The sequence below is a fragment of the Hippopotamus amphibius genome, chromosome X (genome assembly GCF_030028045.1).
Source record: "Hippopotamus amphibius kiboko isolate mHipAmp2 chromosome X, mHipAmp2.hap2, whole genome shotgun sequence".
Classification (NCBI taxonomy): Eukaryota; Metazoa; Chordata; class Mammalia; order Artiodactyla; family Hippopotamidae; genus Hippopotamus; species Hippopotamus amphibius.
Window position 1 is genome coordinate 74,580,932 of NC_080203.1, and position 72,089 is coordinate 74,653,020.

General features: G+C 39.5%; 1 protein-coding gene and 1 long non-coding RNA gene across 5 annotated transcripts; one reads left to right on the forward strand and one right to left on the reverse strand.

Moving 5' to 3' along the window:
- The first annotated feature begins 7,674 nt into the window (after positions 1-7,674).
- On the forward strand, positions 7,675-43,317 carry LOC130842086 (uncharacterized). Of its 4 annotated transcripts, none has more exons than XR_009050343.1 (8): positions 7,675-7,689; positions 28,830-28,917; positions 31,281-31,412; positions 33,175-33,384; positions 33,660-33,979; positions 34,364-34,492; positions 35,828-36,680; positions 42,973-43,317. It is a non-coding gene; the product is annotated as an uncharacterized LOC130842086 (long non-coding RNA). The 4 variants fall into 4 exon arrangements; XR_009050344.1 differs by lacking the exon at positions 7,675-7,689 and adding an exon at positions 25,074-27,481 and having other exon boundaries at positions 35,828-36,921; XR_009050342.1 differs by lacking the exon at positions 7,675-7,689 and adding an exon at positions 25,076-27,481.
- A 2,004-nt stretch (positions 43,318-45,321) lies between these two features.
- On the reverse strand, positions 45,322-46,942 carry LOC130841860 (PAT complex subunit CCDC47-like). Its single transcript, XM_057718447.1, is given in 2 exon segments — positions 45,322-45,732; positions 45,735-46,942. Coding segments are annotated over 2 exon segments (1,449 nt in total). The 5' UTR covers positions 46,912-46,942; the 3' UTR covers positions 45,322-45,460.
- Between the last annotated feature and the right edge of the window lie 25,147 nt (positions 46,943-72,089).

Consider the following 72,089-nt stretch of genomic DNA (forward strand, 5'->3'; position numbering starts at 1 on the left):
GGTGTATTACACTGATTGGAATTCATATGTTGAAGCACTCTTGCATTCCTGGGATAAATCCTGATTAGTCATGGTTGTAATCCTTTTAATATGTTGCTGGATTCAGTTTGCCAGTATTTTGTTGAGAATTTTTGCATTTTTGTACATAAGGAATATTGGTCTGTAGCCTTCTTTTTTTTGTGGTGTCTGTCAAGCTTTGGTGTCATGGAATGAGACAGAAGGTATTTCCTACTTTTTAACTGGTGCTAATTCTTCTTCAAACTTTTGGTAGATTTCACTAGTGAAGCCATCTGATCCTGGATTTTTCTTTATTGAAAGGTTTGACACTACTGATTTAATTGCCTTACTTGGTATAGGTTTGTTAAGGTTTACTATCTCCCCTTGAGCCAGATTTAGTAGCTTGTGTATTTCTTGGAATTTGCCCATTTCCTCTGGGTTATCTACATTTTTGGTCTTCAGTTGATCATAATAATCACTTATTACTATGTAACCATAGTAATCACACTATTATGTGATAGTAGTAATCACTTATTATAACCTTACAAAAATAAAAAAAGGTAAGTTTTTTTTTTTTTTAATTTCCGTTAGGCTGTAGCACTGTCTACAAGGTTTTTAAAAAATTATAAAACAAGGCCTATTTTCTCCCCTCTGACACAAGTAAGCCACAATAATTGTGCATGCTGCCACCCTCACAGCAGATGCCCAGCTGAGAAATGGGGAGTGGTAGGTGGGTAACCAAAAATCCCATAATGCTTTTTTACTGTTTTGTTGTTGTTTAGCTGTCTTTCTTCATTAAGCACTCCTCTAGTTGCTCTCAGTTCATTTTTTATTAGATTTTGGAGTTCTGAAAAAGTTGATTCTGACCACTTTTCCCAGCCTAATGGTGGTAGCTTTACTGGATGGATGAATCCTTGGAGCTTCCTCTCCTTCATTCTTAGTGATGTCATCCCTCTCCCTAACATTTCATTTTGATTATGAAAACTTTCAATCATATAGCAAAGATAAAAGAACAGTACAGTGAAGACCTATCACATAGATTCTACCATAGACATGTTATTATACTTTTTAAATCACATAACCATTTATCTATGAATCCCTCTATCAATCTATTAACACATCTTACGCTTTGATGCATTTCAAAGTAAATTGCAGACTTCCATAAACCCTCTGACACTTCCATATGTATATCATTAACAGAGTTCAATATTCCTTTTAGTATTTTAAACTCTGATATAAAGTATCCTATGATGAAATGCACAATTATTAAGTATACACTCACTGAGCTTTGACATGTGTAACTCCGTGTTCTTTTTTGATAAACATAAAAATCTCTCCCAACATCCTGATCTACCCTTGAAGGACACCATAAGTGGGGTGTGTGTGTGTGTGTGTGTGTGTGTGTGTGTGTGTGTGTGTGTGGTGGGGCAGGATTAGAGGAAAGTCCCAAATACTCTGATGGGGTTAGTAGGATCTTAAGCTAGTTAAAAGATCCTCAGGGCACGCGGCCCAAATTTTCTATGTGATGATTCTCTCCATAGAATCCCCACAAAATGCACTATTGGCTTGTATACCTTCAGGGATTGGCATCTCACCAATTCTGGAAGTAGTCTCTTCCATCTTTGGACAGCTCAGAGTATTCAGACATCCTTATTCAGACATCCTAGAGCTATATACAACAAGACTAATCATCTTTCTCCCACTGTAGACAGTCCTTATCAGTTATAAAGAGCCCTTCCCCAAAGTATTCCCTTTTCCATATTATATCCTGGTTCCTTTAACTGCTTTTCACTGCACCCACCAGCCTGCTAATTTGACTGAATGCTTTATCAAAGTCCTCTGTGGATAAATGGCATTGTGTCAAAGCCAAGGACAAACTCCCACTAAGGAAGGCTGTTGAAATTAGAGGGAGTTGAGTACTTTTCTTTCACTCTTTCTTCTGATGCTGAACATCTATAAGACGTTTTCTCTTTTGACTCAGACCTTAGCTGAGCTCGGTAAAAGACGTTGATTCTTTTCTTTGATTATTCCATGCTGCCATCTGGTGGCTAAATTAAATAGTTCCTGTCTCCCTCCCCGCCCCCACCCCCAGCCCCGGGAACAATTAGAGCAGGGGAGAGGAAGTATAGGTTAACAAAATGACAAGCCTAGAAGTAAAATAATGGGAATCTTTTAAAAAGAGGACTTAATTCCTTCCCCCCATATAATTCCTCTTGTATGTCATGCACTTGGGAGCCGAAAGTAGGGGGGGTAGACACAGCTAGGGTACAGCCACAGAAAATATGCCGGAAACATGCCAGTTCGGTCCAACTCTTATTAATTAACTTTGAGCAAGTCACTTTTCCTTCTAGTGTCTCAGTTTCCACACCTGTGATTTCAACAGATTTATAAAATGAAGTCAAGCAGAAACGAAGGCAAAGCCAGGCTGTGAAAGGAGGAATGTGAAGTGAAGGATTGAGGGCTGAAGGTGGGGGAGGGGGGAGGCTGGAAAGGGATAAGTAAAGCCTGAACGTGATAAACAGCAGGAGAATGCAGGGCATGCTGGGTCCTAGGCACATATTTCAGGGGCGTGCCTTTCTACATAAGCAGTCCCTTTCTATAAAAGTCATGGGCCCATGAGAGGTGTAGTGATTTAGCAGTGAAGATTTAGAATGATGGGTAGTGAAGAGGTACTTACACACTTGTTTATTTAACAGTTCACGTGGAAATTCTCTATAATGTCTGAGTACCATCTCTTCACTTTTAGGTCTAGAAATCATTTCTTCATGTTCTTTATTGTCAAATGCACCATACCCGGCTAATTTCATGCCTTCCATTACTAGAAAAATGTAGCAACGCTCTTACTACTTCCAATGCAATGGCTCTTTGGAAACTGTTTGTATCCTCTGCAGTTCTTTTAGCCCAAGTCTTGGCACTGGACCTTGGTAGCCTAGAGCCTTAAAATGTCCTGTGTCTGATGTGAGCGAGTCATCCCAAATCAGCATGTCAACACCATTTTAGTAGCCTTATCTCACCCAATCCCATGAAAGAGATTACTATGACAGCCAATGGGAGTAATCTGCTAGTCTGGCCATCCTTCTGGAACCGGGGCCTGGCTGCAAGAACCCCAGGACAACCAGTTTATAATTTATCTTTTCACATTTTAAGGTGCTTTTTGTGAAACAAAAGTTTTTGATTTCAAAAATTCAAATTTATCAAATTTTTTTTTGTAGTCGATGCTCTTTGAGTCTTGTTTTAGAAAAATTTTCCCTAACCCAAAGTCTAAAAAATATAGAACATTTCCACAATTATAGAAAATTCTATTGTCAGGCCTAGTTACCCTAACAATTGGTAGCCTGTGCTAAAGACACAATAAGCTGAAACAGGTTAAGTTCTATAGCGGGGTCAGATTCTTGGTGATACTATTAGTTTGTGGGCTATAGAGAAGGAGCTTAGGACTAGTCCTGATAGTATTGCTGCTGGTGATAGCTGACTTGCTCTTTAGGTTCTGCTGGTTAGTCTAGACTGAGATCACAGGTGTTACATAACAACTACTTATATAATCTTTTTTTTCCCTGCTGACTGAATGATATCAAAGTGGTTGTAGCTATTTACTGCCTTTTACAAGTACGGTTATTTTTCAAATAGACCATGATCATTAAAGTAATTTAAAACTCCATTAAATTCCACAATTCTAACTAGAGAGATTTGACATGCAAGGCAGTCTTGTCAACAGAGATATTTCACTAAAGTGCAAAGAAAATTATCTGAGTCCAAGGACCTCTACTATGGCATCCTCTTGCTGCCACTAGCTTTTAAACCAAAAGCAAAGAAAACAACATCCCTCAATCTCAATTTACCACTCTACAACAAAAGACTGCTTTTCCTCTATTTGTCTCATTAGAAACTTGTGAAAGACTAAATTAGGGTGAAATCTTAAAGACTTTCAGAAATATATATAGTACATATAGGAATCCCATTTCCTGCCCCAAATCTGGAGAGCATAGCAAATTTGTTTGTAGGCGCTTGCTTCGCAGTTTAATTTGTGAGTGTTGAGGAAGGGTCATATGGAAAATTATACCACTTTTACAATGCAATATCCCTCATTTGGAATGAGAAGTCAGATTACCTTTTTGTGTGAACCAAGAGCACTTAGAAGATGGGGTGTGTCCTTTAAGGAAGAAAATTTGGGGTACTTTATTATTTATCTGGAGACTGGAGGGCATGCTTACCTGATAGTATTTGGGTTAATAGTTACTCTTCCAGTTCAGCCACCAGGAGGGCAATGTGTCCCTTGATTTTCTAGGAGCTGTAATAGTTTCCATTGTCTCCATCGGTTTCTCTATTGCTTCTCTGATAAACAACATAGGACAGTTCACGAGATTAATTGCTTCTCACCAAAATAGCCAGCTTTATAGGGCAAACTTTGGTTTTTTTAAAAAAAAATAATTTTATTTATTCGTTTTTATTTATTGGCTGTGTTGGGTCTTCCTTACTGCCCCAGGACTTTCTGTAGTTGGGGAGAGTGGGGGCTACCCTTCACTGCGGTGCGCGGCTTGGGCTTCTTATTGTGATGGCTTCTCTTGTTGCCGAGCATGGGCTTCAGTAGTTGTAATGCATGGACTTAGTTGCTCCACGCATGTGGAATCTTCCTGGACCAGGGCTCGAACCCATGTCCCCTACATTGGCAGGTGGATTCTTAACCACTGTGCCACCAGGGAAGCCATGGAGCTTTGGCTTTTATATGAGTATTTTCCTACCAGTTACTGGCAGCAGGTGAACTTCGCTACTGTACTCTTATGACTGCTCCATTGTTGTGGTCATCAGATTCATGGAGGTAGTAGAAAAATACTAAAGATTAAGGTTTTACAGTTTAAAAATTACAAATAATATAGATAATTTAGGGGCTAAATTGGCATTCTGTGAAATGTCTTTTCATTCCTCTCTCTTGCTCACTTAGAAGTACTTCTAGTCTTCTATTATCAGGGGCCACACAAAGGCAGAGTGCTGGAGTAGAAAATACACTGACTCAGAATCATGGTGTGTGACTTTGAGCACATCATGTAAACTTTATGGGTCTCTTTTTCCAGTAAACCTTCACTATCACATTAGATAACAGAAGGGAAAGTCCCTTGAAGAGGGTTCTAACCTTAATGTATTGCCCCTTCCTAGCTTCTTTGGTTCAAACGTTTGGTGGGGGAGTTATACATTCTGGCTAAATGAGGTATTTGGATACTTTATTAACATATCAAAGCTCTACCTCCCCCTTCCTCCTATTTCAAAACCAAATTAAACTAAAACCTTTTCATTTGCTATATTGTTTGTGGAGTTTAGCATCAGTTACCTAATTTGATTTACTCAACGTCCCTATTTTACAGATGCAAACCCATTGAAAACCTTTTGAAGTCGTGGCTCCTAGACTAGAAATGAAGGCTACTTACAGTCTAATGTTCTTTTTAGTACGTTGCTGTTTTCTTGAACTCTCTCTTTTTCTTGTTACTGGGTAAATTTTTGGGCCGGCTAAACTACAAATATGTCTGACTTTCAATCTTCTAGGCCACTCCTCTTCTACTCCCTCCGCCCTCAGTCCCCTCCCTCTCACTTCTTAAAGCGTTGCACTTTGCTGCGACCGCCATATTTCTTCTTTTTCCGGGGTGGAAACTTGCTCATGTTGGATCTCTTTGCCCGTGTGGTTCTTTCTGGAACATTTTCCAGCCTCCAACCATGCCTTATGGCGTATTTCTTTTAAAAAATCCACCAAAAATTCATAAAATATTTTAAAAAATCTGAACTTTCTCCTAGTATTCTCTTGACACCTCGCTATTTTACAGATATTTGGGATACTTTTAGGCAATTTTCTATTGTAAAGGAATTTTTCTTCGTAATGATTTTTGGTTTACTCCTTTGGTTTTTTGTGGTTTAGTTTTCTTTTTCTCCCCCTTTTCTATATTTTGCCCATCGGGGCTATGGATACCTGTTTTTAATATTGTTATTTTTTTGCCCAACGGGGCCTTGGATACCTGCCTTTTAATTTTTTTTTTTTACTTGCCCATCGGGGCCTTGGATACCTGCTTAGATTTTTTTTTTCCCCTTAGCCCATCCGGGCCTCGGATACCTGCTATGTACCCCCATCTCCCCAATCCTCTGGCCCATCGGGGCAATGGATACCTGCCCTTTTTTTTTTTTTTTTTTGCCCATCGGGGCCTCGGATACCTGCTTTAATTTTTTTTTTCCTTGCCCATCGGGGCCTCGGATACCTGCTTTAATTTTTTTTTTTTTTCTTGCCCATCGGGGCCTTGGATACCTGCTTAGATTTTTTTTTTTCCATCGCCCATCGGGGCTTTTTATGGATGGAAAAGTGTTGGGTTTTGTGGTTCGTTGTACTGTCTGGAATGTCTACAAAATGTTGCTGCTAATCGTTTGGTGTTTTGTGAGTGGATCTACCGCTGTGGCTGGGAGATGACTTTGCAGTTAGGCTAGGGGGTTGGTTAGGCTGGGGAGGAAAGATGGCGGCCACTTTAGATTTGCCGCCCAGCTTGGCTGAGGGCTAGTTTTTTGTGCTAAGTATAAACTAGGAAAGTAAGATGAATAGTGGGACAGGTAGAGGAAATGATATGCATTGCATGAGTTAAATGTTTTGAATTAGCTGATTTGTGTCATGTTAGGAGCTGTGTATGAATTGTATCATGAGGTGGAAAAGCAGGATCATCCTGTGTCATATTACAAGGGGCTAATCGAAAAACGAGAGGGAGAAGACTTAGGCGCAGGGTTCAAAATGGCGGTTTTGACTTTGCAGCATTGCTTAGCATGGCTCTCTGCTTTGTTAGAGTGTTCAAAATGGCGGATCCATTTTGCTGCAGTGTTCCAGTGGCGGGAAGACACATCATGGGTGTCTTTGTTCTAGTGTGCAGCATGGCGGTGGAAATATTCTATTACATAGTAAAAGATGGCGGCTTAAGTACTTGCCGCAGTCTAAAACATGGCGGGCCTTTGTCTTTGCCGTGTGCATTTCCTGACAGGTTTTGCCGCAGGGACAATATGGCTGACCTTGTCATGTGGATATCATGGCAGTTTGTCACGTGGACGTCATGGCAGGGGTGTTTGACCGTTACATTCTTGGCGGGCTTTGCACCAGGAGGGCCTGCCGCATTGTTAAAGATGGCGGGCTTTGCCGCGGAAAAAGTGAAAGGAGGGATTGGCAGTGTTGGATTGCCGCATGACCCACCCAATCAGAAAGGGTGGTGAATTTGGTCACAGCCTGTTACTGGAGGATGGAATTAGACTGAGTTAGCATAGCACTTCGCTACCGTCTCTATTCAGCCAGTCAGGACGGACCACGTTTGTACTACTCCCAGTGGGTGGTACCAAGGTCTTTCCAAGGACATTTGGCCTTTCCACCTCCCTCCCCTCTCACTTGCTCCCTCCCCTCCAGCATTGCCACTTGCAGTGCTGGATATTAGCCAGTGCGGGCTGAACCTCACGCCATTTCTCAGCATTGGTGCCGTGGCCTAAGGCTAGTATATTAGCCACCCCCCGCCCTCCACTCTTCTGCACTGTGGCCAAGGGCAGTGCTCCATGCCTGCCAAGTGTGAACATGGCGGTGAGTCGTGGCAAGGACCAGAATGGATCGCAGATGATCGTTGGCCAACAGGTGGCAGAAGAGGAATCCCTGCCTTCCTCAAGAGGAACACCTACCCCGTGGCTAATGCTGGGGTCGGATTTTGATTTCTATTTATTTCTTGGATGTTAGTCACATATAGTTTATGTGGTTTGCTAGTGTTCGATTTAAGCTTTAAGTGACTACTATGGAAATGTATTTAGGGGTTTTGTTTATTTGTAGACTTCATTTCAGTTACATTTAATGGGTTTTCATGTTTGGGTTCCTTTAAAATTTCTTAAAATTTTCAATTTCTTTTTCTACAAATCGCTTAAACGTTTTCTGTCTTTATATGTTCAAAGTCAAATAATAAGGCATTTAAAATTTTTTTACTATTTTTTACTTGGGAAGTGACTTAATAAGCTACTTCCCTTTGGATTTTTGAAGTCTTACAGCACAAAAGTAGCTAATTAAAATTTTAACGTTATGACTGAATGTAAAAATGAATATTTGAAGGTCCACTCTGGTCCAGGCCTTGCTTTGTTCCCATCCTTAATGCTGCACTAATTGACCAGTGACCCACCTATCTGCAGGAAACTTGAATTGCTGTGGGCTTGCTTCTTCTGGTTGAACTTATTATATTGGAGTATTATTGCTCATAGTTTCAATTTTCTATGGTGCCCTGCCTCCACAGCCCTTAGTGCCTCCCCAGCCCTGTTCCCAGCAACCCCCTTTCTGGCCCCAGCCCCAGCCCCTGCCCCGGCCCCTGCCCCGGCCCCCGCCCGGCCCCGGCCCCGGCCCCGACCCCAGCCCTGGCCCCGGCCCCGGCCCCAGCCCCAGCCCCAGCCCCGGCCCCGGCCCCGGCCCCGGCCCCAGCCCCAGCCCCAGCCCCAGCCCCAGCCTCAGTCCTGTTTATCCCTAAAGCATATGCAATTTGCATTGATTCAGTGCTAAAAATAAGTTGTCTGTTCCTCACCCGGTAGACTGGGATACCCTGTCTTCCTCTAGCATTGCTGATCTTGAGTGCTGACTACCTGAGTCAACATTTTCAATTAATGTACAGAATCCCATTTGTCCATTGTCCCATGTTAGAACAAAGAATCCATGCACCCTTTGCATTAATATTAGGGAATCTTAATTAATTGAGAGCTTCATATCAATTATTGTCCATAAGTCTAGTTACTCATAATATCAGCTTTTAAGGAAGGAGAAACCATTCCTCTGTCATTGCTGCAATAGTCACAATCCCAGTTTTCTGGACAGTGTATATACTGTGCTGCTCACCTAAACTGCACTGAGTGAAACTCTGATTGTTCATAATCCTGTCCATTGGATTAGATCCCAGTCCAAAACCCTTTGCGTTCAGGAGGGGGCACAGAAAACCCAAATTTTTTGTTCAGTAGTTAATGTGCTCAGTCCCAATTGTCATAGCCTTGTCCACTTAACAAAGGCATCCTTCCAATTTTGCCATGCTTCTGGGGAGTCCTGCTGTTCTTGGACAATTAAAGTACCAAATTGTAATGCCACATCGTCTCCCCCACTAATCAACGACCCTCCATCCCATTCACATTGCTATTAGACAGTGCTGCCTACCTGAGACCATGTTCCTTGAATTATTGAGTAGAATCCCAATTGTTCATTACACAAGTCCTTTGCAACTTCTTTGCGCTATAGCAGAAGTGCTCATTCTCAAAGTCCTTTACTTTGGAATATTAATGGATACAACCATTGTTGGTAATGGTCCTGCCTAACAGGTAAGACCCACTCATGCTCTTTTCATTGCTCCTAGGCAGTGCAGACTACTTACCACCTTGCATTAATATGTAAAATCCTCATTTCCCATGGTCCCACCCATTAGTCTAGGATATCCCTTACCTCTGTGCCATTTCTTCTGAGGAGTTCTGATTACCCAAAGTGCCTTCTCTTATTAAACAGTTGATGTGCATAATTGCATATATTCATGGTCCCATGCAATAATAAGTGAAATCCCACACTCGGTGGAATACTGCTAGGTTGTGCAGATCATTCAAGAACTCAGCTTTTGGACAGTTAATTTGCACAGTTTCAGTGGTCCAGAGTCTTGTCCATTTTAATGGGTCACTGTATCCCATTTGTGTGTTATGTGGGTCAGACTCTTAAGGAACCTTCTCTTGAATTGATAATGTCCGTAATTGCATTTGTCCATGTCCTGTGAATTAGTTGTATCCACTCACTTTGTATTCCCGCCGGGGACCCTTACTACTTAAGAACTCTGCACTAGGATCCTTAATGTTTACAAACCTAGTTGATTACACCTGATCCTTTTGTATCAGGAACCCTGCATCATCTTTACACCTGAAAGGTGCTAATTACCTAAGGCCATTTCTCGAAACTGTTCAAGTGCAAAATTGTAGTACCAGTGACTCCTTTCTTGAAACCAATCCCATTAGCAACTAACTGCCTTTGCATTACAACAGAGGATACTTGGGGCAGTTAATGGGCTTGATTGCAGCTACAGACCCTTCTGTTAGTCTAGCACCCATTCCCCTCCTCAATGATTTGCATTACCACAGGCAGTACAAGGGACTGATAATGAGCTTATACAGCTACAGTCCCTTATGTAAACCTAGGAACCCATCTCCACCTAACTCCCTTTGCATGACTGCAGAGGGTACTTAGGACTGTTAATGAGCTTTGCTGCAGCTACAGTTCCTTTTAATCTAGAATCCATTCCCTTCCTACTCAATTTGTGCTACCACAAAGGCTACAATGGACTGTTAATGTTTTTAAATGAAGTTACAGTCCCTTAAGTTAACCTAGGATCCCATTCCCACCTAACTCCCTTTTCATTACCGCAGAGCCTACGTGGGACATATTAAGGAGCTTAATTGCAATACTATCCCTTCTGTTAGTCTAGAATCGCATCTCACATACTCAATTTGCATTACCCCGGAGTGTACCAGAGACTGTTACTGTGCTTAAATGCATCTGCCGTCTCTTATGGTTACCTATGATCCCCTTCTCACCTAACTCCGTTCCACAAGCACAGAGGGTAAAGGGACTGTTACTGTGCTTAAAAGAAGGTACAGTCCCTTATGTTTACCTAGGACCCTATTCTCACCTAACTCTCTTTTAATGAGTGCAGAGGGTTCTTGGGACTGTTAATGGGCTTTACTGCAGCTGCAGTCCCTTCTGTTAGCCTAGAATCTGTTGATCCTACTATATTTGCATTAACACTGAGGGCCCAAGGGATTGCTAATGTGCTTAAATAGAGCTACAGTCCATTACGTTAATGTAGGATCCCTTTCCTGCCTAACTCCCTTTTCATTACTGCAGAGCCTCCATGCACTTGCTAATGGGCATAATTGCAATGCTGTGCTTTCTGTAAGTCTATACTCCCATCCCTCCTACTCAATTTGCATTACCCCACAGTGTAGCTGAGACTTACTGTGCTTCAGTGCATCTTACAGTCTCTTATATTTACCTATGATTCTGCTCCCACCTAAGTCCCATTTCATTACTGCAGATCCTACATGGACTCGTTAATGGGCTTAATTGCACTGCTGTCCCTTCTGTTAGTGCAGGAGTCCATCCCACCTACTCAGTTTGCATTTCCCCAGAATGTACCAGAGACTGTTACTGTGCTTAAATGCATCTACAGTCTCTTATGCTTACCTAGGATCCCATTCCCACCTAACTCCCTTGCACTAGCACGGAGGGTAAAAGGAACTGTTACTGTGCTTAAAAGCAGCTACAGTCCCTCATATTTACCTAGGACCCTATTCCCACCTAACTCCCTTTTCATTACTGCAGAGCCGCCATGGACTTGCCTATGGGCTTAATTGCACTGCTGTCCCTTCTATTAGCCCAGAATCCCATGTCTCCTCCTCAATTTCAGTTACCTCACAGTGTAGGTGAGATTGTTACTGTGCTTAAATGCATCTACAGTCTCTCATGTACACCTGTGATTCCACTCCCACCTAACTCGCATTTCATTACTGCAGATCCTACACGGACTTGTTAGTTGGCTTAATTGCCCTTCTGTCCCTTCTGTTCGTCTAGGAGTCCATCCCACCTATTCAGTTTGCATCACCCCGGAGTGTACTAGAGACTGTTACTGTGCTTAAATGCATCTACAGTCTGTCATGTACACCTATGATTCCGCTCCCACCGAAGTCCCACTTCATTACTGCAGATCCTACATGGACTTGTTAATGGGCTTAATTGCACTGCTGTCCCTTCTGTTAGTCTAGGAGTCCATCCCAACTTTAATTTGCAATACCCCAGAATGTACCAGAGACTGTTACTGGTGCTTAAAAGCAGCTACAGTCGCTCATGTTTACCTAGGACGCTGTTCCCACCTAACTGGGTTTTACTGACTGCAGAGGGTTCTTGGGACTGTTAATGGGCTTTACTGCAGCTGCAGTCCCTTCTGTTAGTCTAGAATCTGTTGATCCTACTACATTTGCATTACCAAAGTGGGTCCAAGGGATTGCTAATGTGCTTGATTAGAGCTACAGTCCTTTATGTTAATCTAGCATCCCATTCCCACCTAACTCCCCGTTTTCATTACTGCAGAGCCTCCATGGACTTGCTAATTGGCTTAATTGTACTTCTGTGCCTTCTGTCAGTCTAGAATCTCATGCCACCAACTCAAGTTGCATTACCCCAGAATATACCAGAGACTGTTATTGTGCTTAAGTGCATCTACAGTCTCCTATGTTTACCTATGATCCTGTTCCCACCTAACTCGCTTTTCCTTACTGCAGAGCCTCCATGGACTTGCCTATGGGCTTAATTGTACTTCTGTCCCTTCTGTTAGTCTAGGAGTCCATCCCACCTACTCAATTTGCATTACCCCAGAGTGTAGGAGAGACTGTCACTGTGCTTAAATACATCTACAGTCTCCTGTGCTTACCTATGATCCTGTTTCCACCCAACTTCCTTTTCATTACTGCAGAGCCTCCATGGACTTGTTAATGGGCTTTACTGCAGCTACAGTCCCTTCTGTTAATCTAGCAGTGCATCCCAACTATTAAATTTACATTACTCTGGAGTGTAGGAGAGACTGATACTGTGCTTAAATGCGTCTACAGTCTCTTAGGTTTGCCTAGGACCCCATTCCCATTTAAATCTCTTTGAATGACTGCAGAGCGTGCTTGGGATAGTTAATGGGCTCAATCAGAGCTACCATCCCTTCTGTTTGTCAGATTCCCATATCCTCTTACTCCATTTGCATTACCAATGGGGGTAAAATGGAATGTCAGTGTGCTTAAATGCAATTACCTAGAATCCCATCCCCACTTCACTCCCTTTTCCTGACTGCAGAGAGTGCTTGGGACTGTTAATGGGCTTTGCTGCAGCTGCAATCCTTTTTGTTAATCTAGAATCTGTTGATCCTACTCTATTTGCATTAGCAGAGAGGATACAAGGAATTGCTAATGTGCTTGAATAGAGTTATAGTCCTTTATGTTAATCTAGCATCCCGTTCCCACCTAACTCCCTTTTCATTGCAGCAGAGCCTACATGGACTTGTTAATTTGCTTGATTGCACTGCTATCCCTTCTGTTAGTCTAGAATCCCATCCCACCTACTGAATTTGCATTACTCCAGAGTGTACTAGAGACTGTTACTGTGCTTAAATGCATCTACCATCTCTTATGTTTACCTATGATCCCCTTCTCACCTAACTCCGTTCCACAAGCACAGAGGGTAAAGGGACTATTACTGTGCTTAAAAGAAGATACAGTCCCTTATGTTTACCTAGGACCCTATTCTCACCTAACTCTCTTTTAATGAGTGCAGAGGGTTCTTGGGACTGTTAATGGGCTTTACTGCAGCTGCGTCCCTTCTGTTAGCCTAGAATCTGTTGATCCTACTACATTTGCATTAACACTGAGGGCCCAAGGGATTGCTAATGTGCTTAAATAGAGCTACAGTCCATTACGTTAATGTAGGATCCCTTTCCCACCTAACTCCCTTTTCATTACTGTAGAGCCGCCATGGACTTGCCTGTGGGCTTAATTGCACTGCTGTCCCTTCTATTAGTCCAGAATCCCGTGTCTCCACCTCAATTTCAGTTACCTCACAGTGTAGGTGAGATTGTTACTGTGCTTAAATGCATCTACAGTCTCTCATGTACACCTGTGATTCCACTCCCACCTAACTCGCATTTTATTACTGCAGATCCTACACGGACTTGTTAGTTGGCTTAATTGCCCTTCTGTCCCTTTTGTTCGTCTAGGAGTCCATCCCACCTATTCAATTTGCATTACCTCGGAGTGTACTAGAGACTGTTACTGTGCTTAAATGCATCTACAGTCTCTCATGTACACCTATGATTCCGCTCCCACCGAAGTCCCATTTCATTACTGCAGATCCTACATGGACTTGTTAGTTGGCTTAATTGCCCTTCTGTCCCTTCTGTTCGTCTAGGAGTCCATCCCACCTATTCAGTTTGCATCACCCCGGAGTGTACTAGAGACTGTTACTGTGCTTAAATGCATCTACAGTCTGTCATGTACACCTATGATTCTGCTCCCACCGAAGTCCCATTTCATTACTGCAGATCCTACATGGACTTGTTAATGGGCTTAATTGCACTGCTGTCCCTTCTGTTAGTCTAGGAGTCCATCCCAACTTTAATTTGCAATACCCCAGAATGTACCAGAGACTGTTACTGGTGCTTAAAAGCAGCTACAGTCGCTCATGTTTACCTAGGACGCTATTCCCACCTAACTGGGTTTTACTGACTGCAGAGGGTTCTTGGGACTGTTAATGGGCTTTACTGCAGCTGCAGTCCCTTCTGTTAGCCTAGAATCTGTTGATCCTACTATATTTGCATTAACACTGAGGGCCCAAGGGATTGCTAATGTGCTTAAATAGAGCTACAGTCCATTACGTTAATGTAGGATCCCTTTCCTGCCTAACTCGCTTTTCCTTACTGCAGAGCCTCCATGCACTTGCTAATGGGCATAATTGCAATGCTGTGCTTTCTGTAAGTCTATACTCCCATCCCTCCTACTCAATTTGCATTACCCCACAGTGTAGCTGAGACTTACTGTGCTTCAGTGCATCTTACAGTCTCTTATATTTACCTATGATTCTGCTCCCACCTAAGTCCCATTTCATTACTGCAGATCCTACATGGACTCGTTAATGGGCTTAATTGCACTGCTGTCCCTTCTGTTAGTGCAGGAGTCCATCCCACCTACTCAGTTTGCATTTCCCCAGAATGTACCAGAGACTGTTACTGTGCTTAAATGCGTCTACAGTCTCTTATGCTTACCTAGGATCCCATTCCCACCTAACTCCCTTGCACTAGCACAGAGGGTAAAAGGACCTGTTACTGTGCTTAAAAGCAGCTACAGTCCCTCATATTTACCTAGGACCCTATTCCCACCTAACTCCCTTTTCATTACTGCAGAGCCGCCATGGACTTGCCTATGGGCTTAATTGCACTGCTGTCCCTTCTATTAGCCCAGAATCCCATGTCTCCTCCTCAATTTCAGTTACCTCACAGTGTAGGTGAGATTGTTACTGTGCTTAAATGCATCTACAGTCTCTCATGTACACCTGTGATTCCACTCCCACCTAACTCGCATTTCATTACTGCAGATCCTACACGGACTTGTTGGCTTAATTGCCCTTCTGTCCCTTCTGTTCGTCTAGGAGTCCATCCCACCTATTCAGTTTGCATCACCCCGGAGTGTACTAAGAGACTGTTACTGTGCTTAAATGCATCTACAGTCTGTCATGTACACCTATGATTCTGCTCCCACCGAAGTCCCACTTCATTACTGCAGATCCTACATGGACTTGTTAATGGGCTTAATTGCACTGCTGTCCCTTCTGTTAGTCTAGGAGTCCATCCCAACTTTAATTTGCAATACCCCAGAATGTACCAGAGACTGTTACTGGTGCTTAAAAGCAGCTACAGTCGCTCATGTTTACCTAGGACGCTGTTCCCACCTAACTGGGTTTTACTGACTGCAGAGGGTTCTTGGGACTGTTAATGGGCTTTACTGCAGCTGCAGTCCCTTCTGTTAGTCTAGAATCTGTTGATCCTACTATATTTGCATTACCAGAGTGGGTCCAAGGGATTGCTAATGTGCTTGATTAGAGCTACAGTCCTTTATGTTAATCTAGCATCCCATTCCCAACTAACTCCCCGTTTTCATTACTGCAGAGCCTCCATGGACTTGCTAATTGGCTTAATTGTACTTCTGTGCCTTCTGTCAGTCTAGAATCTCATGCCACCAACTCAAGTTGCATTACCCCAGAATATACCAGAGACTGTTATTGTGCTTAAGTGCATCTACAGTCTCCTGTGTTTACCTATGATCCTGTTCCCACCTAACTCGCTTTTCCTTACTGCAGAGCCTCCATGGACTTGCCTATGGGCTTAATTGTACTTCTGTCCCTTCTGTTAGTCTAGGAGTCCATCCCACCTACTCAATTTGCATTACCCCAGAGTGTAGGAGAGACTGTCACTGTGCTTAAATACATCTACAGTCTCCTGTGCTTACCTATGATCCTGTTTCCACCCAACTTCCTTTTCATTACTGCAGAGCCTCCATGGACTTGTTAATGGGCTTTACTGCAGCTACAGTCCCTTCTGTTAATCTAGCAGTGCATCCCAACTATTAAATTTACATTACTCTGGAGTGTAGGAGAGACTGATACTGTGCTTAAATGCGTCTACAGTCTCTTATGTTTGCCTAGGACCCCATTCCCACCTAACTCCCTTGCAGTAGCACAGAGGGTAATAGGGACGTTTACTGTGCTTAAAAGCAGCTACAGTCGCTCATGTTAACCTAGGACCCTGTTCCCACCTAACTGCCTTTTAATGACTGCGGAGGGTTCTTGGGACTGTTAATGGGCTTTGCTGCAGCCACAGTCCCTTCTGTTGGTCTAGAATCTGTTCCGTCCTATTTCATTTGCATTAACACAGAGGGTCCAAGGGATTGCTAATGTGCTTGAATAGAGCTACAGTCCTTTATGTTAAGCTAGGATCCAGTTCCCAGGGACCTCCCTTTTCATTACTGCAGAGGCAACTTGGACTTGTTAATGGACTTAATTGAACTGCTCTCCCTCCTGTTAGTCTAGAATCTCATCCCACCTGTTGAATTTGCATTACCCCAGAGTGGAGGAGAGACTGTCACTGTGCTTAAATACCTCCACAGTCTCCTATGTTTACCTATGATCCTGTTCCCACCCAACTTCTTTTTTCATTACTGCAGAGCCTCCATGGACTTGTCTATGGGCTTAATTGTACTTCTGTCCCTTCTGTGAGTCTAGAATCCCATCCCTCCTACTCAGTTTGCATTAACCTACAGTGTAGGTGAGACTGTTACTGAGCTAAATGCATCTACAGTCTCTTATGTTTACTTATGATTCTGCTCCCACCTAACTCCCATTTCATTACTGCAGACCCTACATGGACTTGTTAATGGGCTTAATTGCACTGCTGTCCCTTCTGTTAGTCTAGGAGTCCATCCCAACTTCAATTTGCGTTACCCCAGAATGTACTAGAGACTGTTACTGTGCTTAAATGAAGCTACTGTGTCTTATGGTTACCTATGATCCCATTCCCACCTAACTCCCTTGCACTAGCACAGACGGTAAAGGACTGTTACTGTGCTTAAAAGCAGCTACAGTCGCTCATGTTTACCTAGGACCCTATTCCCACCTCAGTAACTTTTACTGAATGCAGAGGGTTCTTGGGACTGTTAATGGGCTTTACTGCAGCCACAGTCCCTTCTGTTAGCCTAGAATCTGTTCCATCCTACCTCATTTGCATTAACACAGAGGGTCCAAGGGATTGCTAATGTGCTTGAATAGAGCTACAGTCCTTTATGTTCACCTAGGATTCAATTCCCTCGGAACTCCCTCTTCATTACTGCAGAGCCTCCATGGACTTGCTAATGGGCTTAATGCAGTGCTGTCCCTTCTGTTAGTCTAGGAGTCCATCCCACTTACTGAATTTGTATTACCCCAGAGTGTATGTGAGACTGTTACTGTGCTTAAAAGCAGCTACAGTCTCTTATGTTTACCTAGGACCCTGTTCCGAACTAACAGCCTTTTACTGACTACAGAGGGATCTTGGCACTGTTAATGGGCTGTATTGCAGCTACATTTCCTTCTTTTGGTCTAGAATCTGTTACATCCTGCTTCATTTGCATTAACACAGAGGGTCCAAGGGTGATGTGCTAATGTGCTTGAATAGAGCTACAGTTCTTTATGTTAAGCTAGGATCCAGTTCCCACGGAACTCCCTCTTCTTTACTGCAGAGCCTCCATGGACTTGCCTATGGGCTTAATTGCACTGCTGTCCCTTCTACTAGTCCAGAATCCTGTGTCTCCTCCTCAATTTCTGTTACCTCACAGTGTAGGTGAGATTGTTACTGTGCTTAAATGCATCTACAGTCTCTCATGTACACCTATGATTCCACTCCCACCTAACTCGCATTTCATTACTGCAGATCCTACACGGACTTGTTAGTCGGCTTAATTGCCCTTCTGTCCCTTCTGTTCGTCTAGGAGTCCATCCCACCTATTCAGTTTGCATCACCCCAGAGTGTACTAGAGACTGTTACTGTGCTTAAATGCATCTACAGTCTCTCATGTACACCTGTGATTCCGCTCCCACCTAAGTCCCATTTCATTACTGCAGATCCTACATGGACTTGTTAATGGGCTTAATTGCACTGCTGTACCTTTTGCTAGTCTAGGAGTTCATCCCAACTTTAATTTGCAATACCCCAGAATGTACCAGAGACTGTTTCTGATGCTTAAATGCAGCTAGTCTCTTATATTTACCTATGATCTCGTTCCCACCTAACTCCCTTGCACTAGCACAGAGGGTAAAGGACTTTTACTGTGCCTAAAAGCAGCTACAGTCCCTCATGTTTGCTTAGGATCCTATTCCCACCTAATTGTCTTTTAATGACTGCAGAGGGTTCTTGAGACTGTTAATGGACTGTTACTGCAGCTACAGTCCCTTCTGTTAGTCTAGAATCTGTTCCATCCTACTTAATTTGCATTACCACAGTGGGTCCAAGGGGTTGCTAATGTGCTTGAGTAGAGCTACGGTCCTTTATGTTAATGTAGCATCCCATTCCCACCTAACTCCCTGTTTTCATTACTGCAGAGCCTCCATGGACTTGCCTATGGGCTTAATTGTACTTCTGTCCCTTCTGTTAGTCTAGGAGTCCATCCCACCTACTCAATTTGCATTACCCCAGAGTGTAGGAGAGACTGTCACTGTGCTTAAATACATCTACAGTCTCCTGTGTTTACCTATGATCCTGTTTCCACCCAACTTCCTTTTCATTACTGCAGAGCCTCCATGGACTTGTTAATGGGCTTTACTGAAGCTGCAGTCCCTTCTGTTAGTCTAGAATCTGTTGATCCTACTACATTTGCATTACCAAAGTGGGTCCAAGGGATTGCTAATGTGCTTGATTAGAGCTACAGTCCTTTATGTTAATCTAGCATCCCATTCCTACCTAACTCCCCGTTTTCATTACTGCAGAGCCTCCATGGACTTGCTAATTGGCTTAATTGTACTTCTGTGCCTTCTGTCAGTCTAGAATCTCATGCCACCAACTCAAGTTGCATTACCCCAGAATATACCAGAGACTGTTATTGTGCTTAAGTGCATCTACAGTCTCCTGTGTTTACCTATGATCCTGTTCCCACCTAACTCGCTTTTCCTTACTGCAGAGCCTCCATGGACTTGCCTATGGGCTTAATTGTACTTCTGTCCCTTCTGTTAGTCTAGGAGTCCATCCCACCTACTCAATTTGCATTACCCCAGAGTGTAGGAGAGACTGTCACTGTGCTTAAATACATCTACAGTCTCCTGTGTTTACCTATGATCCTGTTTCCACCCAACTTCCTTTTCATTACTGCAGAGCCTCCATGGACTTGTTAATGGGCTTTACTGCAGCTACAGTCCCTTCTGTTAATCTAGCAGTGCATCCCAACTATTAAATTTACATTACTCTGGAGTGTAGGAGAGACTGATACTGTGCTTAAATGCGTCTACAGTCTCTTATGTTTGCCTAGGACCCCATTCCCACCTAACTCCCTTGCAGTAGCACAGAGGGTAATAGGGACGTTTACTGTGCTTAAAAGCAGCTACAGTCGCTCATGTTAACCTAGGACCCTGTTCCCACCTAACTGCCTTTTAATGACTGCGGAGGGTTCTTGGGACTGTTAATGGGCTTTGCTGCAGCCACAGTCCCTTCTGTTGGTCTAGAATCTGTTCCGTCCTACTTCATTTGCATTAACACAGAGGGTCCAAGGAATTGCTAATGTGCTTGAATAGAGCTACAGTCCTTTATGTTAAGCTAGGATCCAGTTCCCAGGGACCTCCCTTTTCATTACTGCAGAGCCTCCATGAACTTACTAATGGGTTCAATTGTACTTCTCTCCCTCCTGTTACTCTAGATTCCCATGTGTCCTACTCAATTTGTATTACCCCACTGTGTAGGTGAGACTGTTACTGTGCCTAAGTGCATCTACAGTCTCCTATATTTACCTGTGATCCTGTTCCCACCTAACTTCCTTTTCATTACTGCAGAGCCTCTGTGGACTTGCTAATGGGCTTAATTGTACTTCCGTTAGTCTAGAATCCCATCCCTCAAATGCATCTATAGTCTGTTATGTTTACCTAAAATCCTGTTCCCACCTAATTCCCTTGTACTAGCACAGAAGGTAAAGCGGACTGTTACTGTGCTTAAAGTAGCTACAGTCCCTCATGTTTACCTAGGACCCTATTCTCACCTAACTCCCTTTAATGAATGCGGAGGATTCTTGCGACTGTTAATGGCCTTTACTGCAGCTGCAGTCCCTTCTGTTAGTGTAGTTTTCCATCCTCTTCTACATGATTTCCATTACAGTATAATGTACAAGGGACTGTTAATGGACTTAAATACCGCTACAGCCCCTGATGTTAACCTAGGATCCCATCCCCAGTCATGAAAAGGGAAACAGTCCCAGAGGGTACTTGGGACTATTAATCTGTTCAATTAGAATTAGAGCCCCTTCCGTTAGTCCAGATTCTCATGCCCTCCTACTTGTTTTGCATTACAAAGGAATGTAAAATGGATTGTTTATGTGCTTAAATGGAAGTACAGTCCCTTGTGTAACCTACATTTCCATTTCCATCTAACTCCCTCTCCTTACTGCAGAGGGTACTTGGGACTGTTAATGGGCCCAGTTAGGGCTAGAGCCCCTTCTATTCGTCCAGATTCCCATGCACTCCGACTTGAATTGCGCTACCAAAGGAAGTACAATGTACTGTTAATGTGCTTCAGTGCAACTACAGTCCCTTATATTAACCTAGGATCCTATTCCCCCCAGCTCCCTTTTTGTTAATGCAGAGCCTACATGGGACTTGTTAATGGGCTTAATTGCACTGCTCTCCCTTCTGTTAGTCTAGATTCCTCTGCTGTCTTCGATTTGCATTACCAAAGGGGTATAATGAACTGTTAATGTCCTGGAATGCAGCTAGAGTCCCATATGTTAACCTAGGATCTCCTCCCCAACTAACTGTCTTTGCGTGACTGCAGAGGGTACTTGGGACTGTTAGTGCAATTATTTGCAGCTACAGCCCCTTTTGTTAGTCTAGGATCCATTCCCTTCCTTCTTGATTGCATTCCCAGAGAAGGTAGAAGGGACGGTTAATGTATTTAAATGGAGCTACAGTCCCGTATGATAACAAGGATACGATTTCCACCAGACTCCCTTTGCACTACCACAGAGGCTACAAGGAACTGTTGATGTGCTTAAATGCAGCTACAGTCCCTTATGTTAACCTAGGATCTTGCTCCCACCTAACTCCCTTTGCATGACTGCAGAGGATACTTGGGATTATTAATGGACTTTATTGCAGCCACAGTCCCTATTTTTAGTGTAGGAGCCCATCCCCTCCTGCAGGATTTACATTACTATGGAGGATACAAGGGATTGTTATGGTGCTTAAATGCAGGTAGAGTTCAAGGATCCCATTTCCATCTACCTCCCTTTGCATTGCCAAAGAGCCTACAAGGGACTGTTTATGTGTTTAAATGCAGGTAAAGTGCTTTAAGTTAACCCTGAAATTCATTCCCTCCTAACTGCCTTTTCATGACTGCAGACGGTAATTGGGTAATTGGGAGCCTTTATGGCAGCTACAGTCTCTCTCAGTCTAGGATCCCATTCCTTCCTACTCGATTTACATTACCACAGAGTGTACAGGGGACTTCTAATGTGCTTAAATAGCTCTACAGTCCCTTATTAGCTAGGATCCCATTCCCACCTAACACCCTTTGCATTACTGCATAGGGTACTTGGGACTGTTAATGCATTAACCTGCCTATACAGTCTCATCTGTTGGTCTAGATTCCCATGCCCTCCTACTCAATTTGCATTATAAAAGAAGGTACAGGGGACTGTTATGTGCTTAAATGTAGTTACAGTCCCCTTTGTTAGGTGGGATCCCATTCCCACCTAAGTCCCTTTGCATAATCCCAGAGGCTACAAGGGACGTTCAGTGTACTTAAACGTAGGTTACAGTCCCTTATGTTAACCTGGAAGTCCATTGGCACGTGACTCCCTGTTCATCACTGCAGAGGGTACTTGGGACTGTTAATAGTCTTCATTGTAGCTTACTGTCTCTTCTGTTGGTCTAGATTCCCTTTCCCTCCTTGATTTGCATTACCACAGTGTGCAGTAGACTGTTGCTGTGCTTGAGTGCAGGAACAGTCTTTTTTTTAACCTACGATCCCATTCCTACATAATTCTCTTTGCATTTCTGCAGAGGGCACATGGGACTATGTTAACTGGACTCTTGTCCCTTCTGTTAGTCTGGGATCCCATCCCCTCCTAATTTGCGTTTCCATAGAGGCTGCAAGGGACTGTCAATGTGCTGCTTAAATGCAGGTACAATCCCTTATGTTAACCTAGGATCCGTTTCCCACCTATCTCCATTTGCATGACTGCAGAGGTATTTGAGACCTTTAAAGTGGTTAGTGGCAGCTGTAGTCCCATAGTGTATTTTCTCAAGCACTCCAATTCTCTCATGTAACCTGGGAGCATATTTGGGACTATCAACGTGCTTGTTTTTAGCTGTGTTCCCTACTGTAATTCTAGGATGTCATCCCTTTCTACTCATTTGTATTACTTGTTGGTGTTTGGGACAGAAAGGTGCTTAAATGCAGCTGTGATCCATTTTGTTAATCTAGGATCCCATGCTCTCTAACCCCTTTAACATTACCTGGGAGTGTATTTGGGACTGTTGAAGTGCTTAATTGCATCTGTGGTCCCTTCTGTTAGTCCCACTTCCCATGCCCTCTTATTCCCTTTGCATTACAGCAGAGGGCACTGGGACTATTAAAATGTTTATTGCAGCTGTTTTCCCTTCTCTTAGTCTGGGGTCCATGCTCCCAAGCTTTGTTTGCATTACCACGGAAGGTACTTGGAACTGTGAATGTGCTTTAAATGCAGATGTGGTCCCTTTTGTTAGTTTAGGATTCCATGACTCGCTTTACATTACCTGGGAGGGCATTTGGGACTGTCAAGGTGGTAATTGCACCTGTGTTCCCTTCTGTTGGTCTAGGATCACATTTCCTCCTACTCCCTTTGCATTACGTGGGAGGGTTTTGGGGACTCTTAAGGTGCTTAACTGCAGCTATGGTCCCTTCTGTTAGTCTAGTTTCCAGTCCCTTTCTACTCCCTTTGTATTACCATAGAGGGTACTTGGGACTGTTGTGGTGCATCCCATCCTCTCACACCCTGTTAGCATTACAGCATAGGGTCCTGAACACCAAGGCCCCTTCTTTTGCACTGCTAATGCACAATTGCTTTTGTCCTTCTGCTGCAGTATATAAAGACCTCACTCATTTCCCTTGTATTCAGTGGCAGATACCCTTTACTGAAGACCTTTGTACTAGAATAAAGTGAACCATGGTAATTGACCATAAATACACCTTTCGCTTAAATCCCTTGTACTCTTTTTGTTTTATAAGAAGATGTATTAATTACCTCCATTACTTTTTCTGGGAGTATTTACATGCAAAATTTCAGTGTTCAAGGCCCCTTTCTAAACTAATATTCCTCCCTTTTTGTATTATATCAGGGGATGTTAGTGACCCAAAGTCCTTCTCTTGGAACTCAATGTGAATGTGCTCTCATGACAAGCCAATATCTTGAGTTCTTAATATTATAGCAGGGACTACTGACTACTTTTTCTTTTGGACAGTTAATGTGCAAAATTACACTAGGATCGCATCCCATCCCACCTCCTTTGGATCAGGGGTCCTGATCAGCTGTGGTTGCTTATCCTCTAAAGTTTACATGTGCATAATTTCAGTAACCTATGCTCCCTTACGTTAGACTAGGATCCCATTTCCTTGCCCCATTTACGTTATTGCAGGGGCTTCTGACTACCCAAGATTCACTTTCTTGGACTGTTAATGTATATACTTATGTTTGCTCCTGTACCTGTATACCAGGTAAAGACCCTCCGCATTCTATTTATATTCCAGCAGGAGGTGCCTACTACTCAAGATCTTACACATTACTGCAGTAAATGTGCACAGTCTTAGTTGTCTCGTACACATTCTCAGTTGTCCACAACTGTGCTTTTTAGATCAGGACTCCTTCACTTTTTGAAACACAGATTACTTACTACCTTAAAGTCCTTGTTTTGGGACTGTGACTATGTGTAATTAAAATTGTCCATGGTCCTTTGAGTTAACTTGTGTCCCTGACTCTCTTTGCTTTACTGCATGGGTTACTGTCCACTTAAGGCCCCTTTCTCAAATGTGTGTAATAACAATTACATTAGGATCCTTCCCCTTCACATTCCCTTTGAAGTACCACAAAGATTCTTACCCCTAAGGTCGAATTTTTTGTCCTGTTAGTATACATGATTGTGTGGGTTCTTGTGCACTAGACAAGGACACCTCCTCTCCCCATTCCCTTTCCTTCCAGCAGGAAGCACCCCCTCCACAAGGCTTACATTTGGACAGTCAAGGTGCACAATTGTAACTGATTACAGCCAGTCATCTTGGACAGTAATGTGCATAATTGCACATGGCTCATTCAATATGAATAAGATCCTACCCTCTCAGACCCCTTTTGTAGTACAGCAGGGGTTCTGATCACTAATGCCTCTTTTCATGGCTTGTTGTTGTGCATAATTGCATTTGTACATGTTTCTGTACACTAGACGGGGACACCTGTCTCCCCACTCCCTTTGCCTTTTAGCAAGGAGTGCCCACTACTTCAAGGTTCTTATATTTGTAGAAGGCATACGATTTTAATTGACCACACCATGTCCCTTCAGCATTAATGTATATAATTGCAACTTAGTTCATCTTATCCTGTTGCCCTCCATTTGCAGTATACCAGGGTTGCTGACCCCTAAATCTCCTTTCCTTGGTCTGTTAATGTGCATAATTGCATTTGGTTCTTTTGTACTAGACAAGGATTTCCTCTCCCCCCCCCCCCCCCCCACTTCCTATGTCTTCCAGTAGGTTGTGCCCACTGCCAAGACCTTTCCATTTGGACAGTTAATGTGTAGAATTGCAGTTTTCCACAACCCTATTACTTCTAGGACTGTTTTACCTCCTTTGTAATACTACAGGGGATACTGTTTTCCCCCACGTTCCCTTCTAGTGGACTGTTAATATACATAATTGAAATTGCTGTGTTTATCAGTAGACTAAAAGGTCATACCCCCTCAAGCTGTCATGACCTCAGCTCTTGGACGATTAATATACACCAATAACATCAAAAGTATGATCATTAGATAGGACCCCTGTACCCTTACTGTATACATCAGGGGTACTGACTAAGGCCCCCTTTTTTGATTGTGAATGTGAATATTTGCAGTTATCTATTCTCCCTTCTATCAGAGTAGGATATCATTCCCTTGCACCTCCTTTGCGTTACTGTAGGGCCTGCTGAGGACACAAAACTTCTACTGGGACTACTGATGAGCACAATGGCAATTAGCAATGGGTTTTTCTTTCCTGACCTGGTTAGGCAAGCACTCCCAGCTCCTATTTCCCATGGCATAATAAAGTATAGACACTGCAGTATGCTGTGAACTTGTCCATCAAACAGTGACCCATACTCCCACTCCTTATGCATTGGCTCCAGTGTATCAAATTCCAAGTAGTTATGGTCTTGCCCTTATCTTCCCTTTCCACACCCTTTGCCTGCCCTTGGACCCTTCTTATGGAATATTAATGCTCGCAATTTCAGGTGTCCACATATCCAGATAAGACTCTACTCCCTCGCTTCTCCCACTCCTGCCCTGCCCCTTTTGCATTGTTGCTGGGAAATGTTGACGGAGCAAAACGCTTTTCTCTTGGACTTAGAACATTATCAATCCCAGATGTCATTGTTTTGCCCACTCCTGCCCTGCCCCTTTTGCATTGTTGCTGGGAAATGTTGACTGAGCAAAACGCTTTTCTCTTGGACTTAGAACATTATCAATCCCAGATGTCATTGTTTTGCCCACTTTGAATTTCTCTAATGCCTCGGTTGCACTTTTGTTGGTCCCACTCATCAGACATGGACCCTTCCACTTCCTTCTTTGCATTACTTCTGAGTAGTGCTGACCACCCACAGCCCCTTCTGTGTTATTAACATCGTATTGATTGTCCCAATTTTTTTAGCTCATCAGACCCAGGTCTCCCTATCACTTGGATGTTGTATTTGTGCAGTATTAACTACTAGAAGCAGGCCTGAACTAGGTGGCTGGGCCTTCACATCTTTTCCTGCATTTGTTAATGATCCCAGTTCCAATTATTGTCACATTGTGGGGACAGGAACCATTCCTGCTCCCCTCTGTTACTGCTTTACTAGGCAAAATGCTCAAGGCAAGTCAGACCCAAGGAAACTGGGGTGCTACCCTTTATTTGGGGTTTTCATTATATGTAAGTAGCAATTGAAAATTGTCTCCCCAAGAAGGAAGGTTGGCACTATCTGTTCATTCTTCCTCCCAAAGCAGATTGCCTGGCTAAGAATCTCTCCTCTCCTCTTGTTAATTGCTATTGTATAGTGTCAAGTGCCAGGATACAACCAAAAAGTTACTGTTAATTTTTTATTTTTAAAGAAAGACATCTGGATTGCAAGGTAGAATTGATAACCTGGCCATTGAAATTTTGAAGTCTAAAAACCTATTTATACCATGTACCTGATGACCTGTGTCTCTCATTTTACTAAGGGTGGTGGGTCTGTGGATAGACCACTGTGACTTTGATATTTTATTATTACCAAAAGAGTTCTAGAGTGGAGCTCTTAAGACCAGTACCTTTGGGCTCTACCAGCACTTTCTAACCATTCTTTGTTTGGGCTTTTACCAGTTTTCACTTTTAGAAAAACTACGTAAACTTCCTAATCCTTAAATTCCTTCATCTGGAGCTCCAAACAGCGCCTACTTATTTCAAGAAGATTCCTGTAAAAGGATAAAATGAGAGAACATATGCTGAGGTGCTTTTGAAAACCATAGATCACTTTATTTGATTAATCTATTATCGAAAATGCACCCTGTTTAATTCTGCTAATTTAAAGTAGCCTAAAGCACCACACTGAAGGGAGGACTTAAAATGATGGAACCAGTTTCCCCATTTTATCTGAAAAGAAAAATAAGCCAAGATCTAATCATTTTTTGGATATAAATTTCAACAGTGAGATAGCTGCCTGGTAAAAATGAATAATATCCCAGGGTGTTTGGTGGCAGAGAAGTGTTTAATATGGAACTGCTGGAGCAAATAACTAGTTATCACTATAGCAGTTCTTTGTAATCCCTGAGAAAGGATACTCTTCTCTGAGAAGGATGTCAAAAGATCCGCCCAGCTCAGGGTGCAGTTTGCACTACTAGCTCCTTGGACAGCTGTAAGAAGAGTCTCTGGCTCTTTAGAATACTGTAAGTACTACTTTGTAGTTATTAAGTAATCTTTTCCCTGTTCTGTTTTCTTTCTCTTAGATGCTACCCATAGAAAAGTCAGAGGGTCCTATAAGTCTCCTTTCATGTTTCTACCTCATCTGCAATTTATATATCACCATATGCGTTAACAAACAAAATTATAGAATTAATATTGTGTATCTGGCCCTATGCTAGATTACACTGAAGTGAGGAATAGAAATGATATACTCCCATATAATCTCATTCCCAAGATGGTTTTATTGTTAAAGGAGCTAATATAAGCACACTTGAAATAACTTTAGGATATGGTAATCAAGTACTGTCTTGTGTGAATTATGTTATAGAGTTTTAAAAAGGGAGCACCCTAGGGTTTGAAGTTGATAGGATACACTTAAAGGAGGTGGGTTATTGTTTTGTCGGTCCAGGACGTGATTGATATTGCAGCCATCTGGGTAGTACATTTGGTTTATTTTAATGTCATTTGGTTTTTACCTCTTTTGGAGGCATGGAACGTGGTTAGAAATAAGGCCTAGCTATTGTGTTTGGCTATATGCCGGGGCTGGCAAATTGTTGATTGTTAATTGTTTTAAGCTTGTGCTTTTCAAGCTGTAGGGATTGGGGGTATAAATCTGATATGTTAGATCTTTGTACCCTTTTTATTCTCTCTCTGCCCAAGAACAGATAAGAGTAGAGGTGTCTTTTTAGTTTGAGATATTTGTGGAACATGTTTGGCAAGAGGACAATGGAGAAGTATGTTTTATAAGAAAACCATGACCTTGCCTACTTTATGATGAAGTTTATAATACCCTCTTCCCCCTCACGTTTTTCAGCAGATACTCTAGTTAGCTAAAAAGCTTAGCCTCTCTGATGTAAAACAAACACAAAAGTCCAGCTGAAAAAATACTAACATCAAATTGAAACTTTTTTTATGCACATGCATGTTTCCCAGCAGGAGCAAGAAGAATCATATTAATGAGCTGGGCTTCTCTTACTGCCTGCTTTAATTCATATCCATATTTCCTTATAGTCTGTCGTGTCCGCCCCCCCCCCCCCCCCCCCCCCCCAACCAATGCCAAAAGACATTATTTGACTGACTGGAGGTAATACATGAATGGTTCTGAGCCTTCTTGGGGATGTGGTCTATGCCATTGTTTCTCAAACTGAAGTAACTTGTCAGGATGCAACACCTTGGGGATGGGTGAGAATATATCCACAAACCTCCAGGGATCTTATCACCCCAATTTGAGAAACACTGGTCTATGCTTTTGAAATCTTTTATTGCTACTAATCAAATTATCATTCAATATTAAGATACAACTATAACTATTTATTGGAATTTGTTTTAAAGGGATGAATTCTGAGCTGGTACCCCTACTCAAGAGGAAGGATGGATCGATTTTAGGTGCATTGAAGCCTGCACTAGGCAGCATCCAAAGGTGAATCTTGGTGTTGTATTTCAGTTCATTGCTTGAAATAAAATCTCTAGCAGTTGTAGAAAGGGATGCTTTGGGAATGTGGGCATCTTCAAACTTGAGATAATCCTTGTGCTAATTCAACAGATATTTATTGGACCAGGCACTGGAATAAATAGTAAAACTGGAGACATAGTTCCTGTCTAGGAATTTGCTATCTCATGGAGGATGCAGAAATGAACAAATCATTATGGTGTTGGGCAGTTTGATGAGTACCAAAAATTTGGGGGGAAATTCTGTGCAGTGTAGAGGAAGAAGAGTGGGCGAAAACACTTTTACTAAGCAAAGTAATGGCAAGGGAAAAATACAAGGTGTGCCTAGGGAACATCTTGATCAGTTGGGTCAGGAGCTGTGTTAGCTAAGGGCTTACAGGCATTACTCCAGTATTCCTTGCTTTTTACAAATGCATTTTTATGAAGCAATAGTTTTCTTAGGTGGAGTAAATCACTATTTTTCATGGGTTTGGTGGCAGAAGGAGTGAGATGCTGACAAAATTACAAAAAAGTTCTGAACTGGGAATAGCACTTAGCTTTTGGTCCTGGCTCTGACTTTGGATCAGATCGCCATCCATCTCAACTTTAGTGTCTAGGGACTGCTGATGAATTAAGACAGGGACTTGAATACCTCCACCCCTGAAAATTACATTTTATCATTTTCAAAGGGTCAAGAAAGAAAGCACTTAAAATTTTTTGGCATTTCTCTAAGTGGTTATTGTGATTTCTGATTGTCCTCCTTATAGAACCTTAATATATAGGATTGGAGGGAATTTTCTCACTCTGGTTTTGTGTGTCTTTTCCCATATACCCCTTGAGCTTTTTTACTGTCTTTCTGTAACTTATCTGCACATTTCTCTAACTACCTCCCTAAATTATAGAAGATCTTAAGACCCAGGGCTGCTATGATTAAGCATTAATAATGTTTTTCAGGGCATCTGGACCCCTGGTCATTAAATGTACACCCGGATAGGAGTTTGTGACTTGAAGTAAAGAGTTAAAAGTTATTCTGTGATGGCTGCTGAAATATTATATGTGAAAGCATGCTTGGAAAATATTTTTACTAGCTTGAAGAGAAGGAAACTGATATCTGAACTTAACTAACTGTTCCCCCAAACCTTATAAGCTCAGATGGCAAAGAATATAGATGTGTATGGTTAAATAGAGCTAATGCCTTCCTCTGATTCAAGTCTTATGGACTTGATTAGAAGAAAACTATTTTCCCACTATTATATTTTTGGCTACAGACAATTAGCATGTAACACTGGTGTCTTTCAAAATCCAACTCAAGTTGGATCTCAAGTATTTGTATGAAATTTAGCTGATGTGCTAAATGAGGGCTTTGATGCTAAAGTAACCACACTCAGTAAATATGGTTCAGAGTGGCTCAGAAGACCTGCGGAGGCTGGAATAGTTGTTTCCTTTTAAGTACCTTAACCAAGCAGTGTGTAAATGAATTTGAGCTTGGATTCATTAATTTTAAGATTCTTTGGGTAAATTTGATTGCATATGGATTGTCCATTTACTATCAGTAATGGAGTTTCAAGAAGGAGCAGAGTAAATAAATATGTATAAATATGTATGAACTGCCATGTTTAACTGGAAGTCTGTATTTAGCAATGGAGTGTCTAATCTTAGGTTAAGTAAGGATGGGGAAGGATGTTGCCAAAAGACTTTGAAGCCTGTTCTCATATTGAGAACATCATAGAACACCAGTTTGGCTTTAATGGACATCTTATCTAGAGAATAGAGTTGAATAAGTGATCTTTCACATACTCAGATTTGTTTGATATTGACATAAAGGTTCTTATAATATGATAATTCTTGATCAGGGATCTGGAAGCCATACCTTGTGCTTTCCACACCATACCATAATATAAAAAGTGCTTTCAAGATTGCAAACCTGACTCAGACCTGTTTCAGTGAGCTCCTATCCTATAGTAAGGGCAGGTAGCCGATTATTAAAAATGGTCAAGGCAGTTGTAGTTCCAGGCAGTAGTAACAGTTGCTCTGCTACCTTGCATCTTGAAGTATTTTCAGCATCTTTAGGCCACAAATTTAGTCAGCACGTAAGGTGGCTATTGGTTTGACCCAGATTTTCATTTAGTTCTTTATCTATACTTGCCTAGTCCTTCTGTGATGCTGCCAGTGCTTGCCATTACAGGACCTTTAGGGAGACAACAGGCTAGAGAGGAGAGACAGGAGACACCTATATCTAATGCTTCAGGTTAATGCTTCTTAGTGTTTTTGTTTGTTTGTTTGTTTGTTTTTGATTGTTGTTGAGGTTTTCTCAGCAGTTTTGGTATCTTACTGAGCCTTGTCTTTCTTCTCAAGGACATTCATGTGAGACCTGAGGACTGCAGGCAGCTTTAAGAAGCTCCACATGAATCAAATCTTTCCTTTTGAGAATCTGGATAAGCTCCAACCAATCTAAGAGGATGGCTTGCAGGCTCCCTGGAGAAAAAGGTAGTATAAGGAGTTTATTATTGTCTGAATTGTGTGAATTCTGTCTTTGGGTTTCAGGGCTTTAACTTCCTGCAGCTCTCCTTTTTGAAACAGAACATGAGCCAATTTTCATCAATTTCTACGCAGTTTATTTTGGGGGGGGGGGGGCATAAGCGTAGAATAACAGAGACCCAAGGGCCTGTGTAAGCTACTTATTGGATCCCTAGCCTTCTGTACCTTGTTTTTCCTTTTGCATAGATTTGCTTAGTTGTTGTAATAACTGGGGTTTTATATGTCTGTAGGCATTCTTGATTTTTCTGAATATCTTGGCACTTTGATGGTGCCTCATTTATATAAGCTGTTCAAGAAATGTATCATGTAGATTGAGTAGAAAACAATTCTGTTTACCTTGGCAATGCTCCAGCATCTTACTACTTAATACACGAATTAAAAGAGGGGAATGCTACAAAACTAGGTGAGAGAGAGGCCCTTTGGCAAAGATAGATTGCTTGATTCTTTTTTTTAAATTTTTTTTATTGGAGTGTAATTGCTTTACAATGTTGTGTCAGTTTCTGCTGTACAATGAAGTGAATCAGCTATATGTATACATATATGCCCTCCCTGTTGGATCTCCCCCCCACACCTCCCCATTCCCACCCATCTAGGTCGTCACAGAGCACCAAGCTGAGCCTACTGTGCATTATAGGATGTTCCCACTAGCTATCTGTTTTACACATGATAGTGTATATATGTCAATCCTAATCTCCCAATTTGTCTCACCCTTCCCTTCCCCACCTGTGTCCACGTGTCCGTCCTCTACGTCTGCGTCTCTATTCCTGCCCTGGAAATAGGTTCATCTGTACCATTTTTCTAGATTCCATATATATGTGTTGATATACGATATTTGTTTTTCTCTTTCTGGCTTACTTCACTCTGTATATCAGATTCTAGGTCCATCTACATCTCTGCAAATGACCCAATAGATTGCTCAATTCTTAAGATAGTACTTTATAAAAGAAGCCTAAGGCAATGTGAAGAAGAATTCTTACAGAACTCATAAGGTCAGATCACATTGGAGCTTTAAGTGTCTTGATGTCTCTCTTGGTTTAGAAAGCTTTAGCTTCTCCTTTTCTTATTTTCAACCCCTTAATTTCTTGACCTCCACTATATTTTATGAGAATACCAGGACATGAAAAATCCACACTCTAGAGGGTTGTTCATCATTGGAGACTGGTGACTAAAACACAGTATGGGAATTTTGGTAATTATTTGGCTCTAAATTGCTCTTGGAGATGAGGGGAAGTACAAGGAATGGTCCAGTGGTTAAAAATCTGCCTTCCAATGCAGGGGATGTGGGTTTGGTCCCTGCTCAGGGAACTAAGATCCCACATGCTGTGGGGCAAGTAAGCCTGCATGCTCTAAAGCCCATGCGCCACAACTAGAGAGCCCTGTGTGCCGCCATTACTGAGCCCACGTGCTCTGGAGCCCATACACTGCAACTAGAGAGAAGCTTGCATACCACAATGAAAAATCCCACATTGCTGCAACAGATCCCACGTGCCACAACTAAGACCCAACACAGCCAAATAAATAAATAAATAATTGCATGTTGCCAGGCTGGTAGCTAGAATATAAAACTCTACACAGTTCTAAATCTCCAGTCCTCAATCCATCTGAAGAAAAGGGTAGATATAGTTTAATTTAGCCCCTAGTTACTCACTGGGACAGACTTTCCCAGTGTACTGCATTTCAGTAATTTATTTTTCTTTTATCTCTTCTCCAGATCTTCCTCAGAAGAATAGGCTTATTTCTTTACAGTGTTAGTACCCCATTCCCTTTGACGATCCCTAGATGGAAATGGAGCATGAGGATCCTCCTGGGGAAAAGCTCACTACCACTGAGCAACAACCCTAGACCAGGAGGTTCTACCAAGATTCTTTCCTGGGCCCAGTTAGGAAGATGAGGTCTCAAGACAACCACCACACATCCAGAGGTGGGTAAGCTTTCCCTAAAAGCATAATAAATAGTCTTTTAATTTCTTGTTTTTCAGTATACATTGCACTTAGGTTTCCATGTAGATTATTTTCATCATTGTCAGCTATGTCTGCTTTGGTAGAAACTGCTTTCTAATTAACATGGGAAGCAACTGGATATGACATGGGTGAAAATGATGATGTGAAGAAAATAGCAGGCTCCATGAGTTAGGGTGTTTAGGGTGGGACTGTAATATGTGGTAGAGGCTTACAGCTAAATTTTTCTTTCTTTTAGGAGAACATGGACAATGACTGCCACATCTGTGACACTGATCATGGCTAGACATCATCCTGGACCCTCTGATCCCCAAAGTCTCCCTTGAGGCCCTGTTGGAGAACTTTGCCAATCATTTACATACTTCAAGATGCCTTGGGATAGCTGTTGGACAAAACAAAAAACAAGCTGTTTGAGAAGATAAAACAGTTGTGTCTTTTTATGCTATGCCTGCTAATTGACAGAAGCTTCACAACTATGAATGGGAATATGACTAGAAGTGGCACAAAGTTATCTATCCTCTGGCTGGATCTAAAGAACTAGCACCCTGCGTATTCTAGGTCAGTGATGAGAGAGGGTGGTTGGGGGATGCAGGTTGGGAGATAAGAGGTAACTCAGTATAGTAAGTCCTGATTATACAGGCTTCATACAGATTACTATCCAACTAAAGGGATAAAGCTGTGATTGATGGTTTTGTTTCCAGTGGCTCACCAAGTGTTATTAGGCAAGACATTTTCCTATTTATGTCATAGTTTCCTATTCTGTTGAATGAGGCAGTTGTATTAGTTTTATCTCTAAGGACATAAAAGCTTCAACTTTATACTTTTCTGAGCTCTGAAGAGACAATTTCTATAGCTCATTAATTTGAATCTTCCCATAACTCTAGCACAGCACTCAGTTAATGCCTCTTTATGGAATTTACATGGTTTCCTCTTTTTTTGTAGCTCCTGATTATTCACTTCATATCTGCCAAATCATTATCTTTCCCAGAAGTAGTGAGAAGAGCAAGACATTTGAGCACACCAAAGGAAGATCAACATGCCTGGCACTCTAGCATTTTATAATAGAATGAAGTAAGTTGTTTGTGGTGTAATCCTGTTAGGATCACTTTAGAGCAGGGGTCCTCAAGCCCCGGGCCGCGGATCGGTACCTGTCCACGGCCTGTTAGGAGCCGGGCTGCACAGCAGGAGGTGAGCGGTGGACCGAGCAAGCAAAGCTTTATCTTCTGCTCTCCACTGCTCACATTACTGCCTGAACCAACCCCCTCCCCAACCCCATCCGTGGAAAAATTGTCTTCCACGAAACTGGTCCCTGGTGCCAAAAAAGTTGGGGACTACTGCTTTAGAGCTAATCGCTATTTGTTGGAGGTTTGTGTGGGGTGGGGTACAGTGATCTAATGTGGAAGGGGAGCCGAATGTGAGATGGGAGGATGACCGGTAACCTATATTATCAACTGGTTTCCCTGAAGCAACTCAAAGATAATGCAGTCTGCGTATCAGTTGTGTCACAGGGTAATTTAGTTTTACCTTGTCTGTTCTTTATCTTCACTGCATAGATCTTTTGCCACCCTTAGAGGCCTAAACATATAGAAACTTAAACCAAAAAAGTTTTTATTTTTTGCTGAAAGGGTGGCCCTTTCTCACCTCCTCTTGTGAGAGAATTTGCAGTTAAGATTTAGTGTTAAAGAAACCCAGTCCCTGAAGCTGCCATTATAATTGTGAAGGGTATGAAAATCAAGTCAGTTTTATAAGGGATGGGGAAAGGTGAAGATATAAAATGAGAGGATTAACTAGGTGCTCTCTAAGGGCCCTTTATTATAATATTCACTCATCTGTGGCACCTCGTTTGGCTCTCCTGGAAATCCTAGGAAACAGCTGTAGCAGGATGTCAAGAAGCACATATTCTGTGTTTAAATCCTCTACTACTTGTTAGGTGAACAGCCTTTGGCAACTTAGAGTCTGATTAGATTTGTCTGTGAAGGTTAAATGAAATCATGTACATAAAGAACTTAGTACTGTGCTTAGCACATGGAAGTAAAAGGTAACCTAAGAAGTTTCATAAGTTCATTTGACACAATGCAAGTGACCACTAATACCATCTAGTGGCACAGAGTTGGTGTGGTTTGGTTCTATGTAAGAAATTCCTAAGTTAAAAGTTTATAAGTAGAAGAGTATCTGTGTTGGTGGTGATTGTTGTTGTATTATAATTATTATTGTTAGTAGTAATATAAATAGTATTGGCACTAATAATAGATGATTGTGATTAATAATGCACTTTTTTGTTTTCTTCTGTCATCTTCTCTTTGTGATGCTTCTTGTGCCTATCATGCTCCTCACTGTATTTTGTCTCTTCTATTCTTACCCTCTTCCACTGAATTTCTGCCTTTGCTTCTGTTTTAAACTCCTAAGTGTGTATTTGTTTACTTGTCTATTTCTTCCTTGAATGTCTTTGGTCTTTCTTCTCTAAAGTGTGTCTTCCCTATTTCCATGATTCTCTTGCTAGTTTCTTCTCTGTATATCTTTGTCTCATTTTCTTCTTTGTACCCAAGAGTGGTCTGTGTCTTGTCTTAGATGTCTCTCTCTAGTTTTTTTCATTTTGTTACTAATTCTTCTTGCTTCCCTACATCTGGCTTTTCTTTCACTGTTATCTTTGTGTCTCTTGAGTCACATGCTGTGTACCTTTTGCTCATTTCATGCTATGCCTACCTCTCTTTGTTTTCTCTTTGTGAACTGTGTTTGTCACCCCTTCCCCTTGTTGGTTTGACATTTCACCTTTTCTGATACTGGCCACTCTTCTGCTGTTTCTACTCTTTATCTTGCATTTCTCTTTTCTACATATTCTTTCTGCCTCTCTTGGACAATTTTCTCTTTTGGTTCTGCTTTGTGTGCCTCAGCTTCTCTTTGTTCTTTGTGGTTTTCCAATTCAGCATTCATCTCTGTGTTCTCGTGTTTCTTCTCTGCTTTTCCGTTTCTACTCACCTTCGAGTGTTTCAGCCTCTTCTTGAGTCTATGTCCCCCCCCGCCTTTGATTGCATGCAATCCTCTCTCCTTGCATATTTTTGTGCATGTTTTTGTGTGTGCTTTTGTGTGTGTTTGTAACAAAGGGGCCTCCTAACCCCTTCCCAATAGGTGCAGAGTGTCAGCTATCAAAATACAAGCATTGCAGAGCTGTTCTTTATGCCAGGCTGCCCTGTGAGATCATCCAAGACGAATAGGAGGCCCAAGAGTCTAGACTGGAGTTGGATGGAAGACTCAAGCCTCGGTGAGACAGAAGGCCAAAGACCCAGGATGGGATAAAAAGCCTTGGCTTGAAGACCTATGACCCAAAAATGGAAAGGCCCAAGCACACATAAAAGTCCAGACTCAAGCCTGTCTCTATAGACAGAAGGCCCAAGAGAGATATCTCAATTAGGTGGGAAGCTGGAGGCCCATGACCCAGAACCTGGGGAGGATAGAAGCCCGAAGACCAAAGGAAATTCCAAGATGAGAACCCTAAACCCCAGGTCTTTTCTATTGCTCTCTTCCCTACTCTTGAACATTTTCAGTTCTTCCTTTCCTGTTCTCATATTTCCATTTAAACCCATTTATTTTGAGATGTCCTTTTTGATGTTCTTGTTACCTTAAAGAAACACACCTTTAGATCAGTAATATTATGCCTGGGCCAGTCTTGAGCCAGTTTTTTTCATAGTTTTGAGCCATTTATTAAGTTTTTGGTGTTTTTTTAAACTTCCATTTCTCTTCACCTCCTCTCCACTTGAGAGGGACACATAGGTGACATATTTAGGTCCCCTCTTTCCTCAGAAGGTCTAGGCTAATGAGAGAAGGAAAACATCAGGTTATTTGGGTGGGAGGGGGCAGTGCCAGGCTATCTAGAGAAAATGTGAAGAGATGCTCCAGGCCAATGAAAAGAATTAGACAAGAAATACACAGATGTCCCAGCAACATCTTACTTCTTTGAGCTTGGGTGAGCAGAATTCCTGAGGTTTTCCTACTGATGGTTATGAAAAAGGAGGATTGGGCCTGGGAAAGAGTGAGGCCCCAAGGAGTCAGCCTGAACTCCCTGCTTATAGTAGTGGCCTAATAATTTGGTAAACTGCACCAATCCTGCCCCTGGGTTCAATACCTATCTCTAAGATTAAAGGTGAGAGAAGCTGCGAACATTTAGGAGGTTTAATCCTTTCCTTGATTTTTTTTTCTTCTTACCACGAGGAAAGATAATTTTAATGATTGAGAATATATATGAAAGCACTGTAAAACACAGAAAAAAAGCAAGGCAATCTCATTAATAGTGTATTGGCGTCCATGCACAGCTAACATTTGAAAATGCACTGTTAGTTGTGAAGCATTATGTTAACCAGGGGTTATCACACCCTTTCTGAAAGGGTTGGATGGTAAATATTGTAGGCTTTGCGGGCCATATGGTCTCTGTTGCTTTTTTTAAAAAAAACAAGTGAATTTGGTCTGTGGGCCACAGTTTGTCACCCCTGATGTAATTGCCCAGGGACTGTATGCTGAACAAAATTAATTTCCTTCTGTGTGTCTGTCCCTGTGTTAGGCACTAAGGATGCAATGATTATGATTATATCCAGGTGATCTGAAGAAAAACTATGTGAATGTGAGTTGTAAATTATAAAGCACTTTATAAAGACTTACAGGTTTCAGAGTTGATGAATGAACATTGATGATATCGTATATATATTCTAGGCACTGTATATACAGTGCTAGGCACTGTAGATAAGAAGAATAAAGGAAGCGTGAATAAAGCTTTGTCAAAAGTATGTAATACTGTACAGATATTAGGAATTAAGTGTTTGATAAATGAATAATTCATGTATTTGTGGCTATTGTGTTTCTGTGGCTATGGTGATTTTGAGTAAAAATATAGTATTCCAAGTCACAGAAACAAAACATAAAAACTGCTTTTAAACTATAAAATACACTGCAAATACAAAGGATTTAAGCTATTGTGATCACTTATGATGTGCCAGATGCCATGCTAGGCACTACAGATGTCAAAGGAAAAAAAATGTTCTCATTATAGAACAATTAAAAATTTTAGATAGGCAATATATGTTAAAGTGTTTTGTAGTAAAACACTATAAATACCAATGGGATATATGTTTATGAATGAATGAATAAGTATTAATTGCCTTATATGTACCAACTATTGTTTCAGGTACTATGAAATCCAAGATAATGCTCCCGAGTAATAAGAGGGAGGTTTATGTCCTATACTATTTAGATGTAAGGAATTAGATATTGCTTATTTTAATCAATAAAGACTTTATTGGTAATGTTGAATTAAATTATTACCAGCATATTTTCCCAGGTAACAGGAAAATGTGATGAATGAGATTGAGCTTTCTAACTATAAAGTGCTATATAAATACAAGGCATTAGGCGTTTTCTATGTGAACAAAACTTATGTGACAGGCATTGTCGCCACAAAATTCTCATTGTGTGCTTGACCCAGTATGAGAAAGGTAGTATAAATAGTTATACAAACTGAGGGTTTAAATACTTGTTAAACGAATGGTTTATTAATATCAGTTGCCTACTATGTGAACTCACTGTTACAGGCATAAAGAGATGTACAAATTTATCATTTTATTGTGCCTACAGCTGAGAATAAGGTGATACCTATGGTAGCATTTTGTGAACTCTAAAGCACCATTTAAATGTAACTATTGATTTCCTCATTTGGTGTACCTAGTACTAGGCATACAAAATTGTATCACAGTTATTATACCATGATAAAAAGTAAGAAAAAAACTGAGGAAGGATTGTTAACTATTGAACACTTTAGGATATGTAAAGGATTAAACATCTGATGAATGGAAGACTGGATAATAATGATCTGTTATGTGCCAGTTTCCTTGATAAGCATCAGGGATATGAAGATAATCCATCTTTATTGTGTTCTGGGCAGCAGAAGATAATGTATAAAATCAGTTTGTAAGTCTTAAACTGGCATACATAAATATATAAGCCATATCTGTTAAATGAACATTGATTACTTACTCTCTTATTCCCAGAGATAGTAACTGGGGATGCAAAAATTCATTGTCATTATATTATTGAACCTGTAACAGAGATCTTTGTGTAAATTTTACAAAGCCTACTGCTTTATACAGATATAAGGAATTAACTGTTGGCTTAATGAATAATTACTGATTACTTTCTTTGAGGCTCAGAACTGAGCATGCCCTCGGATATAAAAATGATTTTATTCTTGTCAGATGGTTACAGGAGGAGATGAAGTAACAGGTGTGGGAATCCAGACTGAAAGTTACTTAACCACTGCCAAGCTTATTTGATGATGTTTAAAAACATGGGCAAAATGGAATTGTGGAAGGCAGTATGCTGAATGCTGAGCTAAGTGGAAAGAAAATCCAGACCAGAAGGCTACTTGCTCCCTGGCCTGACCGAAGAAATGGGAATTTTTTTTTTTTTTTTTTAAAGCAGGGTGTTATGGTTTTCTATTGGGCTTTTAAATGCTGAATGCTGAAGATGGAGGTGAATTAGATCCACCCTGGCCTGGCTTAGAGACATTAAAGGAGTAAAAAAATGGCTCAGGTTGGCTTTTAGATTAATTTGATAAACAGAGCATCTTTTATGTGGAATACATCATTCTAGGTCCTGAACATAACAGAAGTGAAATGGGCCTAGTCTACAGGGCATTAAATAGATCACAGATCGTAGCTGAAGATCCAGCTTTGATTTTTGAGTAAATATTTAAATTCTTGTTTTCTGGATGAATTAGTTGATTAAGTATGGTCCAGAAAACCTATTGCCTTGTCTTGGAGATTGAAAAAATAGAAGGAAAAAAAAAGCTATGGTTCTTTCAGTATAAAATGAAGACATTTTTCCTAACTGTAGAAAGTCCCAATGTCACTTGCTCATTGACCTAGACTGAAGCCAGAAGACTGATAATTTCTTTAATTAAACCGTTAATTTCTTTAACATTCTGCTTTTATTATAGTTAAATGGTTTAAGATGAAACAACTTGTTTTAAAAGTATTTGCTCATTGGCTTGGCATAGAGTCAGGAAGCCACTTAATAAAAAAGGTTCTTCCTAGATTTTCCATATTTTGTAAATTATTCACTTGAATGAAGTACTATTCTTAAATGCTGAGGAGAATGTAGAGATTTAAAAGACCTAGATCAAAACATATTTTAATCTCACTAGCTTATGGAGGAAACAGAGAACAAATTTAATGAGACTGCAGTTCTTTCATTACTTGAAAAACTTCACCGAGCAGCTGTAATATTAAGACACTGAGATGGAATGATTAAATAGATCTTCTCTTTGGCATGTTTTGTAGAGTAGGGATAAGAGACCTTTTTAGTTATTCTTTCATATAAGCATTGAAGAAGGTGATGCTAAATGAAATAGATCCTGGTACAAAAGGCACTTGGAGATGCAATTAAAAAAAACAAGAAATGGATTGAAAGTCTTCATTGAACAAAAGTGTCTATTTCAAGGCATTGGGTTAATTCCTAGACAGAAAACAAAAAAGATCTTGACTGAAAGACACTTGCTTGGCTTGGAAACTAGAATATAAGAGGAGAGGTTACTCTTCATTCATTTTTTCATTCATTCTACAAATATGTTTGAGTGCCTCTTGTGTATAAGCTCCTTAACTAGGTTCTCAGTTGGCCCCAGAGACATGAAAAAAATGAATGCCTTCCCAGATAACTTTTATTTCTTTTTCAAAGTAATTTATTTTACGTACTCACTAAAACAGTTTGTAGGGATTCTGGTTGTTTCACATCCATTTAATGATCCAGAGAACTTTTAAAACTTGCCTTTTGGCCTGTTTTCTGGTTAGGGGTATGGCTTAGTTCCTCAGTAATATTGTGTGGTTTAATTCCTTCTCCATATTGCTTCTGCCACTCTGGCCACTACAATAAGCAGGGGTTTCTACTGAGCTTGCTCCTTAAGTTCCCGAAACCTTCCTTATAATAAACACTTCAGTTTTCCTAACCTATCCCTCATGAAAAATGGCTGTGACCATTGGTGGGTAGAAAGAAGGATGAGAAATAACTGATCCCCAAACCTCAGTCTCATTGGTACCAGCCTTGGGGAAACCACTCATACTCAAGCCACAACTGGTTTTGAAACACACCCGTTTTATCTCTTTTTAATTCTTTACCTTTTACATTCTGACAAATATACACTGCCTAAATAGATCTCTTTTAAAAAGAATCCTCCGCAGAGGTAAGGAGTTAATTGAAAACAGTTCAGGCCCCTCTTGATTGGTTGTAATAATTCTGGATTATTTGACACATGGGAGGAATTCTGTTAATTCTTTCCTCTTCCAAAACAAGCATCTTCATTTGATTTTTGTATTTTTATATTTTTACTATATTAATAAAGCCATCAATAGCTTTAAAATATGTAAAAACCACTGCTGTAAAATAAGCTCACATCTATGATTTGTTTACTTGGTTGTAGATCACTGAACAACTAAGACAATAAAGACAAAAGTATGGGGAAAAAAAATCCTCCAGTAGTACTTAGGAAATTCGGAGGTGGAGACATGATTTCTGTTTTGCAACAGCTTCTCAGCTTACAACTTAGAAATCATTTCCTTTTTACCATTAAAACATGCTTAAGAAAAGACTTATTATAATTAAATAATGCAGTGAATGAAAATAGCTTAATTTTATCATGCTTAAGTTTTAAGAATAATAAAATTAGAAGTAATTGGCAAAAATTGGAGAGAAAAAACACCAAAAAAAAAAATGTTCTAAATCCAGGCCAAAATGGGCTTTGGCCTTTTTTATTTTTTAAATCACTCACAGAGGGTGGAATAGGAGGAAGAGTGAAAGAAAAGGTCAAACCTGATTCTAAAAAGGGTTGGTCTTAAAAGCATTACTACCTCCAGATCTGACTTGGGAATTGCTGTTTTTAGTTTAATGTAATTCCAATAACTGGTCACTGTTGAAATGATTGAGAAACAATTTTGGCTTAATAGTTATCAATTAAGCCTTGGTTTAGATATTTATGGAATTTATTAATTAAATCTGTGTGACCTCTCCATTATAAGGTAGTCTTAAAGCTAAAGTCAAAATTCACTGCAAAGGAAGAGGACTTTATTGTTCACTATAATTCATTATATACATTAGAAGCATCTAAACTTTAGTTTATATGGCAAGCCAACCATAACATGTGTAAATGGAGAAGGAAATAGATGAATGGCAGAGATAGTTGCTGGAGGGAGCAAATTTGAAGAGGATTTGAGGGTGTTGTTTCTAGTTTTTGCTTTGTACATTTTTATTTACGCATCAGGTACATTTGATATTAATATGTTTGGTGTTTAATATGTGCTATTAGTTGGATTCAGTAACTCCCCTTTCTTCCGATGGGGGTGGGGGGGTGCATTATTGGAAAGTGGAAAGAGGAAAGTAACTAAGAGTCTTCCTTTCACAGTTTCTGGCGTCCCAAGCCTACCAGTACTGATAAACAAGAATAAGAGAACATGCTATCATCTGATTTTTATGGCATAAATGAAGTTGTGAACAAATCTTTTTTTTTTTTTTTTTTAAAGGAAATGGCTTCATCTCTATCCTTCTACCTCAAAGGGAATCTATGTCAAAATCCTCCTGATGAATGGAAGACACACTTGGACTTGTGAACTGATGTGAAATGTAGAATCTCTGAGTCTTGGTTGTTTTGAAGATTGAAAAGTCTTGTTCAGCATGGGTGACCACCAAAGAAGCAATCTAAAGCTATCTATATGTCACAACTGAGACAGATTGGGGAGTTTGTTGTTCAATGTTAAATAAAAATATACTGTTTTGAAAACTTTGTATTTTAATGTAACAACAAGTTCTACCTCACTGTCCCTTCCTAACCACACTAGTTACTTCAATTAAAAAAAAATTATGTTAATCACACAGCTTGGGTAAGTGATTTGAGGTGTTTTTTATTTTTTAATTTTTATTTTTCTAGCTTCAGTTGCTTTGGTCAGGAATACTGAGAAGCACAATCCCAATTTAAAAAATGTGAGAAGCAAAATATTGAAAAACGGGTGGGATAGGAATAGAGCATAAAAATATTTTTAAGGCTGTGGGAAGTAAGATGTATCCAGGAAGGTAATCACTGTAATTAAAGAAGGTAACAGCTCCAATCCCTGAGTAGGTGAAAGCATCTTTGATGTTACAATTAACCAAAAGTTAGATTGGTGACTTAATAGGCATATGATCCCACACAGTGTTTAAATAGGCAAGAGTTTCTACTCCTTTGTTGGCACCTTATGCCATTTAAAAATTTATTTATTTATTTGGCTGCGCCGGCTCTTAGTTGTGGCATTTGGCAATTAGTTCCCTGACCAGGGATCGAACCTGGGCCTCCTGCCCCCCTGCATTGGGAGCACGGACTCTTAACCTGTGGACCAGCAGGGAATTCTCTCTTATACCATTCTTTTTTTTTTTTTTTTTTGTCAATTAGTTTAATATATGTCCATAGGTAGTTCATATGAACACTTAAATTACAAAATTAGCTGTCATGTTCCAAATGTGTGGGACTTTAAGAAAGCTTTTATTAATCAAAAGATAGCTAAGCATATCAACTTTAATTTCTAAAATGCAGGTTAAAGGTTTGTAAAACAAGGCTAATTCTAGAATTATATAGCATGAAGGTAATTAAATTTTGTTGTTATTTTAATAACTTAATTTCATGAACTGTTAAAAAAAATATTACATTTGCATCTCCCAGTTTACATATTTCTGCATTAACCTATAGAAGAACCCCTGTGAAAAGTTTCCATGCAGTTACAAAGGCAGCAGCACATGCTGTTTGCACAGCAACTTGTTATTGCCTCAGAACATACCTGCACATAAAGCATCAACAAAAATACCCACCCACCCCTCTCCCACAAAAAACCCAACCCTTTCCCATCCCCAGCAAAAATTACCTGGTACAAGCAGTGACTTTAAAAATGCTTTCTTAGTAGGAAGCATTTATAAAATGCAGAGATCTGAACAAGCTAAATGCTCGTGCAGATAGATGGGCCTCTCCCCCAAGAGTTCCTTCCTCAAGAGGCAAAGAACTCTCAATAGTTTAGGAAAGCTCATTTTTAAAAGTATATTTATGCATATTCATAGCTATTTCTTTGAAAGAATATACCCAGCCTCAACTGTGGAAGAGATAAAAGCAGGAGAAGCAAAGGGACACAGCCATAACACAGAGAACAGAGCTTCTCCATGAACATCCCATAGGCTGCAGCAACCAAGAAGGAAAACTTGTGACTTCACATAGACTACTGATCTCATCTAGGTGAAGCAGTTAATTTTTCATGCATTTGTTACTCAAGAAAACATACAACCACAAAAATACCCAGCATTCACATTGTCATTAGCTCATGGTAGCAGGTAAGGAGGAAACCGTGCTCCTGTACTACCTATCCCTAGGATTTTCCATGTACCTGTAAGTATCCTAAAGCCTACAGATATCCTATCATACTGTCATCAGCATCTATAAACATATACTGAACTAGATTGTTGAGTCCCTGAAATTTCAAAACCACATAGTGTTCTAAATTTTATTTTTTATGAGTTTAATGTAGACACAGGAGAGAACACCAAGCAATGTTTATTGTGCAATTCCAATAGTTATTTGTGGAATCTTGGTTTAAGAGTCAGTCTTCATAGCCCATTTCAACTGCCCAGTTTAAACAAAAAGCAACAATCTAATTATGTATCTATAAATTTCATATTTCTTCAAATATCAAGCACTAAAAGTACTAATGATTCATGTTATAATTTTTTAAAATGTTTTAAAACTACACAGATTTCATATCTCATTCCTTTTATAAAATAATCAAAATAATTTATCTGGAAGAAAATTACTGAAACAGAGTCCTTCCAATGCATCTATAACCTTTGTAAAACCCCAAACCAAAAACAGAACAGATGATGAAATAAGGATTTCTCAGTTACTGGGAAACTTTAAGATGAGAAATGAACTTGTATTTTTTGTTTCCTGTGAATTCAGAGCTTACAGGTGGCACCAGGACTCAGATCTCTGGGATGACTTTACATGGCTTTCACTTTGATTTGTTTCATTTTCATTTGCTTCTTCTCCAATTTCTTTTGCTTACGCCTCAAGGCAGCTTCCTCCAGCCTGCGCTGTTTCTCAGGATCTTCCTCATTCATGATTCGCTCCTTCTCTGCTCTTTTCTTCTCCTCACGCCGAGACTGGGCGGCTTCCTGTCTTTGCACATGCATCAGCTTCAAGAAGGTCTCCTCCACTCTAACTCGGTTCTTGTCTGCTTTTTGTTTGCCTTCTCTGTTGAATCGGAATTTTTGGCTTTGTCAACAGAATAAATCACCATGTTCATCAGGGGTAGTAAAGCCTCCATATCCTTTGGGTGGGTGTTACCTGAGCCAGGCACATTAAATGTAAACAACAGTGTCCTCTTAGTGTCAGGTAGCTTTAAAGGCTGACCTTCCTCTTGCATAATTTTTGGACCAGAGAACTGGTCTGAAAAATGAACAGATTCAATCTTGTCAGCATAGTGTGTAAGAAAGTGAACCATCTTTGTGTCCATCATTCCCTCTGTGACTTCTCCCATCTCTGACAGGATGGCCAAGGAGTCAGGCAGTCCATACTTCGCTCCCGACTTAGGTTTGTCACTACAAAACTCACTCAGATCCTGCATCTCTTTCTGTAGTCGCACCAAGGCTTTCCGAGTACCAACAGCAAACACGTAGGTATCCATGTCTTCATCATTCATGGTTACTTTTATTTGCACTTGATCACTCACTGGCCTCATCATCCGGGCCAGGACATTCAATAAGTCCTGTCTCTTGAGGAACCTCAGCTGGATAAGCATCCCCTCACAGCACACTCGACCAGAACACCACAGGTTGTAAATGTGCTCATTCTCCTGGTTCAGCTTTCCTGTGCTGGTGGCTTCTTTGTTAGTTCCATCGTCCCCTACTAAGGTAAAGTTGCTCTCCAAAAGCTCCCTATGAGTGTTAAACCAGGCCTGAGCAAGGCGACTGTTTTTATTCTTCCCGATGATATAATTCATGATGTAGGCAAGCAGACCAGTCACCATCAAAATCTCTAGATAATAACTCTCCCAACTGTTCTGGAGATGTGCAGGAACATCAACAATTGTTATTGGGTCTCTGTTTCTGCTGGAAGAGGTATCCGCTTTGTCTTCATAACCTTCAAATTCTTCGTCATCGTACGGTTCACTCTTGGCATCCCCCTCCTGGGTATCTGCATCTTCGAAATCTCCTTCTTGGTTTTCGTCCTGCCCTTCCAACTCCACAGTCGCCTCGTTGTCGCTGTCTTCAGCAGTTATCACTCGCTGGGGAGAGCCAGTGGCAGGGTCTCCGGCAGCGTCCTCAAACTCAGCAAAGTCGTTATCGTCGTACTCGGCAATGTCTTCCTCCTCCTCGAAATCATCAACCTTGGCTTCACAGACACGCCCAAATATCAAAAGCCCAACACAGAAAGCATGGAAGGCTTTCATGGCACCTGTACCGGGGCCTAGAACCCGGCTCAGTGCTTCTGCGGCAGCCGCCTCTGCCCCGCCTGCCCCTCCGCCCGGCCACCGCCTGCCGGGTCACCGCGATGTCACTGCCCCAGACGCCTCTCGGACACAGCCGGACCAGGTAGCTCAGTCACGCCGTGCCCTCTTATACCATTCTTTTTTTTTTTTTTTTTAATTAATTAATTAATTTATTTTTTGGGGGGTACACCAGGTTCAATCAACTGTTTTTATACACATATCCCCATATTCCCTCCCTTCCTTGACGCCCCCCCCCTCGAGTCCCCCCCACCCTCCCTGCCCCAGTCCTCTAAGGCATCTTCCATCCTCGAGTTGGACTCCCTTTGTTATACAACAACTTCCCACTGACTATTTTACAGTTGGTAGTATATATATGTCTGTGCTACTCTCTCGCTTCGTCTCAGTTTCCCCTTCACCCCCCGCCCCCTCCCATACCTCGAGTTCTCCAGTCCATTCTCTGTATCTGCTTCCTTGTTCTTGTCACTGAGTTCATCAGTACCATTTTTAGATTCCGTATATGTGAGTTAGCATACAATATTTGTCCTTCTCTTTCTGACTTACTTCACTATGTATGACAGATTGTAGTTCTATCCACCTCATTACATATAGCTCCATCTCATCCCTTTTTATAGCTGAGTAATATTCCATTGTATATATATGCAACATCTCCTTTATCCATTCATTTGTTGATGGGCATTTCGGTTGCTTCCATGTCCTGGCTATTGTAAATAGTGCTGCAATAAACATTATGGTACAAGTTTCTTTTGGGATTATGGTTTTCTTTGGGTATATGCCCAGGAGTGGGATTACTGGATCATATGGAAGTTCTATTTGTAGTTTTTTAAGGAACCTCCAAATTGTTTTCCATAGTGGCTGTACCAACTTACAGTCCCACCAACAGTGCAGGAGAGTTCCCTTTTCTCCACACCCTCTCCAACATTTGTTGTTTCCAGACTTTGTGATGATGGCCATTCTGATTGGTGTGAGGTGATACCTCATTGTGGCTTTGACTTGCATTTCTCTGATGATTAGTGATGTTGAGCATCTTTTCATGTGTTTGTTGGCCATCTGTATGTCTTCTTTAGAGAAATGTCTATTTAGGTCTTCTGCCCATTTGTGGATTGGGTTACTTGCTTTTTTGGTATGAAGCTGCATGAGCTGCTTGTATATTTTGGAGGTTAATCCTTTGTCTGTTGTTTCATAGGCAATTATTTTTTCCCATTCTGAGGGTTGCCTTTTAGTCTTGTTTATGGTTTCTTTTGCTGTGCAAAAGCTTTTAAGTTTCATGAGGTCCCATTTGTTTATTCTTGATTTTATTTCCATGATTCTAGGAGGTGGGTCAAAATGTATCTTGCTTTGATGTATGTCAAAGAGTGTTCTGCCTATGTTTTCCTCTAGGGGTTTTATAGTGTCTGGCCTTACATGTAGGTCTTTAATCCATTTGGAGTTTATTTTTGTGTATGGTGTTAGGAAGTGTTCTAATTTCATTCTTTTACATGTTGCTGTCCAATTTTCCCAGCACCACTTATTGAAGAGGCTGTCTTTTTTCCATTGTATACTCGTGCCTCCTTTGTCAAAGATAAGGTGCCCATATGTGTTTGGGCTTACTTCTGAGTTCTCTATTCTATTCCATTGATCTTCCTTTCTGTTTTTGTGCCAGTACCATACTGTCTTGATCACTATGGCCTTGTAGTATAGTTTGAAGTCAGGAAGCCTGATTCCACCAACTGCATTTTTCCTTCTCAAGATTGCTTTGGCTATTCGGGGTCTTTTGTGTTTCCATACAAATTGTAAGATTTCTTGCTCTAGTTCTGTGAAAAATGCCATTGGTAATTTGATCGGGATTGCATTGAATCTGTAAATTGCTTTGGGTAGTACAGTCATTTTCACGATGTTGATTCTTCCAATCCAGGAACATGGTATGTCCCTCCATCTGTTTGTGTCATCTTTGATTTCTTTCATCAATGTCTTAAAGTTTTCTGCATACAGATCTTTTGCCTCCTTAGGCAGGTTTATTCCTAGGTATTTTATTCTTTTTGTTGCAATGGTGAATGGGAGAGTTTCCTTAATTTCTCTTTCTGCTCTTCCGTTGTTAGTGTATAGGAATGCAAGAGATTTCTGTGCATTAATTTTGTATCCTGATACTTTTCTAAACTGATCAATTAGTGCTAGCAGTTTTCTGGTAGAGTCTTTAGGGTTTTCTATATATAATATCATGTCATCTGCAAAGAGTGACAATTTTACTTCTTCTTTTCCAATGTGTATTCCTTTAATTTCTTTTTCTTCTCTGATTGCTGTGGCTAACACTTCCAAAATTATGTTGAATAACAGTGGTGAGAGTGGACACCCTTGTCTTGTTCCTGTTCTTAGAGGGAATTCTTCCAGTTTTTCTCCATTGAGAACAATGTTGGCTTTTGGTTTGTCATATATGGCTTTTATTATGTTGAGGTAATTTCCTTCTATGCCCATTTTCTGGAGAGCTTTTATCATAAATGGATGTTGAACTTTGTCAAAAGCTTTTTCTGCATCTATTGAAATGATCATATGGTTTTTATCCTTCAATTTGTTGATATGATGTATCACGTTGATTGATTTGCGTATATTGAAGAATCCTTGCATCCCAGGGATAAACCCCACTTGATCGTGGTGTATGATTTTTTTAATGTGCTGTTGCAGTCTGTTAGCTAGTATTTTGTTGAGGATTTTTGCATCTATATTCATCAGTGACATTGGTCTGTAGTTTTCTTTTTTTGTGACATCTTTGCCTGGTTTTGGTATCAGGGTGATGGTAGCCTCGTAGAATGAGTTTGGGAGTGCTCCGCCTTCTGCAATATTTTGGAAGAGTTTGAGAAGGATAGTTGTTAACTCTTCTCGAAATGTTTGATAGAATTCGCCTGTGAATCCATCTGGTCCTGGGCTTTTGTGTGTTGGGAGATTTTTAATCACTGCCTCAATTTCTGTACTTGTGATTGGTCTGTTCATGGTTTCTATTTCTTCCTGGTTCAGTCTTGGAAGATTGTGTTTTTCTAAGAATGTATCCATTTCTTCCAGGTTATCCAATTGATTGGCATATAGTTGCTTGTAGTAGTCTCTCATGATGTTTTGTATTTCTGAGGTGTCCGTTGTGACTTCTCCTTTTTCATTTCTAATTCTGTTGATTTGCATCTTCTCCCTTTTTTTCTTGATGAGTCTGGCTAATGGTTTATCAATTTTGTTAGTCTTCTCAAAGAACCAGCTTTTAGTTTCATTTATTTTTCTTATGGTTTCTTTCCTTTCTTTTTCATTTATTTCTGCTCTGATCTTTATGATTTCTTTCCTTCTGCTGACTTTGGGGTTTCTTTGTTCTTCTTTCTCTAGTTGTTTGAGGTGTAAGGTTATTGAGCCAGAGACAGCGCTCAGCTCCCTCTTTCCAATGCCAATCCCTACACACTTTTCCCTGCAACAAAGTTTTGGGTTTTTTTTTTGTTGTTGCTGTTTTTTTAACCTGTCCATCTTTGGAATAAGACATGCTGGAGTAATGCAAGGGCTCTCATATCTTAGAGTCCCAAAACAGATGTTAGTTTGATGGGGAGGACATTCTGCACATTTATTTTATAGGCTAATTAACCAGATACAAATGCCATTTTGTTGCTTCTGTAACCCTTGCCTGTATTCCGATCCTTTCTCACCTTAGTATTTGCAGCTACTATCCTGCTAAGTGTTCTCTGCCCATTTCCTAGTAATATCTCTGAAACATCACATTCTCACTCTTATAGACTTACATATAGGTAGAGCTGTGTATTGCCTGTGTGATGTGATTTCCAAGGTACAAGAAGGCCGTATTTCTCAAGCCTGTATCTCCTCTTCTTGGTAGCTGATGTCTGATATTCCATTATCTGGAGTAGAGTCTGATTCTTCAATATGTGATAAAGTAGGGACTGTTTATTTTATTTTGTACCTGCACATATTTTTGTGCCTTGCCCATAGGAGATGCTCAACAAATACCTGTTGAATTAACGTTCAGGACCCTCTAGGAGAGAAAACATGACATTCCACACCAAAGGCAAGAACAGCTAATACATCACAGTTTCTTTCTCCCCATCCATGGCAGGTGGTATTAAACAATGCTAGCACTTATTCCTGCTAAACCTAGTCTCTAGAGGCTGCAAGTTGCCCATCAAAATATATTCTCTTCTTGTTTAACATGTGGCTGCCCAGCTAGACTACATTTCCCAGCTTCCTTTGCAGTTAGGTGTAGCAGATGATTACAACCAAGAAAATGTGAATGGAAGTGATGGGTGCCATTTATGGGTCTGGCTTAGAGTATGATCACTTCTCCACTCTTATCCCTTTTCACCAGCTGCAACCTAGACAATGGCTATCCACCTTCAACCTTAGAGATGACAAAGCATTCCTTATGAGATGGAAGTACAGTGATTTGGAAAGAAACCAAGTCCCTGAACGACTCTAAGAAACAGTTGTCCTGCTCCGAACTTTTTACATTGAGACTGTCATGTAAGGAAGAAATAATATTTCTTTAAACCATTGAATTGTTAATTTTCATTCTTACAGTAGCCTATTCTTTTTCCCATAACTAAAAACAACCGGATGCAGCCCCACAATCCTTTATACAGCATTTCAGATAGTTACTACTAATAAATTAATAAACTTTCAGTTATGACCTCAAAAAGTCTTTCCTTTGTTCCTCACCCTAATTTCTTTGAGATATGTGAGATTTTAGCTGTGCTGTTGAGGCCAACTACTAAGTTTTCCACTTTGTTTCCCAACAAAATCAGGAATTTCAGAACTCAGCTATGGTTATAGATCTACCATCAAGTTGTCCACGATGTGCAAAGGGGAAGCAAATGGATCTAGGTTCAATAAGCCATAGACTTGGTATTGCTTGACATAATTAAGCCTTCCAAGTGTCTTCAATAAATCCATAATTAAAACAGTCAGATGGATCAACAACTTCAAATAAGCAATCAAAGCCAAAAGGGCAGAAGGAGACTGAATAGTACATTTAAGAAATATTTATTTAATCTTTACTAAATGATAGTCTTAGGCACTGGTGAATAAAATGCCAACAGACATTGTCCCTGACCAAATGTAACTTAAAATCTATTAGAAGAGACCCAATAACAGAGGAAACATAAACATATAGTTATACATTGTGCTAAGAACATTAAAAGGGAGTAGGATGCAGTGACAAGGGACAGGGGCGTATTTAATCACTTTAGAAAGGGTGATTAAGAGAAGGAATCTGAAAAAGTCATATTTAAAACAAACCTAAGGATAAAGAAGTCAATCTAAAGGGCATGGATTGTACTTACCATGTAATGTAAGTAAACAGTGGTCAACAAACTACAGCTCATGGGCCAAATCTGACCTGCTGTATGTATTTTTTTGGTATTGCCTGAATACTAAGAGTGGTTTGTACATTTTTAGATAGTCAAAAGGAAAAAAACCACTAAAAATGAACAGTATTTCACATGTCAAAATCATATGAAATTCAAATATCAGTGCTATATGTAAAGTTTTTTGAATATAGCCAAACTAGTTAGTGTTGTCTATAGCTGTTGGATGTTAAGACAGTATAGTTAAATACTTGTAACTGAAACCACATGGCCCAAGTTTAAAATAATTACTATCTGGCTTTCTACAAAGAATGTTTGCCAACCCCTGGGCTAGACTATAGAAAGTAAGGATAATGGCATGAGAAAAGGTTCTAAAGTTAGGAAAGAACAAGATCATGTAAGACCTTATAGGAAAAAGGAGAGAGAGAGAGAGGATGAATGAACTACGTTAAAATGTATTACTTTTAAAATTTTGCTGTACAATGTGAAACCACTGAAAGATAGGAAGCAAAGGAGTTTCATGATACAATCTACATTTTAGGAATATTATTATGACAGTTGATTTTTCATAATGTAGAAGATAGTGAAAGACCATCATTCCCATTATAACAACTATAGAAAAAAGCTAAACAAATAAAATGTAAACAGACATCAGGAATTCCTAGATTCCACATAAGACATAGAAGGCTAGAAAATGCATCACTCCCACAACAACAATAAGAAAAAGCCAGATAAACTATAAAATCATTGTAGAAAACGGACTTGAGGACAAAGGGGCGGGGGGAAAGGGAAGCTGGGGTGAAGTGAGAGAGTAACATTGACATATATACAGGTAAATCAACTCGAAGCTTGGTGGTGAGCTAGAGGGGTGGGATAAGGAGGGTGGGAGAGAGGCTCAAGAGAGAGGGGATATGGGGATATAGGTATAAATACAGCTGATTCACTTTGTTGTACAGTGGAAACTGGCCCAACATTGTAAAGCTATTATACTCCAATAAAGATCTGAAGAAAAAAAAAAGAATAAACAATATTCTATTTTAAAAAAACTGTAAAATCATAACTTGAATCCACTAGAAAGCTGCGATTACAGAGCAACCAATTAGCCTGAATTGTGAGGTAAGATGTGTGCTTTCAAGACAGAACATGAACACTGGCTAATCTCTGGCAATGGGAAGATGACGCCTCCGTATAAACAGGTTATAAGAATTTGACTAAAATTTCAACGAATTTCTAAAGGCCATGTGTGGGTTAAAATGAAAACATAGAGCCCCTAGGAGCCACAGACAGAAGGCAAATTCATACCCTTGAAGGTTCTTCTCTGTAGACTTCATTGAGAGCTTATGAGAAGAATTGGGGGATAGACAAAAGAGTGGAAATAATCACGCTTGGGCAAAGGATTGGAGGAGAGTAGCAGACATGTTTATGAGAAACACACTTTCATAATAACAATCACTTAATAAACAAAGAAGAGAAGGTATACTAGTTTGCCAGGGCTGCCATAACAAAATGTCACAGACTGAGTGACTTAAAGAACATAAATTTATATTCTCCCAGTTCTGGCGGCTAGAATCCAAATTTAAAATGTCAGCAGGTTTATTATTTTTTTCCTGTGTCCTTTCCTTGGCTTTCAGATGGTTGAACTTCTCACTGTGTCTACACATGGTCATGGGCATTCACATCCCTGCTGTGTCTTTGTGTGTACAAATTTCCTCTTCTTATAAGGACAGCAGTCAGATTGGATTAGGATCCACCCTAATGGCCTCATTTTAACTTAGTTACCTCTTTAAAGGCCTTGTCACCAAATATAGTCACATTTTGATGTACCTGGAGTTAGGGCTATAACCCATGTATTTGGGGACTACGTAATTTAGCCCATATCAGAAGGGAACTTGCACAACTGATAAAGTACATCTACCACAGCTAACACACTCAATGACTAACAGCCTAATTCCTTAAGATCAGGAATTAGATGAGGATATTCATTTTTACCACTTCTATTCATTATTGTTCTATAAGATACAGCCCCAGAGAAATTAGCCAAAAAAAAAAAAAAAAAAAAAAAAGAAAAGAAAAAAGAAATAAATAGCATCCAAATGTGAAAAGGAGAATATAAAATTACCTTTGTTCATATGTGACATATTCTTTTTTTTTTGCATTTATTTTTTATTTTGTAAATTTTTGTTGGAGTACAGTTGATTTAAAGTGTTCTGTTAGTTTCTGCTGTACACTAAAGTGAATCAATTATACATATACATATATCCACTCTTAGAGTATTTTCCTGTCTAGGTCATTACAGAGTATTGAGACGAGTTCCCTGTGTTATACAGTAGGTCCTGATTAATAATCTATTCTACATATAGTAGTGTGTATATGTCAATCCCAATCTCCCAATTTACCCCTCCCCTGCTTCCCCCCTGGTAACCATAAATTTGTTTTCTACATCTGTGACTCTATTTCTGTTTTGTAAATAAGTTCATTTGTGCCATTTTTTTTTTAGATTACACATATAAGTAATATCATATGATATTTGTCTTTCTCTGACTTACTTCACTCAGCATGACAATCTCTAGGTCCATCCATGTTGCTGCAAATGACATTATTTCATTCTTTTTTATGGCTGAATAATATTACATTGTATATATGTACCACATCTTTTTTATCCATTCCTCTGTTAATGGACATTTAGTTTACTTCCATGTCCTGGCTATTGTAAATAGTGCTGCAATCAACATTGGGGTGCAACAGATGACATATTTCTATACAGAGAAAATTTTAAAAATCCACAAAAATTATTTCAGATTATAAACACATTCAGCAATGTTGCAGGGTACAAGATCTACAGCTGTATTTCTATACAGTAGAAATGAAAAAAAAAGTTTTTGGATCAAAGGAAGCTGTCAAGAAAAAAATAAAACCTATAGAATGAGTGGAAATATTAGCAAACTCTACATTTGACAAGGGTTTAGTATCTGGTATATATACTAAACTCTCACAACTCAAAAAATAAAAGACAAACAACCCAATTAAATAAATTAAGCAAAGGAACGAATAAACATTTCTCTAAAGAAGATATACAGGGACTTCCTTGGTGGTGCAGTGGTTAATGATCCTCCTGCCAATGCAGAGAACATGGGTTCAAGCCCTGGTCCAGGAAGATCCCACATGCTGGGGAACAACTAAGCCTGTGTGCCACAATTACTGAGCCTGCACTCTAGAGCCTATGAGTCACAACAATTGAGCCCACAGGCCACAACTACTGAAGCCCACGCACCTAGAGCCCATGCCCCACAACAAGAGAAGCCACCACAGTGAGAAGGCTGTGCATCACAACGAAGAGTAGTTCCCACTTCCCACAGCTAGAAAAAGCCTGCATGCAACAACAAAGACCCATTGCAGCCAATAAATAAATAAATAAATAAATAAATAAATAAATAAATTTATATGTAAAAAAAGAACATATACAAATGGCCAATAAGCACATGAAAACATGCTCCACATCATTAGTCATTAGGGAAATGCAAATTGAAATCACAATGAGATGCTACTTGACACAGAGTAGGATGGCTATAATAAAGAAAACAAGTGTTGACAAGGAAATGGAAGAACTGACAGCCTCATACATTGCTGGTATATATATTGGATATCGTAGGGGTTGTGGAAAACCTTTTAGCAGTTCCTAAAAAGGTTAAACATAGCATGATAACATGACTCAGCAATTCCACTCCTACGTATGTACCCAGAATTGAAAACTGGTGTTCAAAGAAATAGTTGTAGACAAATGTTCATAATAGCACTAGTCACGTTAGCAAAAGTTGAAAACAATCCATATGTCCATCCACTGATGAATGGATTAAAAAAATGTAAATCCATACAGTGGAATATTATTAACCCATAAAAGGAATAAATACTGATACATGGTACAACAAAGATGAACCTCAAAAACATCATGGTGAGTGAAAGAAGCCAGACACAAAAGTCCACGTATGATTTCATTTATATACGAAATGTTCAGAATAGGTCAAAACCTTAGGAAAGACAAAGTAGATTAATGGTTGTGAGAGACTGGGGGAAAGGTGAAATAGGTAGTGACTGTTACTTTTTTAAAAATAAATTTATTTATTTATTTATTTATTTATCAGTTGTGTTGTGTCTTCATTGCTGTGCACAGGCTTTCTTTAGTTGCGGTGAGTGGGGGCTGCACTTTGTTACTCTTCGTTGCAGTGCAGTGCAATGAAGAGCACTGGAAAGAGAAGAGCAAAATAGCCTAAAGCAAGTAGAAGAAAGTGAATAATAAAGATTTTAGGGAAAATTAATGAAATAGAGAATAGAAAGTTAATAGGGACCATTAACAACATCAAAAGTTGGTTCTTCAAAAAGATCAACTTGGACAGCTACACGTAAAATAATGAAATTAGAACACTTCCTAACACCATACACAAAAATCAACTAAAAAATGGATTAAAAACCTAAGTGTAAGGCCAGACAGTATAAAACTCTTAGAGGAAAACATAGGCAGAACACTCTATGACATACATCAAAGCAAGATCCTTTGTGACCCACCTCCTAGAATCATGGAAATAAAATCAAGAATAAACAAATGGGACCTAATGAAACTTAAAAGCTTTTGCACAGCTAAAGAAACCATAAACAAGACAAGAAGACAACCCTCAGAATGGGAGAAAGTATGTGCCAGCAAAGCAAATGACAAAGGATTAATCTCCAAAATACACAAGCAGCTCATACAGCTTAGTACCAAAAAAGCAAATAACCCAATCCACAAATGGGCAGAAGACCTAAACAGACATTTCTCCAAAGAAGACACGCAGGTGGCTAACAAACAGATGAAAAGATGCTCAACATCACTAATCGTTAGACAAATACAAGTCAAAGCCACAATGAGGTACCACCTCTCACCAATCTGAATGGCCATCATCAAAATATGTAGAAAGAATATATGCTGGAGAGGGTGTGGAGAAAAGGGAACCCTCCTGCACTGTTGATGGGAATGTAAGCTGGAACAGCCACTATGGAAAACAGTATGCAGGTTCCTTAAAAAACTACAAATAGAACTACCATATGACCCAGCAACCCCATTTCTGGGCATATACCCTGATAAAACCATAATCCAAAAAGAAACATGTAGCATAATGTTCATTGCAGCACTATTTACAATAGCCAGCACGTGGAAGCAACCTAAATGCCCATCAACAGATGAATGAATAAAGAAGATGTGGAATATATATACAATGGAATATTACTCAGCTATAAAAAGGAATGAAACTGAGTTATTTGTGGTGAGGTGGATGGACCTAGAGTCTGTCATACAGAGTGAAGTAAGCCAGAAAGAGAAAAACAAACACCGTATGCTAACTCATACACAGAGAATCTAAAAAAAAATGGTACTGATGAACCCAGAGACAGGGAAAGAATAAAGATGCAGATATAGAGAATAGATTTGAAGACACTGGTTGGGGGCAAAGGGGAAGCTGGGACGAAGTGAGAGAGTAGCATTGACATATATATGCTACCAAATGTAAAATAAGTAGCTAGTGGGAGGCTGCTGCATAACACAGGGAAATTAACTCCATGATGGGTGATGACTTAGAGCGCTGGGATAGGGAGGATGGGAAGGAGTCATGGGAGGGAGGAAATATGGGGATATATGTATAAATACAGCTGATTCACTTTGATGTATGGCAGGAACTGGCACAGCAGTGTAAAGAAATTAGACTCCAATAAGGAGCTTTAAAAAAAAGAAAAAAAGATGATCTTAATGACAAACTTTTAGCTAGACTTAGCAATTAAAGGAGAGAAGAAAATCAGTAATAAAACTGAAAACATCACTACCAATATTACAGAAATAAAAATGATCATAAGGGAATATTATAAACTGTATTTCAACAAGTTAATAACTTATATGAAGTGGACAAATTGCTATAAAGTCAGAATGTACCAAAACTGACTCAAGGGAAAATACAAATAGACCCATTAAAAACTAAAGAAATTGAATTAGACATTGAAAACCATCCACAAAGAAAAGCCCACACCCATATGGCTTGTCTGGGAAATTCCACAAAACCTTTAAAGTGGAAATAGTATCAACCTTTACAAACTGTTCCAAAATATAAAAGAGCTAACACTTCTGAACTCATTACATGAGGTCATTACTACCCTGATACCAAAACAAGACAAAGGGATCTTAAGCAAAGAAAAACTATAGACGAATATTCCATATGAATAAAAAGATATTTTTGAAACCGTAGTAGCAAGCTGAATCCAACAACATTAAAAAAGATAACACTCTTTGCAGGTGAGATGATATTATACATAGAATACACGAAAGATTCTACCAGAAAACTGCTAGCACTAATCAATGAATTTAGTAAAGTAGCAGGATACAAAATTAATGCGCAGAAATCGCTTGCATTCCTATACACTAACAACGGAAGAGCAGAAAGAGAAATTAAGGAAACTCTCCCATTTATCATTGCAACAAAAGGAATAAAATTCCTAGGAATAAACCTGCCTAAGGAGGCAAAAACCTGTATGCAGAAGACTATAAGACACTGATGAAAGAAATCAAAGATGAAACAGATGGAGAGACATACCATGTTCTTGGATTGCAACAATCAACATTGTGAAAATAACTATCCTACCCAAAGCAATTTACAGATTCAATGCAACCCCTATCAAATTACCAACGGCATTTTTCACAGAACTAGAACAAGAAATCTTACAATTTGTATGGAAATGCAAAAGACCCCAAATAGCCAAAGCCATTTTGAGAAGGAAAGAGAGAGTTGGTGGAATTAGGCTTCCTGACTTCAAACTATACTACAAGGCTACAGTGATCAAGACAGCATGGTATTGGCACAAAAATAGAAAGGAAGATCAATGGAACAGAACTGAGAACCCAGAGATAAACCCACACACACGGACACCTTATCTTTGACAAAGGAGACAAGAGTATACAATGGAAAAAAGACAGCATCTTCAATAAGTGGTGCTGGGAAAATTGGACAGCTACATGTAAAAGAATGAAATTAGAACACTTCCTAACACCATACACAAAAGTAAACTCCAAATGGATTAAAGACCTAAATGTAAGGCCAGACACTATAAAACTCTTAGAGGAAAACATAGGCAGAACACTCTGACATACATCAAAGCAAGATCCTTTTTGACCCACCTCCTGGAATAATGGAAATAAAATCAAGAATAAACAAATGGGACCTCATGATACAAAACTTTTGCACAGCGAAAGGAACCATAAACAAGACAAGAAGACAACCCTCAGAATGGGAGAAAATAATCGCCAGCGAAGCAATGGACAAAGGATTAATCTCCAAAATATACAAGCAGCTCATGCAGCCTAGTACCTAAAAAGCAAATAACCCCATCCACAAATGGGCAGAAGACCTAAATAGACATTTCTCCAAAGAAGACATGCAGGTGGCTAACAAACAGATGAAAAGATGCTCAACATCACTAATCATTAGACAAATACAAGTCAAAACCACAATGAGGTATCACCTCACACCAGTCAGAATGGCCATCATCAAAAAATCTAGAAGCAATAAATGTTGGAAAGAGTATGGAGAAAAGGGAACCCTCCTGCACTGTTGGTGGGAATGTAAGTTGGTACAGCCACTATGGAAAACAGTTTGGAGGTTCCTTAAAAAACTAAACATGGGACCACCATATGATCCAGTAATCCCACTCCTGGGCATATACCCAGAGAAAACCATAATCCAAAAAGAAACATGTAGCATAATGTTCATTGCAGCACTATTTACAATAGCCAGGACATGGAAGCAACCTACATGCCCATCAACAGATGAATGGATAAAGAAGATGTGGCACATATATACAATGGAATATTACTCATCCATATAAAGGAATGAAACTGAGTTATATGTAATGAGGTGGATAGACCTAGAGACTGTCATAGAGAGTGAAGTAAGCCAGAAAGAGAAAAACAAATACCGTATGCTAACTCATATATGTGGAGTCTATAAAAACAGTACTGATGAACCCAGTGACAAGAGAAGAATAAAGATGCAGATGTAGAGAATGTACTTGAGGACACGGAGTTGGTGGGGGGGGGGGTGAGGCGAAGTTGGAACGAAGTGAGAGAGTAGCATAGAGATAGATACACTACCAAATGTGAAACAGACAGCTAGTGGGAAGTTTCTGTATAACCACGGAGATCAACTAGATGATGGGTGATTCTTTAGAGGGCCAGGACAGGGAGGGTGTGAGGGAGTCGCGGGAAGGAGGGGAAATGGGGATATATGTATAAGTACAGCTGATTCACTTTGGTGTACCTCAAAAACTGGTTCGAGTGTAAAGCAATTGTATTCCAATAAAGAGCTAAAAAAAAAAAAGATAACAAACTGTGACCAATGGAGATATATTCTAGGAATGTAATGTTGGTATAGTGTATGAAAAGGCAATCAGTGTCGTACATCACATCAATTGAATCAAGGAAAAAAGCTACATGATCATCTCAATTGATGCAGAAAAAACATTTGATAAAATCCAGCATTCTTTCCTGATTAAAAAAAAACCAAAATACTTAACAAAGAGAGGCAAACTTCCTTGACCTGACAAAGGATGTATATGAAAAATCCACATCTTATATCATATTCACTGCTGAAATACTGAATATATTCTAGCTAAAACTAGGAACAAAAATATATGTTTATTCAACATTTTAATGTAGGTTCTAGGCAAGGCAGTTAGGTGAGAAAAAGAATTTAAAGGTATCCAGATTAGAAAAGAAGGGGTAAAACTGTATTTGTAGATGACATGATCTTATATTTAGAATATCATACAGAATCCAATAAAAACATATTAGAAGGAATAAACAATTTCAGCAAAGTTACAGGATACAAAAATGAACATAAAAAATCAATTATATTTCTATACACCAGCGATAAAATCCAAAAGAAAATTGTATCTACAATGGCATTAAAAGAATAAAATATTTAGGAGTCAATGCAAAACTTCTGAAATAGGGGTCTAAGATAATAGCATGGGAAGACCCTGAGCTTGCCTCCTCACATATAGAATAATTCCTCCTGAAGAAACAACTGATTGAACAGCTGCTGCACAGAGAATGATCACACAAAAATGGGTAGGAGAGATGGGAATACGCTATCCACAAGGACACATCCCTGATATGTAGACCTGTAGTAGGGAGGGATATTGCTGAGGGGTCTGAGCACAGACTCACCCACCATGGGACACAGTGAAAAAACAGCAATCTACTCACTAACCCTAGAGCTTGGGATGAATGGGCAGGGAACTGCTGGAGCCCTCTCCAGGGCTGGAGGTATCAGTGAATGCCATTGTTTGAGTTCCCCAGGCACTCCCCCAGGCCCATGCTCACTCCAGGTCCAGCCATCCTACCAAGGCAGCCTCAGGTGACATACACCCCCAGACAATCCCAGGACTGTGCCTGATCCAACTCCAGCTGTTCTGCCAGGGAGGCCTTGGTGCAACACTTCCTGAGACTGCCCCCAGCCCAGGCCCACACCAGCCTCAGCAGTCCTGCCAAGGTGGCCCCAATGTGGCATTCCCCAGGGAATTACCCTGGCCCAGGCCCTCTCCAGCTCCAGCCATCCCACCAAGGTGGTCTCAGGAGCAGCATTCTCTGGGGACCACCACCACCCCAGGTCCACTTCAGCTCAAGACACCCTGCCAAGGCTGCCTCAGTTCAGCACTCCTCAGGGACTCGCTCTGGCTCATGCCCACTCCAGTTCTACCAGTCTGCCAAAGCTTCCAGGTGCAAGCAGTCTATACAAGGGATGCTCTCACACAAAACCACTCCTTCAAGACCAAGGGAGGTAGCTGTTTCACATAATTCATAGAAGCAAAGACCAAAAGTCACACAAAGTGAGAAGTCAGAGGAATATGTTCCAAATGGAGGAAAAAAATGAAAGCCCAGAAAATTCCCTAATGAAATGGACATAAGTAATTTACCTGATAAGGAGTTCAAAGAAACAATCATAAAGATACTCACTGAACTCATAAGAGTGGAGGAACTCAGTGAGAACTTCAACAAACACTTAAATATAGGAAAGAACCAACAAGAACTGAAGAATATTATAATGGAAATAAAACATACTCTAGAGGCAATCAATAGCAGATTACATTATACAGAAGAATGGATAAGCAAGCAAGAAGATAGAATAGTGGAAATCACTGAATCAGAACAGAAAAAAGAAAAAAGAAAAGAAAAAGAATTTTTAAAGAGAGGCAAGTTTAAGGGACCTGTGGGACAATGTCAAGTGTACTAACATTCACATTATAGGGGTTCCAGAAGGAGAAGAGAGAAAGGAAGGGACAGAAGACTTATAGGAAAAAATAATGGCTGAAAACTTCCCTAACCTGGGGAAGGAAACAGACATCCAGGTACCAGAAGCACAGAGTCCCAAAAAGCTAAACCCAAAGAGATCCTCATCAGGTCATATCACAATTAAAATGGCAGAAGTTAAAGAGAAAATCTTAAAAACAGAAAAAGAAAAGCTAGTCACATATAAGGAAAACCCAATATGACTATTAGCTGAATTTTCAGCAGAAACTTTACAGGCCATAATGAGGTGGCAGAATATACTTAAAGTGCTGAAAGGAAAAAAAAAAAAAAAACAACCTGCAATAATCTATTCAACAAGGTTATCGTTCATAATTGAAGGACAGATAAAGAGTTTCTCAGACATACAAAAATTAGAGGAGTTCATCACCACTAAACTGGCCATTTAAGAAAATTTAAGGGACATCTTCAAGTGGAAAAGAAAAGGCCACTACCAGAAATAAAATATATGAAAGAAAATATCTCACTGAAAAAGCAAATATATAGGAAAAGCAGTGGATCAGCCACTTAAAAACCTAGTATAATGGTTAAAAAATAAAAGAAGTACAATCAACTACAACTAAAATAAGTAGTAAAGGGAGAAACAAAATCAAAAGATGTAAAATATGTCATTAAAAACATAAAACATGGGTTGGGGAATAAAAATGTAGTGCTGTTAGAATGCCTTCAAATTTAAGTGGCTGTCAGCTTAAAATAGATGGCTACATCTACAGGATGATATATATGAACTTCATAGTAACCACAAACCAAAAACCTGCAATGAATACACAAAAAATAAAGAGAAATGAATATAAACATAACACTAAAAGAATAGATGACATGTTAGGCCACAAAAGAATTCTCAATAAATTTAAGACGATGGAAAGAATATCAAGCATCTTTCCTGAGCACAATGCTAGGAGACTGAAGTCAACTACAAGGAAAAAAGAGGAAAAAACACAAACAAGTGTAGACTAAACAACATGCTACTAAACAATCAGTAGGTCAATGAAGAAATCAAAGAGGAAAAAAAAACTTTAAAAAATTGAAAATGGAGACAAAACTGTCCAAAATCTATGGGAAGCAGCAAAAGCAATTCTAAAAGGTGTTTATAGTAATACAGGCCTACCTCAAGAAACAAGAAAAATCTTAAACAATCTAAATATACATTCAAAGGAATTAGAAAAATAAGAACAAGCAAAACCCAAAGTTAGTGGAAGGAGGGAAATAATAAAGATCAGATTTGAAATAAATGAACTAGAACTTTAAAAAAGTATATATAGAAAGGATCAATGAAATTGAGTTGGTTCCTTGAAAAGATTAACAAAATTGACAAACCTTTAGTCAGACAAGAAAAAGAGACAGCACAAATAAAATCACAATGGAAAGAGCAGAAGTTACAGCCAACACTGCAGAAATACAAAGAATCATAAGAGAATATTGTAGACAATTATATGCCACAAATTAGACAACCTAAGAAGATATGGATAAATTCGTAGAAACATATAATGATTCCAAGAATAAATCATGAAGAAATAGATAATCTGAATAGACTGATTAATAGTAACAAAACTAAATCAGTAGTTTAAAAACTGCCAAAAAACAAAAGTCCAGGTCCAAATGGCTTCACAGATGAATTCTATCAAACATTTAAGAAAGAGTCAATACCTATTCTCCTCAAATTATTCCAAAAAATTGAAGAGGAAGGAAAGTTTCCAAACTCATTTTATGAGGCTAGCATTATCTTGATACCAAAACTAGACAAAGACACCACACACAAAAAATAGTACAGGCCAATATCCCTGATGAACATAGATGCAACAGTCCTCAACAAAATATTAGCAAACCAAATTCAACAATACATTAAAGGGATCATATATCATGATCAAGTGGGGATTTATCCTAGGGATGTAAGGATGGTTCAAAATCCACAAATCAGTTAACATGATACACCACATTAACAAATTTTTTTGAAAATCATATGATCATCTCACTAGGTGCAGAAATAGATTCTGGCAAAATTGAAAATCTGGAACATCCCTTGTGGTCCAGTGGTTAGGACCAGTGCTTTCACTGCTGTGGCCCTGGGTTCAGTCCCTGGTCTGGGAATTAAAATCCTGCAAGCCACGCAGCATGAGATATATATATATATATATACACACACACATAACATCCATTTATGATGAAATCTCTAAACAAAGTGGATACAGAAGGCACATAATATAATAAAGGTCAAATATGACAAATCCATAGCTAACATATACTCAATGGTGAAAAGCTAAAAGCTTTTTCTCAAAGATAAAGAACAAGACAAGGTTGTCCACCTTTGCCACTTTTATTCAGAGAAGAAAAAGAAGCAAAGGAATTCAAGTTGGAAAGGAAGAAATAGAAGTCACTATTTGCAGATGACATGATATTATATATAGAAAATCCCTAAGACCAAAAAACTGTTAGAACTTAAAAATGAATTCAGTAAACTTGCAGGATAGAAAATTAATCACAGAAATCTGCTGCATTTCTATACACTAACAATGAACTATTAGAGAAATGAATAAAACAATCCTATTCACAATTGCATCAAAAAAGAATAAAATACACAGGAATAAATTTAACAAGAAGGTGAAAGACCTGTACTCTGAAAACTATAAGAAACTGAGGAAAGAAATTGAAGAAGTCACAAATAAATGGAAAGATATACTATGTTCATGGTTTGGAAGACTAATGTCATTAAAATGTCCACACTACCCAAAGCAGTCTACAGATCCAATGCAATTCCTATCAAAATACCACTGGCATTTTCACAAAACTAGAACAAATAACCCTAAAATTTGTATGGAATCACAAAAGACCCTGAATAGCCAAAGCAGTCTTGAGAAAGAAGAACAGAACTGGAGGTATGGTGTTCCCAGATTTGAAACTACAGTACAATGCCATAGTAATCAAAACAGTATGGTACTGGCACAAGGACAGAAACAGAGATCAATGGAACAGAATAGAGAGTCTAGAAATAAATCCACATTCATATGGTCAATTAATCTACAACAAAGGAGGCAAAAATATACAATGAGAAAAAGACAGCCTCTTTAGTATATGCTGTTGGGAAAACTGGACAGCTACATGCAAAAGAATGAAACTGGACCACTTTCTTATACTATGTGAGAAAATAAACTGAAAATGAATTAAAGAGTTAAATGTGAGATCATAACACTCCCAGAAGAAAACATAAGCAGTAAGCTCTCTAACATTGGTCTTATCAATATTTTTTGGATATGTCTCCCCAGGCAAGGGCAAAAAGAGCAAAAATAAACAAATGGGACTACATCAAAATAAAACGCTTTTGCACAGTGAAGGAAATAACCAACAAAATAAAAAGGCAACCTACTGTACTGGCAAAAATATTTGCTGACAATGTATTTGATAAGGGATTGATATCCAAAGAATATAAAGAACTCATACAACTCGGTATAAAAAGAAAACAATGCAATTAAAAACTGGGCAGAGGACCTAAATGGGTATTTTTCCAAAGAAGACACACAGGTCATGCACAAGCACAAGCACAAGAAGGGTGCTCAGCATCAATAATCATCAGGATAATGCAAATCAAATCCACAATGTGATACCATCTCACACTTGCCAGAATGGCTATTATCAAAGACAAGAAAGAAAAAGTGTCGGCAAGTATGTGGTGAAAAGGGAACCTTCATACACTGTTGGTAGGAATGTAAATTGGTGAAACTGCTATGGAAAACATTAAGGAGGTTCCTCAAAAAATTGAGAATAGAACCAGCATATGATCCACTCATTCCACTTCTGGATATTTATCCAAAGAAAATGAAAACACTAATTTGAAAAAATATAGGTACGACTATTTTCATTGCAGTATTGTTTACAATAGCCAAGATATGATGGAAACCTAGGTGATCATCTATATGGATACAGAAGGTGGGGTATATATATATACAATGGTATACTACTCAGCCATAAAGAAGAATAAGGTCTTGTTATTACCAGAAGTAGGGCCTGGCTGCCCTCCACTCAAAAGCCAATTAAGAGGCAAGGTTGATGGAAAAGAAAGTTTGCTTTATTTTAGGTGCCATCAAATGGGGGGGAGGGGGAGCAAAAGCTGAGGCAGGGGGCTACATGCAGAAACAGCACAGTCAGCTCCGACAGTCATCTTGAAATTGGTCATCAGTGTTCTGACCAGAATCACCTTGTTTTTTTTAATGTTTATTTTTATTGTGGTAAGAGTCACGTAATATAAAACATACTATTTTAACCATTTTTAACTGTACAGTTCGGTGGCACAAAGTACATTCACATTGTTATACACCTCTTACCATAATCCATTTCCTGAATTTTTGACCTTCCTAAACTGAAACTCTGTCCCCATTAAACACTAATTCCCCATTCCCCCTCCCCACCCACCCCACTCCCTGGCTCCTGGTATCTTCTAATGTACTTTCTGACTCTATGAATTTGACTATTCTAGGTACCTCATATAAGTGGACTCAAACAGTATTTGTCTGCACCTAATGTAAGTTTTGATGCATTTTTAAGGTTAAATTTCTATATGTCCTGCAAACTGATTGTACCTTTTTTTGCCCTGTGCTATACAATAGGCCCTGACCAGACATCTATTTCATACATAATAGTGTAGATACATCAATCCCAATCTCCCAATCCATACCACCCCCCTCCACCCTTGGTATCCATACATTTGTTCTCTATATCTGTGTCTCTATTTCTACTTTGCAAATGGGATCATCTGTACCATTTTTCTAAATTCCAAATATATGTGTTCATATATGATATTTGGCTTTCTCTTTCTGATTTATTTCAGTCTGTATGACAGTCTTTAGTTCCAACCATGTCTCTGCAAATGGCACAATTTCGTTCCTTTTTATGGCTGAGTAATATTCCACTGTATATATGTACCACACCTTCTTCATCCATTCCTCTGTTGATGGACATTTAGGTTGCTTCCATGTGCTGGCTGTTGTAAATAGTGTTGCAATGAACATTGGGGTGTATATATCTTTTGGAATTATGGTTTTCTCCAGGTATATGTTCAGGAGTGGAATTGCTGGGTCATATGGAAGTTCTATTTTTAGCTTTTTAAGGAACCTCTATACAGTTATCTATAGTGGCTGTATCAATTTACATTCCAGCCAACAGTGTAAGGGGGTTCCCTTTTCTCCATACCCTCTCCAGAATTTATTGTTTGTAGATATTTTGATGACAACCATTCTGGCTGGTGTGAGGTGATATGTCATAGTAGTTTTGATTTGCATTTCTCTAATAATTAGTGATGTTGAGCATCTTTTCATGTGTCTCTTGGCCATCTGTATGTCTTCTTTGGCGAAATGCCTACTTATGTCCTCCGCCCTTTTTTTGATTTGGTTATTTGTGTTTCTTTTCTGATATTGAGCTGCATGCACTGTTTGTATATTTTGGAGATTAATCCCTGTCAGTTGCTTCATGTGCAAATATTTTCTCCCATCCTGAGGGTTGTCTTTTCTTCTTGCTTTTACTTTCCTTTGCTGTGCAGCAAGTTTTATGTTTCACTAGGTCCAAATTTTTATTTTTGTTTTTACTTTTATTACTCTAGGAGGTGGGTCAAAAAAGATTTTCCTGTGATTTATGTCAAAGAGTGTTCTGCCTACGTTTTCCTCTAAGGGTTTTATAGTGTCTGGCCTTATATTTAGGCCTTTAATGCATTTTGAGTTTACTTTTGTGTATGGTCTTATGGAGTATTCCAATTTCATTATTTTACATGTAGCTGTCCAGTTTTCTCAGCGCCACTTATTGAAGAGACTGTCTTTTCTCCATGGTATATTTTTGCCTCCTTTGTCATAGATTAGGTTACCTTAGGTGCATGGGTTTATCTCTGGGCTTTCTAACCTGTTCCATTGATCTATATTTCTGTTTTTTTGTGCCAGTACCATACTGTCTTGATTACTGTAGCTTTACAGTATAGTCTGAAGTCAGGGAGCATGACTCCTTCAACTCTGTTCTTTGTCAAGATTGTTTTGACTATTCGGGGTCTTTTCTGTTTCCATAAAAATTGTAAAACTTTTTGTTTTAATTCTGTGAAAAATACCCTTGGTAATTTGATAGGGATTGCACTGAATCTGTAGATTGCTTTGGGTAGTACAGTCATTTTCACAATGTTGGTTCTTCCAATCCAAAAATGTTGGTTCTTCTCCATCTGTTTGTGTCATCTTTGATTTCTTTCATCAGTATCTTATAGTTTCCTGAGTACAGGTCTTTTGCCTCCTTAGGCAGGTTTACTCCTATGTATTTTATACTTTTTGTTGCAATGGTAAATGGGAGTGTTTCCTTAATTTCTCTTTCTGATCTTTCGTTACTAGGAATGCAAGAGATTTCTGTGCATTAATTTTGTATTCTGCAACTTTATCAGACTCATTGATTAGCATCAGTAGTTTTCTGATGGTATCTTTAGGATTTTCTATGATTAGTATCAGGTCATCTGTAAGCAGTGACAGTTTTACTTCTTTTCCAATTTGGATTGAATTGATTCCTTTTCCTCTCTGATTGATGTGGCTAAGACTTCCAAAACTATGTTGAATAATAGTGGCAAGAGTGGCCATTCACGTCTTGTTCCTGATCTTAGAGGAAATGTTTTCAGTTTTTAACCATTGAGAATGATGTTTGCTGTGGGTTTGTTGCATATGGCCTTTATTATGTTGAGGTAGTTTACCTCTATGACCACTTTCTGGAGATTTTTTTTTTTTAATCATAAATGAGTGTTGAATTTTGTCAAAAGATTTTTCTGCATCTATTGAGATGATCATATGGTTTTTATTCTTCAATTTGTTAATATGGTGTATAACATTGGTTTGCAAATATTGAAGAATCCATGCATCCCTGGGATAAATCCAACTTGATCATGTTGTAGGATTCTTTTAATGTGTTGTTGGATTTGGTTTGCCAATATTTTGTTGAGGATTCTTGTGTCTATGTTCATGAGTGATACTGGCCTGTAATTTTCTTTTTTTGTTATATCTTTGTCTGGTTTTGGTATCAGGGTGATGGCAACCTCATAGAATAAGCTTGGGAGTGTTCCCTTCTCTGCAATTTTTTGGAAGAGTTAGAGAAGGGTGGGTATTAGCTCTTCTCTAAATGTTTGGTAGAACTTGCCTGTGAAGCCATCTGCTCCTGGACTTTCGTTTGTTTGAAGATTTTTAGTCACAGTTTCAAGTACATTGCTTGTGATTAGTCTGTTCATATTTTCTATTTCTTCCTGGTTCAGTGTTGGGAGCTTGTACCTTCTTAAGAATTTGTCCTTTTCTTCCAGGTTATCCATTTTATTTACATATAGTTGCTTGTTGTAGTCTCTTATAATCCTTTGTATTTCTGAGTTGTCAATTGTAATTTCTCCCTTTTCATTTCTAATTTTATTGATTTGGGTCCTCTCCCTTTTCTATTTGATGAGTCTGGCTAAAAGTTTATCAGTTTTTTTTTTGGTGCTGTTGTTAATTTTTTTAAGCTCTTTATTGGAATATAATTGCTTTACACTGCTGTGCCAATTTTTGAGGTACACCAAAATGAATCAGCTGTATTTATACACATATCCCCACCCTCCTGCAACTCCCTCCCACCCTCCCTATCCTGGCCTTCTAAGTCATCACCCATCATTGAGTTTTATCTCCTTATGTTATGCAGGAACTTCCCACAAGGTATCTATTTTAGATTTGGTGGTGTATATATGTCAAAGCTACTCTCTCGCTTTGTCCCTGCCACCCTGTGTCCTCAAGTCCATTCTCTATATCTACATCTTTATTCTTCCCCTGTCACTGGGTTCATCAGTACCATTTAAAAAAATTTTTTTTTTTAGATTCTATATATATGAGTTAGCATATGGTACTTTTCTCTTTCTTGCTTACTTCACTCTGTATGACTGCCACTAAGTCTATCCACCTCATTAAAAATAACTCAATTTTATTCCTTTTAATGGCTGAGCAATATTCAATTGTATCTATGTGCCACATCTTCTTTATCCATTCATCTGTTGATGGGCATTTAGGTTGCTTCCATGTCCTGGCTACTGTAAACAGTGCTGCAATGAACATTATGATACGTGTTTCTTTTCGGATTATGGTTTCCTTTGGGTATATGCCCAGCAGTGGGATTGCTGGGTCATATGGTAGTTCTATTTTTAGTTTTTTTAAGGAACCTCCAAACTCTTTTCCATAATGGCTATACCAATTTATATACCCACCAACTGTGTAGGAGGGTTTCCTTTTCTCTACACCCTCTCCAGCATGTATTGTTTTTAGATTTTTTGGTGATGGCCATTCTGACTGGTGTGAGGTGATACCTCATTGTGGCTTTGACTTGCATTTCTCTAATGATTAGTGATGTTGAGCATCTTTTCCTGTGTTTGTTAGCCATCTGCATATCTTCTGTGGAGAAATGTCTATTTAGGTCTTCTGCCCATTTGTGGATTGGGTTATTTGCTTTCTGGGTATTAAGCTGTATGAGCTGCTTGTATATTTCGGAGATTAATCCATTGTCCATTGCTTCATTGTCAAATATTTTCTCCCACTGTGAGAGTTGTCATCTTGTCTTGTTTATGGCTTCTTTTGCTGTGCAAAAGCTTTTAAATTTCATTACCATTTGCTTATTTTTGTTTCTCTTTCCATTATTCTAGGAGGTGGGTCATAAAAGGATCTTGTTTTGATGAATGTCATAGAGTGTTCTGCATATATTTTCCTCTAAGAGTTTTATAGTGTCTGGCCTTACATTTAGATCTTTAATCCATTTTGAGATTATTTTTGTGTATGGTGTTAGAAAGTGTTCTACTTTCATTCTTTTACATGTAGTTGTCCAATTTTCCCAGCACCACTTATTAAAGAGGCTGTCGTTTTTCCATTGTATATTCTTGCCTCCTTTGTCAAAGATAAGGTGCCCATATATGTGTGGAATTATCTCTGGGCTCTCTATTGTGTTCCATTGATCTATATTTCTGTTTTTGTGCCAGTACCATATTGTCTTGATCACTGTAGCCTTGTAGTATAGTTTGAAGTCAGGGATCCTGATTCCTCCAACTCCATCTTTCCTTCTCAAGATTGGTTTGGCTATTCGGGCTCTTTTGCGTTTCCATATAAATCGTAAAATTTCTTGCTCTAGTTCTGTGAAAAATGCCATTGGTAATTTGATAGGGATTGCGTTGAATCTGTAAATTGCTTTGGGTAGGATACTCATTGTCACAATATTGATTCTTCCAATCCAGGAACATTGTATGTCCCTCCATCTGTTAGTATTATCTTTGATTTCTTTTATCAGTGTCTTATAGTTTTCTGAGTACAGGTCTTTTACCTCATTAGGTAGGTTTATTTCTAGGTATTTTATTCTATTTATTGCAATGGTGAATGGGAGTGTTTGCTTAATTTCTCTTTCTGCTCTTTCATTGTTAGTGTATA